The 61,940-nt window shown below is 40.3% G+C and overlaps 2 protein-coding genes across 8 annotated transcripts; both read left to right on the forward strand.

The window, feature by feature from the left end:
• The first annotated feature begins 13,608 nt into the window (after positions 1-13,608).
• Positions 13,609-23,335, forward strand: LOC127531928 (protein NLRC5-like). Its single transcript, XM_051942369.1, has 8 exons — positions 13,609-13,751; positions 18,468-18,580; positions 18,697-18,833; positions 18,938-19,005; positions 19,970-20,407; positions 20,585-22,199; positions 22,319-22,582; positions 23,311-23,335. Exons 4-8 carry the CDS (start codon positions 19,002-19,004, stop codon positions 23,333-23,335), a joined length of 2,346 nt encoding a protein of 781 aa, XP_051798329.1. The 5' UTR covers positions 13,609-13,751; positions 18,468-18,580; positions 18,697-18,833; positions 18,938-19,001.
• LOC127531852 (uncharacterized) lies at positions 22,826-56,694 on the forward strand. Of its 7 annotated transcripts, XM_051942060.1 has the most exons (12): positions 22,826-23,253; positions 23,459-23,863; positions 24,024-24,434; positions 28,080-28,487; positions 28,886-29,067; positions 41,608-42,036; positions 44,276-44,704; positions 47,597-48,022; positions 55,109-55,551; positions 55,830-56,093; positions 56,208-56,462; positions 56,552-56,694. In XM_051942060.1, exons 6-10 carry the CDS (start codon positions 41,645-41,647, stop codon positions 55,940-55,942), a joined length of 1,803 nt encoding a protein of 600 aa, XP_051798020.1. In that variant the 5' UTR covers positions 22,826-23,253; positions 23,459-23,863; positions 24,024-24,434; positions 28,080-28,487; positions 28,886-29,067; positions 41,608-41,644; the 3' UTR covers positions 55,943-56,093; positions 56,208-56,462; positions 56,552-56,694. The 7 variants fall into 7 exon arrangements, with proteins under 7 accessions (XP_051798020.1, XP_051798022.1, XP_051798019.1 ...); XM_051942062.1 differs by lacking the exon at positions 41,608-42,036; XM_051942057.1 differs by lacking the exons at positions 22,826-23,253; positions 23,459-23,863; positions 24,024-24,434; positions 28,080-28,487; positions 28,886-29,067 and adding exons at positions 35,336-35,517; positions 36,325-36,732; positions 37,057-37,230; positions 38,481-38,888.
• Positions 56,695-61,940: the final 5,246 nt, after the last annotated feature.

Genomic DNA, 61,940 nt, shown 5'->3' on the forward strand with positions numbered 1-61,940 from the left:
GAAGTGCATTTAGGTCTGACTCCATCCCATAATGCAGGAAATCTCTTTAATTTGTGTCCAAATCGAAATGAAATGAATGTGACTGATTGAATATTGTGTGTAATAAATACCAATAAATAATCAATGTTCCAGTCTGTGTTCTATCAGCTACAGTACCAGCAGAGGAAACAGACCAGACATGAAAACATATTTATGATTTTCTGATCATCACCCACCACATACACACGTGGACAAAATTGTTGGTACCCCTCAGTTAAAGAAGGAAAAACCCACAATTCTCACTGAAATCACTTGAAACTCACAAAAGTAACAATAAATAAAAATTTATTGAAAATTAAATAATCAAAAACAGCCATTACTTTTGAATTGTTGATTAACATAATTATTTAAAAAAACAAACTAATGAAACAGGCCTGGACAAAAATGATGGTACCTCTATAAAAGATTGAAAACTATTTGACCAGAGTGACATGATTAACTCAGGTGTGTCATTTAATTGACATCACAGGTGTTTCCAAACTCATAATCAGTCAGTCTGCCTATTTAAAGGGAGACAAGTAGTCACCCTGCTGTTTGGTGAAAAGGTGTGTACCACACTGAACATGGACAACAGAAAGCGAAGGCGAGAATTGTCCCAGGACATCCGAAAAAAAATTATAGACAAACATCTTAAAGGTAAAGGCTATAAGACCATCTCTAAACAGCTTGAAGTTCCTGTGACAACAGTGGCTCATATTATTCAGAAGTTCAAGACCCACGGGACAGTAGCCAACCTCCCTGGACGTGGCCGCAAGAGGAAAATTGATGACAAATTGAAGAGATGGATCGTTCGAATTGTATCCAAAGAGCCCAGAGCAACCTCCAAAGAAATTAAAGGTGAACTCCAAGGCCAAGGTACATCAGTGTCAGATCGCACCATTCGTCGTTGTTTGAGCCAAAGTGGACTTCATTGGAGACGACCAAGGAGGACACCACTGCTGAAAAAAACTCATAAAAAAGCGAGACTGGAATTTGCAAAAATGCATGTTGACAAGCCACAAAGCTTCTGGGAGAATGTCCTTTGGACAGATGAGACCAAACTGGAGCTTTTTGGTAAGGCACATCAACTCTATGTTCATAGACTCAAAAACCAAGCATACGAAGAAAAGAACACTGTCCCTACGGTGAAACATGGAGGAGGCTCAGTAATGTTTTGGGGCTGCTTTGCTGCATCTGGCACAGGGTGTCTTGAAAGTGTGCAAGGTACGATGAAATCTGAAGACTATCAAGGCATTCTGGAGAGAAATGTGCTGCCTCGTGTCAGAAAGCTTGGTCTCAGTCGCAGGTCATGGGTCTTCCAACAGGACAACGATCCAAAACACACAGCCAAAAACACCCAATAATGGCTGAGAGAAAAGCGTTGGACTATTCTAAAGTGGCCTTCTTTGAGCCCAGATCTGAATCCCATTGAACATATGTGGAAGGAGCTGAAACACGCCATTTGGAGAAGACACCCATCAAACCTGAGACAACTGGAGCTGTTTGCTCATGAGGAGTGGGCCAAAATACCTGTTGACAGCTGCAGAACGCTCATTGACAAATACAGAAATCGTTTAATTGCAGTGATTGCCTCAAAAGGTTGTGCAACAAAATATTAAGTTATGGGTACCATCATTTTTGTCCAGCCCTATTTCATTAGTTTGTTTTTTTAGATAATTATGTTAATCAACAATTCAAAAGTGATGGCTGATTTTGATTATTTAATTTTCAATAAATTTTTATTTATTGTTACTTTTGTGAGTTTCAAGTGATTTCACATGAGAATTGTGGGTTTTTCCTTCTTTAACTGAGGGATACCAACAATTTTGTCCACGTGTGTACATGTAGGTTCCCATGGCAACGCCACGCATACAATGTGTGATCCTGGAACTACACGACTTCATCCAGTGGTTTTAGTCACATAAGCTCAACATGTTTACAGAAACAACTTTTCCTCAGAAATATTGGCTAGGAAAGGATTTGGTTAAAGGGAGACGCTTCTTCCTGCCCATTTCCATCTAAACTCTGAACACAACCTGGACCAGGTTAGCTCCACGGTTACCATGGAGATCTAGTCAGGTCCAAAGACACACACCCTCATGATCCTGAAAACTCTGAGTTTGGACTCAACATACCCGCTGAGCCACTAATCTAGCTTCGTAGCCCAGAACTCTGGACTGATTGTGAACAGGAGACCCACCCCTACATATATGCTAACTCCAGCTAAAGCTAAATAGCTGTTTCACCCCGAGGCTTCATGCAATTAGTGGGGGGTACATATGCACTCAGAACCAGAGGGAACTAGCTGCTAAGCTAACAGGAGACAGCTACTCCAATCCAAAGAGACGTCACCAAACCCCAGACAACAAGTCAAACACCTGAACTACTGAAAACACAAACCAGGACTAAACACACACAGAGAGAGCTCATGTGGACATGCTTCTATCGTCCTCTTCAGTTTAATTCATGTCCTCACTAGAATTAATTCCCACCAACACAGCGCTGTCTATGGCTTCCTGACAGAGATGAGCTAACAAGCTAACAGTTGGTTTAGCAGCAGGCTCTGTTAGCTAAATGTGGCAGTTTGTGGTCTTTAACAACGACTTAAAACAACTTTTTAGTCCCATGAAGGAGTGAACATGGAGCTGTGGAGCCACATTTCTGCTGCTGGAACTAAACTAACAGCAGAAACACAGGCGGATCGACTTTTTGAGATATTTCAGGTGAATTTCTAGTTGTTTTATTCACCACTTTATCTATTTTTTGATTCATTTTAAGTCAATTTGAACAGCTTGAGTCATTTTTGCACAAGTTTTAAGTACTTTAGGACAAACATTAAGAATTGTTTGGCATACTTTAACTAATTTTAGAATAGAATAGAATAGAATAGAATAGAATAGAATGCCATTTATTGTCACTATACACAAGTACAATGAGCTTTAGAGCATCTCCATCAGTGCAAGATACATGTAATAAAAATCACAAAAAAGGATAAGTTAAAACAGTTAAAAAGAATAAAAGTGCATGGTCAGTGTAATATTGCACATTAGAATAGTCCGTATTGCACAGTAGACGGTTTTGAGGTAGTCTGGGGGGGGGGGGGGGGGGTTTGGAATGTCAGTGCATGTTTGAATTCAGAGTGGTGATGGCTTTTGGAAAGAAACTGTTTTTGAGTCTGTTTGTTTTGGTTCTGATGCACCTGTAGCGCCTTCCTGAGGGCAACGGGACAAACAGGTCGGAACCAGGGTGGAAGTTGTCCTTGATGATGTTTCCTGCCCTTTTAAGGCAGCGGGAGGTGTAAATGTCCATCAGGGAGGGGAGGGGGCAGCCGATGATTTTCTGTGCTGTCTTAACAACCCTCTGAAGCCCCTTCCTGTCTGCCATGGTGCAGCTGCCGTACCACACTGTGATGCAATAAGTCAGCAAACTGGTAGGTATCGAAGTCTGGGGGGAGATGGTCCTTGATGTGCTGGAGGACCAGTCTCTCAAAGCACTTCATGATTATCGGAGTGAGGGCCACAGGACGATAATCGTTTGGGCTCATGGTGGGAGACTTCTTAGGTACTGGGATGATTGTGGCGGTTTTCAAACAGGGCGGAATGATTGCCTGTGACAGGGAGAGGTTGAAGATTCTGGTGAAGATGTGGGTGAGCTGGAGGGCACACGCCTTTAGCACTTTACCAGGAACACCATCAGGGCCAGCAGCCTTCTTGGGGTTCACTGCCAGAAGCACCCGTCTGACTTCATGCTCGCTGACAGTGAGTATAGTGGTGCAGGAACTGGGTGGGGGTGGGGTAGTGCAGGGGCTGCTGAGTGTTGCTGTTGTGATGGTTCAAAGCGAGCAAAAAAGCTGTTTAGCTCCTCAGCCAGTGATGCACTCAGGTCTTCTGTTGTTGTAGTGCCGCCCCTGGAGTTTATGATGTCGTAAATGCCCTGCCACACCGCACGTGTGTTGTTGCTGGACAGGTGAGACTCTATGCACTTCTTATGGTCCGCCTTTGCTTTTTTAATTCCTTTTTTCAGGTCTGCTCGAGCAGTCCTATAAAGGGCTCTGTCACCTGATCTGAAGGCAGCGTCGCGGGCTCTGAGGAGTGTATGGACCTGGCTGGTTAACCAGGGTTTCCGATTTGGGAAGACCCGGATGGTTTTTTCCATCACATTCCCAATACAGAACTTGATGTAGTCTAGTACTGTTTCTGTGAAAGTTCCAAGCTCCTGCTGTTCAAATAGGTCCCAGTCTGTCTCAGTGAAGCAGTCCTGCAGTTGGGAAAGCGCGTCATCCGGCCAGGTTGTGACAGTCTTTATGGTGGGCCTGGCACTACGTCTAAGGGAGGTGTCGGCTGGGGAGAGCAAAAGGGAAAGATGGTCTGACTGGCCGAGGTGGGGGAGGGGTATGGCTCTGTATGCATGCCTAATGTTGGAATAGACGTGATCCAAGGTATTTTCCCCTCTAGTGGAACATTTGACATGTTGGTAAAATGTCGGGAGTACAGTCTTCAGGTTGGCCTTATTAAAGTCTCCTGCAATTATGTGGACACCATCTGGATGGTCCCGCTGGTGTACGTTGATGGTGTTCAGCAGGATGGAGAGCGCCGTGTTTACGTTGGCGTGTGGTGGGATATACACAGCTGTGACGATCACTACTGTTAGCTCTCTCGGTAGAAAAAAGGGCCGGCATCTTACAGACATGTACTCGAGGTCGGGGGAACAGTGCTTGTCTATCACAGTCCCGTTGTTGCACCAGTTATTATGCACATACATACAGAGCCCCCCTCCTCTGCTCTTACCAGAGTCCTTAGTCCTGTCCCCGCGTAGCAGAGTGCGGCCCGCTAGCTGCATGCTAGCATCGGGTATGTCCGGGTGGAGCCAGGTTTCGGTGATAATCAGAATACAGCAATCCCGAACATAGCGATTCCCGGCAAGCTGTAGTTCCAAGTCGTCCGTTTTATGCACCAGGGATCTAGCATTGGCGAGATACAGGCTCGGCAGAGGTGGCTTGTGTGGTCGTTTTCTTAGCCTTAGCATAACACCGGACCTACGGCCCCGCTTCTGCTTCCTCTCCCTTCTCCGTCTGCGCCGTCTTCGAGACCCAACGACAATCCACGGAGAGCCCGATGGTCTTGCTAGGTCATCTGGTATGTTGTGTCTGTGGTGAAAGGCACTCGTGATGGGTGTCTGATGCTGGTTTCCAATGTCCAAAAGTTCCTGGCGGGTGTAGTGAATGTTCTCGCAGCCGATCGTGCACAAACAAACAAGAAATAATAACGAAAACAACGAAAAAGAGCACCGAAGAGGAGAGCCGTGAGCCGCTGCGACCGTGCGCGCCGCCATTTTTATTCATTATTTGAGCTATTTCAAACATCCATCCATCCATTCTCTATACACCGCTTTATCCACATTAGGGTCACAGGGGGTGCTGGAGCCTATCCCAGCTGACTCGGGCGAAGGCAGGGGACACCCTGGACAGGTCGCCAGCCTGTCACAGGGCTACATACACAGACGAACACTCACACTCGCATTCACACCTACGGACAATTTAGAGTACTCGATTAACCTCAGCATATTTTTGGACTGTGGGAGGAAGCCGGAGTACCCGGAGAAAATCCACGCATGCACAGGGAGAACATGCAAACTCCATGCAGAAAGATCCCAGGCCCACCCCGGGAGTCGAACCAGGGATCTTCTTGCTGCAAGGCGAAAGTGCTAACCACTACTCCACTGAGCAGCCCCTATTTCAAACAAATTTTGTATAATTTTGAGAAATTTTAGATGAATTTCAAACTAATTTCAGATCACATTCAGACAATTTTTAGCAAATATCCATAATCATGGACAAATTTAAGTCATTTTGGATAAATTTTGAGATATTTTAGATTAATTTCTCGTCATTTTATTCAGATTTGTAGTCATTTTTTTTTAACAATTCAAATGCTTTTTGGATAAATTTTAGGTCCACTTGAACCCTTTGAGTCATTTACAAAAAAATTTTAAGTACTTTTGGACAAATTTTAAGAACCATTTGAAATATTTTAACGAGTTTCAACTCATTTTGAGCTATTTTAATCAAATCCTTGAATACTTCTGAGTAATTTAGGCAATATCTGACTCATTCCAGATCACATTCAGACAATTCAAACTATTTTTTGACAAATATTCAAAAACATAAACAAATTTAATTGAATTTGAACAAATGTATGTCATTTTGGACAAACTCTTAGAAATTTTATATGAATTTTGAGTCATTTTCAACATCTTTTTGGATGAATTTAAAGTAAATTTTAACTATTTGAGGCATTTTTACACAAGTTGTAAGTCTTTTGAAATATTTTAAGAATCGTTTGACATATTTTATTTAATTTTAACTAATTTTGAGCTATTTTAAACAAATGTTGAAGTCACTTTGGACAAATTTCAAACTCATTCCAGATCACATTCAGTTTAAAGTCATTTTGGACAAATTTTGAGTCATTTTGGAACTGTTTAACTCAGTTTGGAGTAGTTTTGAGTTATTTTGGACCAACTCTGGACTCATCTGACCACAGAATCTTCTTCAACTTCCTGTCTGTCCAGTTCTTGGGGCTAACCTCTGTCTTTCATTGGTCAGGTTCTTCTTGAAGCCTTGGAGGACGTTCTTGGTTTGTCTTCCAGCTGTTGGTTGGTCTGTATTTCTGCAGAGTGAGGCTGAATCCCAAACCGCCCCCTACACACTATCCCTACACACTATCCCTACACACTACCCCTCCCGTAGAGGGTCCTCCATATTAAGGGCCGTCCCAAACCGCGTAGTGCAGAGGGAGAGTGGACTGTTCAGCCCTTAAATAGCGAGTCTGCATCGATGCTCACTCTGGACAATTTTTTCAGGAAGTGCAACGTTGAAATGGAGGAGGAAACAACAGATCGATGTAAGTTCCACACGTCCATTATTTCTCCCACGCCTTTTTCACACTGACAGAACATCACAAAAAGAGTGGTGTAAAAAGATAAATCAAAAGAAACAAATCTTCTCTGCTGACGTTTGATTTAATTGTGCACCCCCTGACACCTTAAAATTTGAACACAACTGACAGAATTCATTTATTCATTCATTTGTTGGATTTGAAATGCCAGATAATAGGATTGGAAACGTGAGTGAAAAAAAAGTAGGATGCTTTCATCTTCTGGAAGCAGCAGCGATCCTTGTTAGTTGCAACCTGTGCCACAGCGCTACAGCCATGCACAGTAGGCGTCTTTGTGTTACCATGGCAATGACGTCTTCCATTTTCCGGTGAGGCGACAGGGCATCCCATTCCTGACGATCGTATTTATACCCTCCCCCTTCAATAATAGATGCCCTCCACAGCTGCGAGTGTGACTTCTTTTGGAGTGACACTCGGTAGTGGAGGGGGAGTGTGTAGGGGGTGGTTTGGGATTCAGCCTGAATCTAACTGCTGAAGGAATGCATCTGCACTTCCTGTTTGTGTGGTTACAGCTGCAGCCTTCCTGTCTGAGTTTCCTGTGTTCGGTTCTTTGTTTTAGTCGTTTTTATCTCTGAAGAACTTTCTAATGTGCTGCTTTATAAAGACACGAAGCACGGAAACTAAAACTGTGTCTTTAAATAAAAAGCAGGACCTTCATTAGTGGCTCACTGGAACCAAAATGAGCCAAAACTCAACATTTCTTCTGTATTTTTGTGTAACCAATCAGTTTTCAGGTTTTAATGTCTTTTTTAGGATGTGTTTAGTTTTCTGGCTGTGACTGACCTAAAAGAAATTACACTTGAAGACCTCAGAGGGATTCTTAATGCAGGATTCCATAAATGCATGGGGAGTCCCAAAACTTTGTTCCACCACTGTTTGGTCCACACAGTGTTCTAGTTCTATGTGTGTTGATGAAAAATCAAACGTTCAAATCATTTCCATCCTACAACTGTTGAACTGAAGTTCTGCTGTTAAGAACAACTCATGTTTAGAACTGCCTGACAAACACAACTGATATTTACTGATAAAACATTGATTTCAGCATCAGTTTGAGAACTCCTGCTGGTTGGGAACACCCCAACATGTCTGAAGATTTTTAATTGTGTCACAGCAACGTTGCTTTTGAGTTAAAATATGACGAATGATTCAATCAGTTCTATGTTATATAGATATACAAAAGTTAAAAACCAGTTTAAAGTGTCTTTTACTCACATTCAGACGGCGAAAAGAAGCTGCAACACGAAGACGGTAAAAGCAGAACTAATTTGAATAACAGGAAGTGGTGTGACATCACTGTTGTCAGGGCAACGAAGCAGGAAACCTGATGGCTCAGTTTGTGGTGAGTTAAAACAGAACTCTGTGAAAATGTGTGTTTGGGAACATTTTCCATTTCTTTCTAATTCTACAAATATGAAGCTTTTAGGAAGAATAAAGAAGAATCAATCCCAGAAGTGATGACTCCATTTCAACACTAAATGTCCTGAGAAGCTGTTTTACAGGAACTACAGTCAGAGAGGGAATCTACACTCTACATGTCACCTGAGGAATCCAAACCTTCTCTGGCTTCATCTTCTTCTTTGTCTGCTGCTGTGGACTTTAATCCACTCCTCACTTCAATAGTTTAGTGTTCTGCTCTCCTTTAGTCTCTTCTTGGATTTGATCACTTTATGAGTTTTTCTGGCTCTTTGCTTTAAACCACTTCCTGTCGTTTTTCCACATTCATGAAAATGTCCTTTAGATGAGATGAATCCAATGAAACTTTGAAGAATTTCACTCATTCTTTCCCATTTCATTGCTTCATTGGTATATTTGACTCTCATAATTCCACACAGTTTGGTAAATGTCACACTTTGAGCCTCTAGACCCACAACATCACTTCGTAAATTCTGTTTTTAAGGATCATTTAATGTCCTTACAACTGAGAACCTGCCCCACTAATTCACTTTCATGCTGTTTTAATGTGAAATATTGAACATTTTACTCAATTTATCTGATATCTTCTAGATGAAATCAGCCAACAGTGTCTAAAATCACTGATTGTAGCTGCTCCACTGTTTACTTGTGTGTTTTCTCTCCATATCTTCAGAATAATTCCTCCTCTGGTTCTTCAGGCTGTTTGCAGTCCAGCAGCAGCAGCGCCCTCTGCAGGTTGGACAGATAAAAGCTTCCAGCTTCTATCTGCTATTCCCAGCTTCTCCCATCCAGGAACTAGCCAGGCCCCACCCTGCTGACTTCTAGCAGACATTGAAGGAACAAAATGGGATGTGAGCAGTTTTCTGAGAGTCCATGTTGAGCAGCAGTGGAGGCTGGATGTGAGGAAGTGGAGGTGGATCAGCTGATGCTGCTTTGTTGGCTTTAGATTCAGATCCAGGATCAGGTGAGCTCAATCAGTCCATGAAGCAACTGGCAGATAGTTTGAAAGCATCAAATGTGAGCAGAATCCCTGAAGAGCTGAGTCATTTGTGGTGCTTTAGAAGAGAAATCCAAAGTGATGCAGGTTTGTTCTGTGTGGTCTCTGCACTCCTTCATGTTGGAGCTGAGATCAAATCAGAAGGAAAAAGCTCAAAGTTTTCATGTGAGGCTGAAACAGACGCTGCTGATGCTGCTTTTAAAGTGAGCTTGGCTCCATGAACCAGTTGAAGATTCTCTCTGAGGGACTTTTAGTTGAGATGTTTGCTGCTGCTGATGATCCATGTAGAGCACATCTTTAGTCCCAGCATCATGAGGAGCATTAAAGAAGGAAACATGGATTCATGTGGAACATTTACAACAAGCACACCAACACTGTCAAACATTTGAGGGAGAAAAGAAGCCAGTGAGTCTTTCTGCACTCAACTTTATCTGACAAGAAAACAAGCAGAAAAGATGGAAGTAGAAACGGCAGAGGAAATCTTTGAGAGAGATTTGTGTAAAAGGCTGTAAAAAGCAGCTTTGGATCCTAAAGAATCCTCAGATCGGCTCATTTCCAGTCTGATGAGGTCAACACCCAGACTGTGGAGCTTTAATTTGAAGGGACTGAACAGGAAACAGTGAGACTTTTGACTTCTTTCAAAGCTGTTTCCCTGGAATCATGTTTTAATAGGAGTCATTTTAAATACAGACACATGAAATGAAAGCAAAGACTCATTAAATCAATACTGAGCGTGTAATGTTGAATGAACTGATCCATCATCTGGTGTTTGATCTCATTTAGAATTCACAATAATATAAAATACAGCTGTAGTCATTAAATCCACACATTTAAAATGGAAACAAACACATTTTAATCAGTTAAACCTTTAATTCATTGAACTCAGAAAACCATCCTTTAATGTCTTCCCTTAAAATGAGCAACATTTTTAAAATATAGCTGCAAAGTAAAAGTTTCACACTAAAGATGAATCAAATTTATAACTACATTATGCTAGAACCCAGTGAATGTGATGAAGCTAACTTGAAGACTTATTTTTATAATCTTCATTTAAAAGTCAGTAACTCACTGAAGGGTGATGGATTTGATTAATATGAGAAACTGAGAATGAAATGCTTTCAAGGGTTTAGATTACTATCAAACTGAGATGTTTTAATGGCTTTAACTTTCATGAGAAACTTGGGTTAAAGAAGTGAAGACGTAAAGTGAAATGTTCACTGTAAAGACTGTTAAACTCTAAATGGACTTTGGGGATTTTTATAAGTGTGTGCAGATTGTCCAAAAAGATTACACAATGGGGTGTCACTGACAGACGCTGACATCAGCTTCTCCATTTCCCCATCAGAGGCCTTCTCTGAGCTGCAGACAACAGAAGTTGGGTGGAGTGGTCAAGACGGTCCAAAACAGAGAGTTTCAGTTCCTCAAAAGCACAGAGAGGTCTTATGATCGATGAGGTGGAGGAGTGTGAGAGTTGGAGGAGGCAAATCATTGAAATGTGTAACATCCACCACTGTCTCATTCACTCTGATATTTATACTGTATATTTTAAATAGACTGTTTGCACTGAAAAAGAGAAGCTCTCCAATCTGGTTATACACTGTATAATGACAATGAAGCACATTCTATTCTATTCTATTCTATTCTATTCTATTCTATTCTATATGCAAATGAAGTCTGAGATCACTGCGTCTGTAAAACCTGAAGAGAGTCCAGTGTAGCATAAAATACACCTGATAGAGAAGCAAGTTTGAGTTGTTGTTGGTAGAAACATGGAACAAATCAGTCAACAGGTCTGATCAGAGGATTTTACCACACAATTATGGAGGGTGAACCACAAAATGATTCAAACAAACCACAGACCAATATGATCCACCAAATGATAAAAACCAGCCACCAGATGACAGAAATGGTACAACAGACAACATAAAGAGATGCAACATGACCCGAATGAGACACAAAATGAGCAAAACTGAAGAAAGACGACCTTAAAGAAATGCATGACTAGAATTAGCAACAAAAATGAGACACAAAATGAACATCTCATTTGGATCATTTTGTACATTTCAGTCTGTTTTTAGGGAAGAAAGTGGCTTAAATCAGACTGTAAATAATCTCTGAACAAACCTCTGTGTAAAAAGCCTCAGAATATTGAATAGAATAAATCTGGACCGTGATGAATGTAAGTAAACATTTCTGGATCAATCTGGTCATTTTGAGGCTAATTTTGGTCGTGTTTTTATCTAATTCAGGTCATTTTTTTGTCTCTTTTTGTTGCTTTTGTACCATCTTGGTCATTGTGTGGTTTATTTTGGTGATTCTGATTGTCTTTAAAGTTGTTTATGTTTCAAATTGTTCAGTTTGTGGCTCATTTTGATGGTTGTGTCTCTAATTTTGGTCAGTTTTTGTCTTTAGGGTTGTTCTTATTAGAAATTTTGGTCATTTTGTGCATTTCAGTACGTTTTTAAGATAAAAATGGTGTAAATCAGACTGTAAATGATCTATGAACAAACCTCTCTGCAGAAGCCTGAGTATTGAACAGAATAAATGTGGACAGCTTGGTGAATGTAAGAGAAGATTTCTGGATCAGTTTGGTCATTTTGAGGCTAATTTTGCTCATTTTGTGTCAGAATGTGTTTAATTTTGATCAGTTTACATCTTTTGGTCCATTTTTAAACATGTTGCATCTTTTCATGTTTTTTTGTGGTAATTTTGTTTATTTTGCATCAAGTTTTGGTCATTTATGTGTCTAATTCAGGTAATGTTACATCTCTTTATGTTGTTTTTGTACCATTTTGGTCATTTTATGATTCATTTCATGTGTCTGTAAGGTTGTTTTTGTTTAAAAGTGTTCTTGTTGCTCATATTAGTCATTTCATGTCAGTTTGTCCATTCTGTGACTCACTGGCCATTTCTGTTTCATTTTTCATCTTTTTTGCTCTGTTTTGCTCATTTTATCTCTCATTTTAGTCATTTTGCACCAGTTTAAGATTGCTTTTTTCATTTTGTACATTTTGTGTCTCATTTTCGTCATTTTGTTGCTAATTTGTGTGCCTGGTTTTGGTTAATTTTGTCTTTCATTTTTGTCATTTTTGCAATTTTAGTCCCATTTTGGCCACTTTTGGTCTCAAAATGACCAAAATGATCCAGAAATCTTCACTTACATTCACAAAGCTGTCCAAATTTATTCTATTCAATATTCAGGCTTATAGAGAGCGTTGTTCATAGATCATTTACAGTCTGATTTATACAACATTTTTCCCCTAAAAACATGCTGAAATGCACAAAATGATCCAAATGAGATCGAAAATGACCAAAATTAAACAAAAACAATTTTAAGTGATGCAAAATTGCTAAAATGAGAGATAAAATGAGCAAAACTGAAGAAAAAAAGAGACAAAAACTGATGAAATAGACGTGAAATGACCAAAAGAACTAACAAGATGAACAATTTTAACCAAAAATAAACTTAATACAAATATCAGCTCTGAATATAGGTTGATTTTATTCACATATTCATTCAGATTTATGTATATTTCAGTTTCATATATCTGAATTTAATTAGTACAGCTGTGAACTATTTCCACAGTAGTCAGCTGCATTTTCTATAATTATGAATTCTTGTGAAGATAAAACACCAGATGATGGATCAGATCATTCCAACATTACAGGGTCAACATTTATTTAATCAGTATTTTAGAGCCCATTTTATTTACTTCACTTGTCTGTATTTAAAATGACACTAAGAGAATTTCAGCTCTGAGATCAGAAAATAAAATCTATGAGGGAAGTGACGCTATTTGTCGATATAAAGAACCCTAAGAACTGTGTGGCTGATAATTAATCTTTGTTTACATTTTGATCAAGTAAAATATTTATTTATTGTCAGTTTGGACAAAAGAGACAAATATGAACATTTAACAGGTGAGAGGGAACTGAACAAGTGAAGGAGTGGTTTGAGATTTTCAGTGAACCAAACAAATACAACACAGTCTAATTTTAGACTAAATAAAGTGAAGATTTGGAGCAAACACTTGAATTTTTTGGAAGCTTCCTGATAGAAACATGTTCAGGTCGTTAAAGGAAAACGTAAGAAGCTGTTAAATGTGATGAGTTTGGACAGAAGTGAAAATTTGTATTAGATCATTAGTATTTGATGCAGCACAGACATGTTCCAACAAGAGGGGTTCAGTCTCAGAATGATGTTTGCAGAGGTGATCTAGAGAAGTGAAACGAACACAGACACAGACCAGGAAATAATTTCAGTCACTACGTGGAAAGACACACGGACAAAGCGCAGTCTGTCTGTGGGAGAAACCCACTGAAAAACCTCTGTGACATCTGGAGGCAGTGGACGCAGCGACACGCAGGTAAGATCCAGAAGAAGAGCTGAAAACTTTCTGAAAGGTGGAAAATGTTGACTTATCTTTTGTGGGGCTGAGAAAGAAACCATACCCTTTAGTTCTTCATACAGAAGTGAAGTCTGGAGTTTTAAACAGAAAAACAGTTGAGGAATCATTTCTGAATCGGCCTGTAGTTCACAAATAAGCGTCAGTTTAATCAGTGCTAACGTCCTGATGGAGTTCGGTAAAGTTAGAAAGAGATTCACAGATTCGGACTTCCGGCATCAATAACTAATGAGATATATATTGTGAAAACATAAAAGATGCCTCTTTCAAATCATTGTAAGCCAGATAATGTGCTACAAGGCCAGTTTTATCAAAAGTCGCTGTCTTTAAAGCTGCAGAAATAATATTGGTGTCTATCAGCAGCCGGCGGTGTGACGAGTGAACAGGGACCGTCTGCAAATTACAAACCGCTGCAACAGCGAAGAGAGACACAAATATTCAAAAACTTCACTCTTATACACTGTAGAGCCACCACATTTACTGAAGACATTAATTGGGTCCTTCTGGTCATAATACAGCTCTTGGTTTGATACTCAGTAAAAAATCTGAATTTTAAGGAATTTATATTAGTAGTAAAATTCAATAACTTCACTCTTCTGTACTGAAGAGTCACCAAAATCACTGGAGTCATCAGTTAGCTCCTGCTGGTCATATTTGCTGGTCATACTACAGCCTTTGGTTTGATATTAACTGTTTTTCATAAATTTATGGAATTTTTCTTATTTTATTATCATTTTATTAGTAATAAAATTCAGTAACTTCACTCTTATGTACTGTAGAAAAATTACACTCTGTCCAACCATCAGTTGGCTCCTGCTGATCAAACTACAACTCTTGATTTGATATTTAACAATTTTTCATGATTTCAAGGATTTTTGAAATTGTTACATATCTCAAATATTTTTTGTTGTAACATATAAAAGTGATCATCCATTTTCTGGGTCGATTGTGGAACACTGATTACCAAAAGTGACAGAATTTTATTTTATTTTGGTTGTTTATCGCCATGTGAAGTTGTGCATAAGATCCAGTGTGTGCAGTTGTGTGTGAATTTGAAGGATTAATGAGTAAATTAGCTTTGATGGCTCTTTTCTTCATGTATGTAGTGCTATACAGTGTTTTCTCTGGGATTTTTTTCAGCAGCAGCAGCAGGCTGTCCAGGAGTCATGGTGACGTAAACAAATGACACTTGACTGCAGATTTTACTTGGACAATTTATTTACTGAATGGCCAGTTGACAACAGTAACAGAACTTCGAATCCTCACCCAAGAGAATATCAGATAACACCAATATACCAAACTAAACTGTTTAGACTCCTCAAGTACTGACGATTGGGAAGAAAGACCTTCTGACAAGGCTGCAGCGTTAATTGATTCATTTAAACCAGAATGTTCAACTGCTAATGATATTTTCCAAGTTAAGGACTGTACAGACAATACTTGGAAGTAAAAATCTGAAGGTAGGATCAGCAGGACCTCTTTGATGTTTGGATGGAGTTTATTTTTTCTACAGTGTATAAGAGTGAAGTTATTGACTTTTACTACTAATAAAAATTCCTTTAAATTATGCAAAAATATCTAGTCTCAAACCAAGAGTTGTAGTCTGACCAGCAGGAGCCAGTTGAAGGCTCCAGTGAATTTGGTGACACTACAGTGTATAAGAGTGAAGTTATTGCTTTTTTTATTCTAAAAATACCTTAAAATTGTGATTTTTTTTCTCCTACAATATCTTTATTATCAGATTTTGTAAATTAACAAAAGAACACATATGTGCAAACACCCACACACTGCACCATTGTAACTCTTTGTATCATTCAATGATTTCTTAGCAAAACAAAAGAAAATAATAATAAAACAAAGCTGTTACAACCCCACTGTCTAGTGTAACCGAATTTTAACAAATGCAAATGAAAGCAATGAATTTCCAGAATCGAGTCTGTTTTATTCTTGATAAGGGTAGGTTTCAACAGACAAAGTGAGGGATCTGAAAGTAAATGGGTGCTGCTGAAATTAAAGAAACAAATCGAACCAAAGTGGCCTTCTCTAGGAAGTAAACTCCACTAGACTGTGGCAAAAATAAAAATACATCAGACACAAATAAAAGCTCCAAATAGAAATACAAAGGCAAAAGCACCCCTAACTAAAGCTATCAAAGGTTTCAGATATGGTTTAACTTCACACTTCTGACTAGCTTCCAGCCTCACAGACGAGTTCACAGAGTCAACACGGACAGATCCCTTCCTGAGGAACTGCCACCGAATGCTGGCATCAACCATAGACTGTATATATAGTGGACATAGCATCTGGCTCCAGAATTGAAGCCAACCCAGAAGAGTCAAAAACTTGCAATATCACGCCGTCCGCTAGGGTTGGCTCCAAAAATCTTTTTCTCCATAGACCCCAATTCATTTTTGGAAAAAATAAAATTTGATAGAATGATTTTCTACGGCTCAGGATTTTTTCCCCGTTAGTTTTCATGGTCAAAATGAGAGATCAGGTGGCCGATCTTAAAATAAATCAATACTGAATTTTAAATAAATCATTAAAGTTGGCGGAGCCAGGGAGCGTGGCTATACTTGATAGACAGCAACAGAAGCCTCTGCGGTAAAATGTGGGCGGGATAAGAGAGTCCTCAGCCAATCCTGCCCCCAGTTGCTCTCCGGTCCAGCCTGTTTGATGACGCTTTTTACGTCACTGGCTCCAAAAAATCCAAAACGGCAACCAGGAAGTAGCAAAATCCGGGCTTCATTTTCTCGGCGTTGAAACCAACGGGTGATGTCACGGTTAGTTCACGCCTGGCATCAACAGGCCTTTTAACAGCTGCTGGACCCTCGATTGAAGCGGTCGTCCCTCCCCTGCTCCAATCCAACCTCAGCTCCAGATGTTGCAGGTGTGGTGGGACGGACAAGGAGGCGGGGTGACAGCAGCCCAGCACACAAAAATACAAATTACCAGACAGGGGGAGGCGGACAGAGGCACAGCCGTAACAAAAGCAAATTCAATAAATTTTTTTAAAAATCTGTAAATAAATAATGGTTAAGCAAATAATGAATCAATGTAGAAATGAAGAATTATAAATTAGGTAAGACAATAATTATAATCATAATATCAAAATGGAACATGTAAAATACAAGTCACTAGAAGTAAATGTAACTAAATACAGTGCCAGATAGACAAATACAATATTTTAAGCAGGTCTCATGTCCTGTGTCTGGGATTTATGCTGACATATGGTGGAGCATGGCAGGAGTGATGTACACTCTCATTAGCCATTTATACTGCAATAGTTTAAATCTTGTATTTATTGTTTGTTTCTGTGCCTTTGAACAAGCTTCATTCCAATTTTCCTCGTCTGTTTCCTCTATCCATTATATATATAAAACTAAGTGTTGTAGCATGATAAACAAGAGCCAACGGCAGGCAGTAATGTTAATGACACTGTAGTGTAGAAGAGTAAAGTTACTGAAAGGCCGGCTGAGCATAGACACCAATGTTGCGACTTTTGATAAAACTGGCCTTGTAGCACAACCTCTACCTTACAACAATGGGAAAGAGGCTTCGTTTATGTTTTGACAACGTATATCTAATGAGTTATTGATGCCAGAAGTCTGGATCTGTGAATGTCTCTCCAACTTTACCGAACTGTTTGTTTTTGCCCATCGAAGACAAAACCAGCAGTGTGTGAGTAACTTCGGCGTCTTGACTTTTTTCAAGCTGTTTTTATTTGCATTAAGTTAGCTAACTTTGTAACGGTGCTAGCAAGAGTATCTGTTTGGAGCATAGACAGTATCATAAAGATTTTTATGATACAGTTCTTTTTGACATATTTTCCTTTCTAGCCAACTGCTTTAAACAGGTTTTAACTAACAAATGAATATAATTTATAAGCCAATAATCCATTGGGAATTGACTTTAATTTTCCTCTTTTACATGTTTTTTTTTATGAGACCGGTGTACGCAACTTTGTTACCTACAGCTAAAGCTAACAAGTGAAGCTAATGATCCAGTAGTAGTTATCTTGTTTTTTTCTGTTTAACATGTTTTGCTTTCTTTCCCTCAAGAGAAATAAACTGATGCATACAAACAAAACTAGATTATTTTTTTCTGTCCTTACTTATGATTGCATAAAAAGTCTGTAAAAAGAGTTCATACATGCTCTAATTCTGCTTAAAATCATCTTTAGTTTGGTTGGTCCCAGAGACTGTATTTGCTTGTAGCTTAAAGGAACTCTCTTGTATGTTGGTTGATTTTCAGTTGTCGTGTCTTTTAGGGACAATAAGAACTTAATCACAATATAAATCATGTGTGTGTTTTAAAATTTTCAGAGAAGGTGAAAACGCTTTTCAGCCTTGACTAGATCTCAATCTCACACTTCCCCTGAAACTCGACGGGGACGAAATAGAAGCCTACAGATTTGTCACTACTGCTCAGAAAGCCTAAAAGTCACCTCCCAAAATGCTTAAAGTCACATAAAAATGTTAGGATTCTGTCATCATTTGGATTTGATGTTTTTCCACAAAAGCGTTAAGCTGCCTTGTTAGAAGTTCTTGAAGATCCATCGCCTCCTCTTGTGGAAATGAAACATTACATTTGTTAAATATGTAAATATTTTTCATTTCAAAAGTTTCACTGCTGGACAGAGGATCTATTCTACTTTACTGTGAAATCTATTCTCAGTGTGTGCAGACTGGAGGTTTCAAATTTCCACATCAGTTGTGAAAGTTTCATACTGAACCATGGCTGGATCCAAAATGCTGTTTTAGAGTCATAAACCCTGCAGGTACCTTCAGGTGAGCTCAGACAAACTTTCTGTCAACAGCTTTATTTGTCTGTGTTCCAGCAAATAACTAGATTAGCATGAAATTTAATGTTTTTTTGGAATCGTGACCCTTTATATATTTTACAGGTGGCCTCAGTCTCATGTCACTTGCTATCCAACAATTCTTTGTGAGGCGGTTTATTTTCATCCCACAGAAAATGAAGAGAATCTCACTCGGCTCATGTGGCCTCCTGGTCCCAGTGCAGAGAGGAGCAGGTGTGATGGTGTGTGACATTAACCAATCATAGATCAAAGCTATTCCGACATTATTATTATTATTGTCTTACAGTTTTTTACTGTGATATTTTTCTTGTCTTTGTCTTATAAGGAAAATCTCATTCTAAAGATGCTGAGCAGCTGATAGTTTGTCATCACAGGAGACTTTGAGGCTGATGTGTAAGTGTTTCTCTCTGATTTACTGAGCAGTCTGCACGGAGCTGTGTGTGATGGTGTTCTTACAAATGTGGTAAATTTGTTTTGATGTCTTCAAACATTTTAGTTTGACAATAAAACCATGAATCTATGTTTAGAACACATTCCACACAATAACATGCCAATTTTCTGTTTCACAATATTCACAAATGAATTAAACACTGCAGATGAATAATAAGAAAAGTAAACATGATTTGAACATGATTCATTGATGTGAACAAAATGTACACATTATCAAATGCATATTAACACGTCCACAGCAAACTACAGTTTATTGGTCAGACCTGTAGAGCATTACTATGTGAGACTTAACAGTTCAGAGATGTTCAGTATTAACTTTACTTGGAGCTGTTAGAGTCTTTGGTGTGGTGAATAGTGTGTTTCAGCACTCAGCCTCAAAGTGACAATCCTGGTGGGTTTACAACTTTTAAACTTCCTCAGAAGCCACAGATTTAACCAGGTGTTTTACCTGTGTTTACAGACAGGATTAGTGTTTGGATCCCTACCTTCCCATTTTGGTAGCATATTCTTCAGTAGGACATGGATATCTATCATTGAATTAGTTATGGACTGGTTATTGGCCTGGCCCATTAATCAGACGTATGTAGAACATAATTAGACAAAGACGTTTCAGTGAAGGTTTGCCTTGAAATTTGTGTTATTCCAAATTTGAAAAAGGTTTTCATTTTTACTGCCAATGTGTATTGTTTCCTAATATAGATTATCAGTTTGATTGATTACTCAAAATCTTGATCAAAACTGGCTTAAAAAATAACACATCAGTACTCGCCTACTTTTAACTGAGATACACCATTAGAGTTGATGTTGAACTGCAAATATTGCTTCATCTAAGTTCCTGAGTAACATCTGATACATCACAGGCAGAGTAGTTATTGAACATTTGTTAATCTGGTGTCTTGTTCTGCAGGTCATTGGCGTTTGGTCTGTGTGCAGAACTCACAGGAGTCTGGAAACATGGCTTGTACATCACAGTCTGCCTTAAATTATGTCAGTAGAGCCAGAGGGCGCCTTGTGGGAGAATTACAGAATCTCTCTGTGATTCTGGAGAACTTGTATCAGAAAGGAGTTCTCAGTGATGAGGAGGTCAGCAAAATACAGACAGAGCGTGATGACTTCGATAGAACCAGAAAAATCCTGGACAAGGTCATAAAAAAGGGGGAAGCAGCCTGCTACGAGTTACTCAGAATTATTGACGTGACGAGGAAGAGGACTTTAGAGAGGCCGCCTCCTCTCCCTGAGAAAAACACTGGAACTTCCACTGGAACCCAGAAGTTTGACCTGCACCACTGGATCAGCTGCTTTTCTTTCAAGGAAGAAACGCAAATGGATGTGGACTACCTGCAAGGTATTGTGAAGAAAATTCTGCTTCAAATGTGTCACATTTCTTATTACTAAATTTAGCAATTCTACATAATGCATTTTATTGTGTCTGTGTACAAATATTTGAAATTTAACAAGAGTTCAGGAGAAAACTGTGGTTTTGTCATATTACGTTTATTTTCTTACTGTTATTTTATTTTAGGACCAAGACCGTGCCACAGATATCAGAAAAAGTTGAAGTTGAAAGCACAGAAATTATCTAAAGAGTTTTGGAATCCAAGTAAAAAACTGTTTGAAGACAAAAGGAGGCCTGATCTGTCATACACCTCACTTGTATTGGATACACAGAAAAGCCCATCTCCATCTAAAATCAAGAAATGGAAGAGAAAGAAAAGTAAGATGAGTCGACCTAAGAAACTGAGGACATACATCCCTGAGGACAAACCAGAAATTTCCCCCACTGACCTTCTGAAAACACAGGAAGACATCCTCTTGGTCGGGAAGCCTGGAATTGGAAAGACGGCAGTCGTTCGTGAAATGTTGAGACTGTGGGCAGAAAAGGACAAGAAGGAGTTAGATTACATGTTCTACTTTGACATGAGGAAAATGTCCCAAACCACACCCGCTATGACCCTGAAGGAATTTCTTTTTAATAAGTTCAGTGAACCAGATGTAGGCATGGATGAGGTTTTACAGGATATAAAGAGTAACTCTGACAATGTTACCATCATTTTTGATGGCATCACAGATCTGTCTCCATCAGTGGTGGAGGACCTTGTAGAGAAAGAACTACTACCTGATGCAAAGATCATCATAACATGCAGACCAGATGACGAGAAAGACTTCTTCTCTGGGGACTGTCTCAGAGTGGAGGTGAAAGGATTTAGTGAGCAGACCATAAAGTCCTACTTATCTGCAACACTCTGCGATGCACAGAAGGTTTTGAGCAGATTGGAGTTGCTGACTCTTTGCCATGTACCAATGTATGCTCTGATGGTGGCTGCCTGCTCTTCATCAGAACACTCTCCACAGCCATGCACTATAACAGAAATCTACATTGACATTGTTCGTTACTGCCTTCAGGTAAACAGCAACAAAACAGAAGATCTAAACACCTTCATCAAAACCAAGAGAGAGGAAATATTGTTTTTGGCTGAAATAGCTTTCAATGCAACTCAGGGAAAAACTGTGAACCTGAATGAAGTGCCCTGTAAAGACAGCTGTGTCCTTTCCTTCCTGAAACCACTTTTTATCAAAGTCAGCCGAACTGAAACAGAAACTAGACACGTATTCCTCCATTACACACTGCAGGAGTTTTTTGCAGCCATGTGGCTCTTAAAGAATCCTGATAAAATCAGGAATGTTTTTCAGCAGAGCCTCACTGAGGACAAGAAACACATGAAACATTTGATCCCTTTCATGTGTCGACTGTTGAACAAGAAGAGCCCAAGTTGGATGAAGTGTCTGGTTCCAGTTGAGGAGCTCAACAGTACATCTGACTGGTTCTTCAAGGAGCTCATAACCACATTTGTCCCAGATGTGGTTGACACTGAAGACGGTGGGCTTGATGTCGACACGTTGTTCTTATGTCAGTGCTTGTATGAGTCCCAGAGTCCAGAGGCATGCATCTACCTTCTAGACAAACTGGACTACCGTCTTGACCTCTGTGGAGAGAGTCTTGATCCTTACCTCTGCTGTGCTGTGGCCTATGTGGTCAATCAGTCGAAGGGACGGAAAATATGGTTGAACCTTGATGATGTCACGATATCAGAGCGAGGAATGAGACAACTGTTTGGATGCCTTCAAAATATCCAATGGTATGAGTGAGAGTGTGTTTTTAGTGTCATATTACTGCTCAGGCTGCAAAATACAGTATAATGAGAATGATATTCTACTGCGGATTTGTTTGATCATGAGGTTATTCCTTAAACTACAGGTGTGACCCTTTGCCACAGCAGCTGTGGAAGATTTTCCTTCTCAGTGAAGAACAGATGGACTTTGTCAGCTTACTTAGCCTCATTGAAAATCAGCTGCACCTTCCAGTGGAGGGTAAAAAACAGCTGTTTGAAAGAGCTGTGGAAGTCATGAAGAGGATGACAACAAAGGTCAATATCTGCCTCTACTGGGACAGAGAAACTCTTGTCTGCCAGAGTCTGTGTGAGTCCTTAATAGAGGCTTTGCCATACGTCAGCTCACTCAGGTATGTAGTTTTAGTCAAACTTTGATTCCACATAATTTAACCAATCTGTCAATGTTAAAATGTAAGTCCTTCTGTCTAGAGTTATGCTCACACAAATCCCATCACAACAATGGTGCTATTAATAGGATGACTGAATCCTGTGGGTTAAAGGTGTGAGCTTAGAAAAAATTGTTGTTCTGTGATGAGTGTTCAATTGTGTTGCTAATGAACTTAATAAACTTTGTATTTTTATGCAGATTTAGGATGACCACCAGAAGTCCAGGTTTGTGGAACCATGAGCAATTCCATGGGACACTGGAGAGGCAACAAAGGAGACTGTTACTGGATTTATGCCTGAAGGCAGCACTTCACAATGAGCAAAGCTTCCCAAATGCAGTGAATATGCTCCTCTCATTGTTCCCTCATCAAAGTGACTTAAGTAACCTCTATCTCGATCTGTACCAACATGTTAGGAATGAAGGATTTTTGAGTATCCTTCCAAAACTGAGGCTGCTTTTCCAGTCATCTCCTTCAGTGTGGTCCATAGACCTCTCAGAGAGAAAGACCTCCATCCTCCTGGAAGTGCTGAAACTCCAATCAGAGAAGAAACCAGTGGAGCTGACAGGCTGGTCACATGAAGAGAGTGAAGTGAGGAGTTTCCTGCAGTGTCTGCCTTATATCTCACAGCTCAGGTAAATGATCTTTTTCATGATTTCTATTTTCACAAGAAACTGCCTTTCTCTTTTCAGTTTGTCTTGGGGTTTGTCCTTTTGATTGATTCTTTGATGCACAACATGGGTCAAAAATGACCTAAATCCAATGAAAAATGGGTATCTCCTGACCCATTCTGTGCATCAAAGGGTTACAAAATATTCTTTTTTTTCTTTATGCTTTTAGTGTTGTGCCACTGTTATCAGAAACTTCAGAAGAAATCAGGTTCTTGGGGAATCTGTTCTGTGCAGCAGCAGAGAGAGAAGAGCAAACAGGAGAGAAGATACTGGAGCTGTTATCAGTGTGCACATACAAAACATTTTCTCTAAAACAAAAATGGTGTGATTTCCTCCTGGACCTGTACTCTTATGAGGCTAAAACAAGTTCAAGAGTCCTTCCATCATTACAGTCAGTTTTCCAGTCAACTCCTGCAGTCTGGTCCATAGACCTCTCAGAGAGAAAGACCTCCATCCTCCTGGAAGTGCTGAAACTCCAATCAGAGAAGAAACCAGTGGAGCTGACAGGCTGGTCACATGAAGAGAGTGAAGTGAGGAGTTTCCTGCAGTGTCTGCCTTATATCTCACAGCTCAGGTGAATGAGTCATAATGTTTTTCATGATTTATGTTTTTTCTGCCCTGTTTGAGAGGTTCTTAGTAGAGATTAAAATATAACAAATTTCATACCAGAAATTATAGAAAAGATTCAATTCTTTTTAATGGAAAATAACAGTATTTTAATTACATGATTTCAGTTTCGTGCCTCAGTTACCAGAACCTCAAGAAGAACCCAGATTCTTGGAGATGCTGTTCTGTGCAGCAGCTGCAGAGAGGAAGCAGCAGAAACGAGAGAAGATACTGGAGCTGTTATCATCAGTCTGCACATACAAAACATTCCCTCTCAAACAGAAATGGTGTGATTTCCTCCTGGACCTGTACTCGTATGTGACTGAAACAGGTTTCAGAGTCCTTCCATCATTACAGTCAGTTTTCCAGTCTGGTCCTGCAGTCTGGTCCATGGACCTCTCAGAGAGAAAGACCTCCATCCTCCTGGAAGTGCTGAAACTCCAATCAGAGAAGAAACCAGTGGAGCTGACAGGCTGGTCACATGAAGAGAGTGAAATGAGGAGTTTCCTGCAGTGTCTGCCTTATATCTCACAGCTCAGGTGAATGGATTATCTCTTTAACGATTTCTGATTTCTGCTATCTCATTTGAGTGTTTCCACATACAGATTGAAATGTAGCAAATTTCATACTGACATGTATAAATAAGGTTTAATGCACTAGCAAGGACCATGCCACAACAAAGCGAGTTGGTAGCTTTAGTGAGGAACGGTAGTGTTGGATGATGTGGAAGACTATAGGATGTAAGGATGAGGATGGATGTGAATGTTTTCTGGTTGGCTGGTTGGCTGATCTGGGATACCATGATGTTCAAAGCTTGAGTGAAAGGCAGCTGAATGTGGAGGTTCCGTCTCGGGTGACACTCTTCACTAAAGACTGCAATGGACCTTCCCAAGTTTGTGATCATGACATTCAGTTGAAGGTGGACTTGACCAAGGTCATTGGCATTGTTGCAGGTGTATGAACAACATGTCAGAGATGGCCAGTGGCCAAGAGCTTGAATTTTTTGGTTGAGTTGCCTGTCCTGGATGTTGTGGATATTGCTCCCAGAATAGCAGATAAGTATGAACTTCTTGTTGAGATCCCCAGAGAGTTGTCGCTATTTTGATTGCTTATAGTTCATCAAGATGGAAGTGGACTGAAGGTCAAAAGGCCTAGAACATTCTTCTGATGGAGGGATGATGAAGGGATGATAATAAAGGAGGACTTGAGGAGGGATGAAGGAGAGATGATGGGAGATGGAGGAGAGATGGTGAGAAGACAATGGAGGGATGGAGGAAGGAACAAGAAGGGATGAAGAGATGGTAAAAAAATAGAATAGAATAGAATGCCTTTTATTGTCACTATACACAAGTACAATGAGATTTCGAGCATCTCCATCAGTGCAAGATACATGTAATAAAAATCACAAAAAAGGATAAGTTAAAACAGTTAAAAAGAATAAAAAGTGCATGGTCAGTGTGATATTGCACATTAGAATAGTCCGTATTGCACAGTAGACGGTTTTGAGGTAGTCTTGGGGGGGGGGGGGGGGGGGGGGGGGTTGGATTGTCAGTGCATGTTTGAATTCAGAGTGGTGATGGCTTTTGGAAAGAAACTGTTTTTGAGTCTGTTTGTTTTGGTTCTTATGCACCTGTAGCGGCTTCCTGAGGGCAACAGGACAAACAGATCGGAACCAGGGTGGAAGTTGTCCTTGATGATGTTTCCTGCCCTTTTAAGGCAGCGGGAGGTGTAAATGTCCATCAGGGAGGGGAGGGGGCAGCCGATGATTTTCTGTGCTGTCTTAACAATCCTCTGAAGCCCCTTCCTGTCTGCCATGGTGCAGCTGCCGTACCACACTGTGATGCAGTAAGTCAGCAGGCTCTCAATGGACGAGCGATAGAAGGTCGTCAGCAGGGTGGGGTCCAAGTTGTTTCTTGAGAACCCTCAGGAGGTGTAGCCGCTGCTGCGCCTTCTTAATGATGGCCGTGGTGTTGTCCGTCCAGGAGATGTCGGAGGAGATGAGGACGCCCAGGAACCGGAAGGTGTGGACCCTCTCCACACGCTCACCGTTGATGTAGAGGGGAGCTAGGTCGGTGCCGAGCTTCCTAAAGTTGACAATGATCTCCTTTGTTTTCTTGGTGTTCAGAGCAAGGTTGTTTTCTGAACACCAAGCTGCCAACTTCAGGACCTCCCCTCTGTAGGCTGTCTCGTCTTCTCCTGAGATGAGTCCGACAACTATTGTGTCATCAGCAAACTTCACGATGAGGTTGCTGTTGTGGGCCGGACGACAGTCATGGGTGTAGAGGCAGTACAGGAGGGGGCTCAGCACACAGCCTTGTGGGGAGCCGGTGCTCAGTGTCTGCGTGGAGGACAGGTGGGGGCCGAGTCTCACAGCCTGGGGCCGGTTGGTGAGGAAGTCCTTTATCCAGGCACATGTGAGAGGGGGGAGGCCGAGAGTGTCCATTTTGGTGATGAGAATGTCCGGAATGATTGTATTGAAGGCAGAGCTGAAATCCACGAAGAGCATTCGGACATAGCTCTGCTGCTGCTCCAGATGTGACAGCGCGGAGTGTAGAGCTACAGCGATGGCATCCTCAGTGGATCTGTTTGCACGATATGCAAACTGGTAGGTGTCGAAGTCTGGGGGAGATGGTCCTTGATGTGCTGGAGGACCAGTCTCTCGAAGCACTTCATGATTATCGGAGTGAGGGCCACAGGATGATAATCGTTTGGGCTCGTGGTGGGAGACTTCTTAGGTACTGGGATGATTGTGGCGGTTTTCAAACAGGGCGGAATGACTGCCTGGGCCAGGGAGAGGTTGAAGATTCTGGTGAAGATGTGGGTGAGCTGGAGGGCACACACCTTGAGCACTTTACCAGGAACACCATCAGGGCCAGCAGCCTTCTTAGGGTTCACTGCCAGGAGCACCCGTCTGACTTCATGCTCGCTGACAGTGAGTATAGTGGTGCAGGAACTGGGTGGGGGTGGAGGTAGGTCAGGGGCTGCTGAGTGTTGCTGTTGTGATGATTCAAAGCAAGCAAAAAAGCTGTTTAGCTCCTCAGCCAGTGATGCACTCAGGTCTTCTGTTGTCGTAGTGCCGCCCCTGGAGTTTATGATGTCATAAATGCCCTGCCACACCGCACGTGTGTTGTTGCTGGACAGGTGAGACTCTATGCACTTCTTATGGTCCGCCTTTGCTTTTATTTTTGCTTTACAGAGACATTCCAGCCATTGAGATGAGGGAGGGATGATGGGCATGAAATAAGAATGATAGGATGTAAAGAGGAGGGATGATGAAGCTGAGGGAAGGATGTTACAGAAAAGGAAGAGATGATGGAGATAAGGTGGGGTGATGAAGATGAGGGAGGGATGATGAGTGATGGTGGGGCTTTAAAGAAGATGATCAAAAAATAGAGGAGCAACGATGAAAAGATGTTGGAGGGTTGAAGGAGATAATGAGGACTGAAGAAGGAATGAAAAGGATTGAGGAGGATTGATGGAGAGGGGATGATAGTGATGGAGGAGGAATAAGAAGATGGTGGAAGAAGACTCAAGAGATGACAAAGATACGGTCTCAGGATAGAGGAGGGATGACGAAGAGATGAGAAGGATAAGGAGATGGAGGAAGGATGACAAAGAAAGGCAGAGAGATGAAGAGATGACAAGGGTTGGAGAAATGACGACGAGATGCCAGAGGAATGGCATGGGATGATGGACGGATGGTGGGGAAGGGATGGCAGAGATTAAGGAGTGATGAATGATGGCCATGAGGGAGGAATGATGAAGAAATAGTGGAGGGTTGAAGAAAATGATGAAGGGATGGAGGAGGAAAGGGAAGATGGGGAAGAGGGATAATGGAACAATGCTGGAGGGATGACAAATGATAAAGGGTTAGAGCAAGGATGACAATGAGCCACTGGTTGGATGAATGAGATGAAGGAGGGATATTGGGGGAGCAAGTATGAACTCGCATTTGGTTGATTCTGGAGAGTGGTAAATTGGGCATGGATCTTGTACTGAGGTGCTTTACTACTCAGTCTGCTGTTGTGGTTGGATTGTGGAGGCAGAGGTGTCTTGCCTGTCAGGTAATTAGGCATGTGGTTGAGGTGCATGGCCGTGCTCCTGAAACTAAGTTGGCAAGTTAGCGTTAATTTCTTTTTGATCAAAAATATGCATAACTACTGTGCCACTTGTTATGATTTCAGTTACCAGCCTCAGCTATCAAGACCTTCAGAAGAAACCAGATTCTTGGGGAATCTGTTCTGTGCAGCAGCGGAAACAGACCAGCAGACAGGAGGAAAGATACTGGACCTGCTTCCATCTCTGTGCACTTTTGAAACATTCCCTCTCAACCAGAAATGGTGTGATTTCCTGCTGGACCTGTACTCTTATAAGACTAAAATGGGCTTAGGTCCTCCTCCATCATTACAGTCAGTTTTCCAGTCAACTCCTGCAGTCTGGTCCATAAACCTCTCAGAGAGAAAGACCTCCATCCTCCTGGAAGTGCTGAAACTCCAATCAGAGAAGAAACAAGTGAAGCTGACAGGCTGGTCACATGAAGAGAGTGAAGTGAGGAGTTTCCTGCAGTGTCTGCCTTATATCTCACAGCTCAGGTAAATTATTATTGTTTCCATGATTTCCGTGTTCACTGGAAGCTGTCTTATCTAATTCAAGTGTTTCTCCTTTGACATTTATGTATTAAAGGAAATTTGATGTTACAGTTTAAAGAAAATTTCATTTTGATTAAATGTGTAGATTCAACAATTTTAATCCTTATAATTTCAGTTTCATGCCACAGTTATCAGAACCTTCTGAGGAAATCAGGTTCTTGGGGAATCTGTTCTGTGCAGCAGCAGAGAGAGAACAGCAGACAGGAGAGAAGATATCGGAGCTGTTATCATCAGTGTGCAGATACAAAACTTCCCCATTTAAGGAGCTGTGGTGTGATTTCGTACTGGACCTGTGCACTTACGGAATTAAAACACGAACAATTATATTTCCATCATTCCAGTCAGTTTTCCAGTCAACTCCTGCAGTCTGGTTCATAGACCTCTCAGAGAGAAAGACCTCCATCATTCTGGAAGCGCTGAAACTCCAATCAGAGAAGAAAGAAGTCATTCTGACAGGCTGCTCACATGAAGAGAGTGAAGTGAGGAGTTTCCTGCAGTGTCTGCCTTATATCTCACAGCTCAGGTAAATGAATTCTACTTTACACAATCTACTTCATGCAATAAGAAATTAATAAATTTCTCTTATAAAACTGTTTTGAATATTCCTGTGATATTTTCATGAGAATTTATGCTGGCTGATTCTGCGTGGAGGATGAAATAGCGGCAACAATTTCATATGAGAGTTGAGAAGTTTTTCTTGTATTTGATCAAATTAACATGTCATGTGTTTTGTAATTATTATAATTTCAGTGTCATGCCGCAGTTATCAGAACCTTCAGAAGAAACCATGTTCTTCAGGAATCTGTTGTGTGCAGCAGTAGAGAGAGAACAGGAGACAGGAGAGAAGATGCTGGAGCTGTTATCATCAGTGTGCACATACAAAGCATTCCCTCTTCCTGAGATATGGTGTGATTTCCTCCTGGACCTGTACTCTTATGAGACTAAAACAGGTTCGCGAGTCCTTCCATCATTACAGTCGGTTTTCCAGTCAACTCCTGCAGTCTGGTTCATAGATCTCTCAGAGAGAAAGACATCCATCCTCCTGGAAGTGCTGAAACTCCAATCAGAGAAAAAACAAGTGGAGCTGACAGGCTGGTCACATGAAGAGAGTGAAGTGAGGAGTTTCCTGCAGTGTCTGCCTTATATCTCACAGCTCAGGTAAATGATCTTTTTCATGATTTCTATTTTCACAAGAAACTGCCTTTCTCTTTTCAGTTTGTCTTGGGGTTTGTCCTTTTGATTGATTCTTTGATGCACAACATGGGTCAAAAATGACCTAAATCCAATGAAAAATGGGTATCTCCTGACCCATTCTGTGCATCAAAGGGTTACAAAATATTCTTTTTTTTCTTTATGCTTTTAGTGTTGTGCCACTGTTATCAGAAACTTCAGAAGAAATCAGGTTCTTGGGGAATCTGTTCTGTGCAGCAGCAGAGAGAGAAGAGCAAACAGGAGAGAAGATACTGGAGCTGTTATCAGTGTGCACATACAAAACATTTTCTCTAAAACAAAAATGGTGTGATTTCCTCCTGGACCTGTACTCTTATGAGGCTAAAACAAGTTCAAGAGTCCTTCCATCATTACAGTCAGTTTTCCAGTCAACTCCTGCAGTCTGGTCCATAGACCTCTCAGAGAGAAAGACCTCCATCCTCCTGGAAGTGCTGAAACTCCAATCAGAGAAGAAACCAGTGGAGCTGACAGGCTGGTCACATGAAGAGAGTGAAGTGAGGAGTTTCCTGCAGTGTCTGCCTTATATCTCACAGCTCAGGTGAATGAGTCATAATGTTTTTCATGATTTATGTTTTTTCTGCCCTGTTTGAGAGGTTCTTAGTAGAGATTAAAATATAACAAATTTCATACCAGAAATTATAGAAAAGATTCAATTCTTTTTAATGGAAAATAACAGTATTTTAATTACATGATTTCAGTTTCGTGCCTCAGTTACCAGAACCTCAAGAAGAACCCAGATTCTTGGAGATGCTGTTCTGTGCAGCAGCTGCAGAGAGGAAGCAGCAGAAACGAGAGAAGATACTGGAGCTGTTATCATCAGTCTGCACATACAAAACATTCCCTCTCAAACAGAAATGGTGTGATTTCCTCCTGGACCTGTACTCGTATGTGACTGAAACAGGTTTCAGAGTCCTTCCATCATTACAGTCAGTTTTCCAGTCTGGTCCTGCAGTCTGGTCCATGGACCTCTCAGAGAGAAAGACCTCCATCCTCCTGGAAGTGCTGAAACTCCAATCAGAGAAGAAACCAGTGGAGCTGACAGGCTGGTCACATGAAGAGAGTGAAATGAGGAGTTTCCTGCAGTGTCTGCCTTATATCTCACAGCTCAGGTGAATGGATTATCTCTTTAACGATTTCTGATTTCTGCTATCTCATTTGAGTGTTTCCACATACAGATTGAAATGTAGCAAATTTCATACTGACATGTATAAATAAGGTTTAATGCACTAGCAAGGACCATGCCACAACAAAGCGAGTTGGTAGCTTTAGTGAGGAACGGTAGTGTTGGATGATGTGGAAGACTATAGGATGTAAGGATGAGGATGGATGTGAATGTTTTCTGGTTGGCTGGTTGGCTGATCTGGGATACCATGATGTTCAAAGCTTGAGTGAAAGGCAGCTGAATGTGGAGGTTCCGTCTCGGGTGACACTCTTCACTAAAGACTGCAATGGACCTTCCCAAGTTTGTGATCATGACATTCAGTTGAAGGTGGACTTGACCAAGGTCATTGGCATTGTTGCAGGTGTATGAACAACATGTCAGAGATGGCCAGTGGCCAAGAGCTTGAATTTTTTGGTTGAGTTGCCTGTCCTGGATGTTGTGGATATTGCTCCCAGAATAGCAGATAAGTATGAACTTCTTGTTGAGATCCCCAGAGAGTTGTCGCTATTTTGATTGCTTATAGTTCATCAAGATGGAAGTGGACTGAAGGTCAAAAGGCCTAGAACATTCTTCTGATGGAGGGATGATGAAGGGATGATAATAAAGGAGGACTTGAGGAGGGATGAAGGAGAGATGATGGGAGATGGAGGAGAGATGGTGAGAAGACAATGGAGGGATGGAGGAAGGAACAAGAAGGGATGAAGAGATGGTAAAAAAATAGAATAGAATAGAATGCCTTTTATTGTCACTATACACAAGTACAATGAGATTTCGAGCATCTCCATCAGTGCAAGATACATGTAATAAAAATCACAAAAAAGGATAAGTTAAAACAGTTAAAAAGAATAAAAAGTGCATGGTCAGTGTGATATTGCACATTAGAATAGTCCGTATTGCACAGTAGACGGTTTTGAGGTAGTCTTGGGGGGGGGGGGGGGGGGGGGGGGGTTGGATTGTCAGTGCATGTTTGAATTCAGAGTGGTGATGGCTTTTGGAAAGAAACTGTTTTTGAGTCTGTTTGTTTTGGTTCTTATGCACCTGTAGCGGCTTCCTGAGGGCAACAGGACAAACAGATCGGAACCAGGGTGGAAGTTGTCCTTGATGATGTTTCCTGCCCTTTTAAGGCAGCGGGAGGTGTAAATGTCCATCAGGGAGGGGAGGGGGCAGCCGATGATTTTCTGTGCTGTCTTAACAATCCTCTGAAGCCCCTTCCTGTCTGCCATGGTGCAGCTGCCGTACCACACTGTGATGCAGTAAGTCAGCAGGCTCTCAATGGACGAGCGATAGAAGGTCGTCAGCAGGGTGGGGTCCAAGTTGTTTCTTGAGAACCCTCAGGAGATGTAGCCGCTGCTGCGCCTTCTTAATGATGGCCGTGGTGTTGTCCGTCCAGGAGATGTCGGAGGAGATGAGGACGCCCAGGAACCGGAAGGTGTGGACCCTCTCCACACGCTCACCGTTGATGTAGAGGGGAGCTAGGTCGGTGCCGAGCTTCCTAAAGTTGACAATGATCTCCTTTGTTTTCTTGGTGTTCAGAGCAAGGTTGTTTTCTGAACACCAAGCTGCCAACTTCAGGACCTCCCCTCTGTAGGCTGTCTCGTCTTCTCCTGAGATGAGTCCGACAACTATTGTGTCATCAGCAAACTTCACGATGAGGTTGCTGTTGTGGGCCGGACGACAGTCATGGGTGTAGAGGCAGTACAGGAGGGGGCTCAGCACACAGCCTTGTGGGGAGCCGGTGCTCAGTGTCTGCGTGGAGGACAGGTGGGGGCCGAGTCTCACAGCCTGGGGCCGGTTGGTGAGGAAGTCCTTTATCCAGGCACATGTGAGAGGGGGGAGGCCGAGAGTGTCCATTTTGGTGATGAGAATGTCCGGAATGATTGTATTGAAGGCAGAGCTGAAATCCACGAAGAGCATTCGGACATAGCTCTGCTGCTGCTCCAGATGTGACAGCGCGGAGTGTAGAGCTACAGCGATGGCATCCTCAGTGGATCTGTTTGCACGATATGCAAACTGGTAGGTGTCGAAGTCTGGGGGGAGATGGTCCTTGATGTGCTGGAGGACCAGTCTCTCGAAGCACTTCATGATTATCAGAGTGAGGGCCACAGGATGATAATCGTTTGGGCTCGTGGTGGGAGACTTCTTAGGTACTGGGATGATTGTGGCGGTTTTCAAACAGGGCGGAATGACTGCCTGGGCCAGGGAGAGGTTGAAGATTCTGGTGAAGATGTGGGTGAGCTGGAGGGCACACACCTTGAGCACTTTACCAGGAACACCATCAGGGCCAGCAGCCTTCTTAGGGTTCACTGCCAGGAGCACCCGTCTGACTTCATGCTCGCTGACAGTGAGTATAGTGGTGCAGGAACTGGGTGGGGGTGGAGGTAGGTCAGGGGCTGCTGAGTGTTGCTGTTGTGATGATTCAAAGCAAGCAAAAAAGCTGTTTAGCTCCTCAGCCAGTGATGCACTCAGGTCTTCTGTTGTCGTAGTGCCGCCCCTGGAGTTTATGATGTCATAAATGCCCTGCCACACCGCACGTGTGTTGTTGCTGGACAGGTGAGACTCTATGCACTTCTTATGGTCCGCCTTTGCTTTTATTTTTGCTTTACAGAGACATTCCAGCCATTGAGATGAGGGAGGGATGATGGGCATGAAATAAGAATGATAGGATGTAAAGAGGAGGGATGATGAAGCTGAGGGAAGGATGTTACAGAAAAGGAAGAGATGATGGAGATAAGGTGGGGTGATGAAGATGAGGGAGGGATGATGAGTGATGGTGGGGCTTTAAAGAAGATGATCAAAAAATAGAGGAGCAACGATGAAAAGATGTTGGAGGGTTGAAGGAGATAATGAGGACTGAAGAAGGAATGAAAAGGATTGAGGAGGATTGATGGAGAGGGGATGATAGTGATGGAGGAGGAATAAGAAGATGGTGGAAGAAGACTCAAGAGATGACAAAGATACGGTCTCAGGATAGAGGAGGGATGACGAAGAGATGAGAAGGATAAGGAGATGGAGGAAGGATGACAAAGAAAGGCAGAGAGATGAAGAGATGACAAGGGTTGGAGAAATGACGACGAGATGCCAGAGGAATGGCATGGGATGATGGACGGATGGTGGGGAAGGGATGGCAGAGATTAAGGAGTGATGAATGATGGCCATGAGGGAGGAATGATGAAGAAATAGTGGAGGGTTGAAGAAAATGATGAAGGGATGGAGGAGGAAAGGGAAGATGGGGAAGAGGGATAATGGAACAATGCTGGAGGGATGACAAATGATAAAGGGTTAGAGCAAGGATGACAATGAGCCACTGGTTGGATGAATGAGATGAAGGAGGGATATTGGGGGAGCAAGTATGAACTCGCATTTGGTTGATTCTGGAGAGTGGTAAATTGGGCATGGATCTTGTACTGAGGTGCTTTACTACTCAGTCTGCTGTTGTGGTTGGATTGTGGAGGCAGAGGTGTCTTGCCTGTCAGGTAATTAGGCATGTGGTTGAGGTGCATGGCCGTGCTCCTGAAACTAAGTTGGCAAGTTAGCGTTAATTTCTTTTTGATCAAAAATATGCATAACTACTGTGCCACTTGTTATGATTTCAGTTACCAGCCTCAGCTATCAAGACCTTCAGAAGAAACCAGATTCTTGGGGAATCTGTTCTGTGCAGCAGCGGAAACAGACCAGCAGACAGGAGGAAAGATACTGGACCTGCTTCCATCTCTGTGCACTTTTGAAACATTCCCTCTCAACCAGAAATGGTGTGATTTCCTGCTGGACCTGTACTCTTATAAGACTAAAATGGGCTTAGGTCCTCCTCCATCATTACAGTCAGTTTTCCAGTCAACTCCTGCAGTCTGGTCCATAAACCTCTCAGAGAGAAAGACCTCCATCCTCCTGGAAGTGCTGAAACTCCAATCAGAGAAGAAACAAGTGAAGCTGACAGGCTGGTCACATGAAGAGAGTGAAGTGAGGAGTTTCCTGCAGTGTCTGCCTTATATCTCACAGCTCAGGTAAATTATTATTGTTTCCATGATTTCCGTGTTCACTGGAAGCTGTCTTATCTAATTCAAGTGTTTCTCCTTTGACATTTATGTATTAAAGGAAATTTGATGTTACAGTTTAAAGAAAATTTCATTTTGATTAAATGTGTAGATTCAACAATTTTAATCCTTATAATTTCAGTTTCATGCCACAGTTATCAGAACCTTCTGAGGAAATCAGGTTCTTGGGGAATCTGTTCTGTGCAGCAGCAGAGAGAGAACAGCAGACAGGAGAGAAGATATCGGAGCTGTTATCATCAGTGTGCAGATACAAAACTTCCCCATTTAAGGAGCTGTGGTGTGATTTCGTACTGGACCTGTGCACTTACGGAATTAAAACACGAACAATTATATTTCCATCATTCCAGTCAGTTTTCCAGTCAACTCCTGCAGTCTGGTTCATAGACCTCTCAGAGAGAAAGACCTCCATCATTCTGGAAGCGCTGAAACTCCAATCAGAGAAGAAAGAAGTCATTCTGACAGGCTGCTCACATGAAGAGAGTGAAGTGAGGAGTTTCCTGCAGTGTCTGCCTTATATCTCACAGCTCAGGTAAATGAATTCTACTTTACACAATCTACTTCATGCAATAAGAAATTAATAAATTTCTCTTATAAAACTGTTTTGAATATTCCTGTGATATTTTCATGAGAATTTATGCTGGCTGATTCTGCGTGGAGGATGAAATAGCGGCAACAATTTCATATGAGAGTTGAGAAGTTTTTCTTGTATTTGATCAAATTAACATGTCATGTGTTTTGTAATTATTATAATTTCAGTGTCATGCCGCAGTTATCAGAACCTTCAGAAGAAACCATGTTCTTCAGGAATCTGTTGTGTGCAGCAGTAGAGAGAGAACAGGAGACAGGAGAGAAGATGCTGGAGCTGTTATCATCAGTGTGCACATACAAAGCATTCCCTCTTCCTGAGATATGGTGTGATTTCCTCCTGGACCTGTACTCTTATGAGACTAAAACAGGTTCGCGAGTCCTTCCATCATTACAGTCGGTTTTCCAGTCAACTCCTGCAGTCTGGTTCATAGATCTCTCAGAGAGAAAGACATCCATCCTCCTGGAAGTGCTGAAACTCCAATCAGAGAAAAAACAAGTGGAGCTGACAGGCTGGTCACATGAAGAGAGTGAAGTGAGGAGTTTCCTGCAGTGTCTGCCTTATATCTCACAGCTCAGGTAAATTATTGTTGTTTTCATGAGTTCCGTGTTCACTAGAAGCTGTCTTATCTAATTCAAGTGTTTCTCCTTTGACATTTAAGTATCAAAGGAAATTTGATGCGAGAATTTAAAGAAAATTTCATTTTGATTAAATGTGTAGATTCAACATTTTTAATCCTTATAATTTCAGTTTCGTGCCACAGTTATCAGAACCTTCCGAGGAAATCAGGTTCTTCGGGAATCTGTTCTGTGCAGCAGCAGAGAGAGAACAGCAGACAGGAGAGAAGATACTGGAGCTGTTATCATCAGTGTGCAGATACAAAACTTCCCCATTTAAGGAGCTGTGGTGTGATTTCGTACTGGACCTGTACACTTACGGAATTAAAACACGAACAATTGTATTTCCATCATTCCAGTCAGTTTTCCAGTCAACTCCTGCAGTCTGGTTCATAGACCTCTCAGAGAGAAAGACCTCCATCATTCTGGAAGTGCTGAAACTCCAATCAGAGAAGAAACAAGTCATTCTGACAGGCTGCTCACATGAAGAGAGTGAAGTGAGGAGTTTCCTGCAGTGTCTGCCTTATATCTCACAGCTCAGGTAAATTATTATTGTTTTTTTATTTATACACTGCTCAAAAAAATTAAAGGAACACTTTGAAAACACATCATTATTTCAATGTGGGGAAAAACAAACTGGATATTTTCATTGATATGGACTGGATAATGTGTTAGGAATGAAAAGATGCCACATTGTTTGATGGGAGTGAAAATTATCAACCCCCCAGGAGGGCTAAATTCAAGACACCCCAAAATCAAAGTGAAAAAACTGATGTGGCAGGCTAGTCCATCTTTCTGAAATTCCTTGGCAGCAACTCAAAATGATATTGAGTAGTTTGTATGGCCTCCATGTGCTTGTATGCAGCCTGACGATGGCGGGACAAGCTCTGAATGAGACGATGGATGGTGTCCTGGGATATCTCCTCCCAGAACTGGACCAGGGCATCACTGAGCTCCTGGACAGTCTGAGGAGCAACCTGGTGGTGTCTGATGGAACAAAACATAATGTTCCAAAGGTGTTCTATTGGATTCAGGTCAGGTGAGCATGGGGGCCAGCTAATGGTATCAGTTCCTTCATCCTCCAGGAACTGCATGAGTTCTCTTACCACATAAGACTGGGCATTGTAATGCACCAGAAGGAATCCAGGACCACTGCACCAATGTAGGGTCTGACAATGGGTCAAAGGATTTCATCCTGATAGCTAATGGCAGTCAGAATGCTATTGTTCAGTCTGTAGAGGTCTGTGCATCCTTCCATGGATATGCCTCCCCACACCATCACTGACCCGCCACCAAACTGGTCATGCTGAACAATGTTACAGGCAGCATAACATTCTCCACGGCTTCTCCAGACCCTTTCATGTCTGTCACATGTGCTCAGGGTGAACCTGCTCTCATCTGTGAAAAGCACAGGGCACCAGCGGTGGACCTGCCAATTCCTGCGTTCTATGGCAAATGCCAGCCGAGCTCCACGGTGCCGATCAATGAGCACAGGGCCCACTGGAGGATGCTTGGCCCTCCGACCACTCTCATTGCATCTCTTTCTGATTGTTTGGTCAGAGACATTCACACCAGTGGTCTGCTGGATGTCATTTAGAGCTATTGCAGTGCTCATCCTGTTCCTCCTTGCACAAAGGAGCAGATACCTGTCCTGCTGATGGGTTGAGGACCTTCTACAGTCCTGTCCAGCTCTCTTAGACTAACTGCCTGTCTCCTGGAATCTCCTCCATGCTGTTGAGAATGTGCTGGGAGACACAGCAAACCTTCTGGCAATGGCACACACTGATGTGCCATCGTGGAGGAGTTGGACTGCCTGTGCAACCTCTGTAGGGTCCAGGTATCGCCTCATGCTACCAGAAGTGACACTTACCCTAGCCAAATGCAAAACTAGTGAAAAACAGTCAGACAATATTGGGAAGGAAAAATACGTCAGTGGCCTTCACCTGTAAACTCATTTCTGTTTTGGGGGTTGTCTCATTGTTACCCCTCTAGTGCACCTGTTGTTAATTTTATGAACACCAAAGCAGCTGAAACTGACTAAAAACCTCCTGTTACTTACTTGACCAAATCAGTATCCCACATGTTTCACTGACTTGATGCAATACTTAGATTAATAAGTGTTCCTTTAATTTTTTTTGAGCAGTGTATATAACTTCTGCATTCATGTAAAGTCCTTGTCTAAATCAAGTGTTTCTCCTTTTTAAGTATAAAAGTTAACTTCATGCTACAGTATACAGAAAATTTCACTTTGATTAAATGGGTATATTTTTTTAATCTTTGTAATTTCAGTTTCGTGCCACAGTTATCAGAACCTTCTGAGGAAATCAGGTTCTTCGGGAATCTGTTCTGTGCAGCAGCAGAGAGAGAACAGCAGACAGGAGAGAAGATACTGGAGCTGTTATCATCAGTGTGCAGATACAAAACATTCCCTCTAAAACAACAATGGTGTGATTTCCTGCTGGACCTGTACTCTTATGTGGCTGAAACAGGTCTGAGAGTCCTTCCATCATTACAGTCAGTTTTCCAGTCTGGTCCTGCAGTCTGGTCCATAAACCTCTCAGAGAGAAAAACCTCCATCCTCCTGGAAGTGCTGAAACTCCAATCAGAGAAGAAACCAGTGTGTCTGACAGGCTGGTCACATGAAGAGAGTGAAGTGAGGAGTTTCCTGCAGTGTCTGCCTTATATCTCACAGCTCAGGTAAATGAATTCTACTTTACACCATTCAGTCTATACAAGGAGAAATCCATGAATTCTAATGTCATTGTACTGATTGAAACATTTCAGTCATATTTCTTTGTCATCACTTTTATATTTCTACATTCTGACTTTATCCACATGGGGTCATATTTCAGTTCTATTTCATCTCTGCTCATTTCAGAGGGAAACATTGTTCTCTTTCCACCACTGTATTTATTTAGTGTTTCAGTTACTTTTTGTCTTTGAGTCTGAGATTTCTCTACATGTATGATCAGTTTATGAAACTGGCTGTATTATAGATGAAACAAGCCAACAGGATATAAAGTGAAGTCATTTATATCAGTTTCTAGAGGGTTCTTCCATCTCAAATCATCAGAGGTCTTCTGATTAAATATCTCCATTTAGATAAAACAAATTATTATTGAATTTAAATTTGTAAAATGGAATGTGTGAAATTTTAGGTTTATGTATCAAATATCTTCTGCGATCAAAGTTGTTTAAAAATGTCCTGTTGACCATCTTTCAGCAGAATTTTTTCACTCAGTGAAATTTGAGGCTTCCAGAAATGTTCAGTTTTATTTCTTGTCATGTCATTGATTCAGAATCTGGAATATTGGAAAAGTAATGAAATAGTTTCTCATTTTGAGTGAGTTGAAATATGAATAAAGTTAAAGTCATCATGAAATGTTTCATCTTTGAGCTTAAATTCTGATAATGCAGAAGTCAACTCATATTTTCTGAACCACATGTAGCTGAATGTCACAATAATACAAAACTAAACACAGAATACTTTTAATTTGACATACTTGATCACAAAAATGAACACCAAGTTTTTTTCTTTTATCTTTCATCACTGATAGAGCAGATGTGACAATTTTTACCACAAAAACAAAAATGATCCAAGTAGAACAGAGTTGTGGAGTTTCAAAATGCTTCTTTATAAATAAATAAGATCAATTCTTTTTGAATAAAAGCATCTGACATCATTTTCAGTCTCCACAAACTCAACTCAGTGTATTGTCCTCCTACTTATTGCAGAGATGCTTGAAGGTAAACTCTTCATCAGTCACTCTAAATATTCATGTTGTCACACTTGAACTTTGTCAGAGTCCAGCTGTGACTTTGGTCTTGAAGTTTATTCTCAGTGGAACACAAAGCAGAGGATCCATTTTATTCCTATCAAACACTTTCCTTCATGATGATAAATTTAGCAGTGAAGTGTTGGTCACATTAGTGGATGAGATTAGCATTAAATATATGTCCAGGTATGAAAATGTCCCACTAGAAACATCCCACTATCCAACAGATGAGTGGATTTGGTTCTATTCTGCTGCTGTCATCCTCATAATCTGATGCAGTGACAATTCCCAAAGAAATGACACCAAACTACATGACAAGTCTCCTCCAAAGCTACATTTATGTCTGCAAAGTGGGTCTGAAGATGACAAATATGCAATTATTAAATATATACATATATTTTCTGTGTTATATTTGGAGAAGAGTTTATAAACTGCAGAACTCTGTTTGACTTGGATCAGATTATTTACTAATGTTTCAGTTTTTGTGTTTCAAGTTGTCAAAGCTGCTCAGTTCTGAAAGTTCAATGGAAATACATTTCTTTCCATTTTTGTGACCAAGTATTTTATATTCAAAGTATTCTTGGTGTTCTGTGTGTATTATTGTGACATCCAGCTACATGTGGTTCAGAAAATATCACTGGTTGAGTTTTGCATCAATATTTTATTTGTTAATGTGAGTTCAGAGATGGAACTTTTCATGATGGCTTCAATTTTTCCTTTTTCATATGTCTGCTCACCCACCATCAGAGACAGTTTTTTAAAAATACTTTTTCAATATGAACAATCCTGACTTAATGACATGAAGAAAACAGTAAAAATTTCAGGTTTTTAACTTTAATAATTCCTGAGATATTGTTGTCCAAACAGCCTGAATTTTCAGTGTGCAGAAGAACCTGCAGAAACTGGATCGACGGTCCATCATTAAACTAAAGCTTTTTTCTCAGGAAAGATGGATCACCGACAATCTTTCAAACTTCCATATTTTATGCTTTAAAAAAACTTGTGTCAAATTAGAGATATTGGAGCAAAAATGTAAAAAAAAAATGGATGATTTGGTATGGAATGATCCCACATTTTTTATTTGATTTCGACATTTTATGTCATGATTCATGATAAATTGCTGATTTAAATTAACTGTAGATTGAGTTATTAAGACGGTGTGTTATTTTTCATGTCCATTATTTCTCATGTTATTAGTCAACTGATCATGAATATGAAAGAGTTGATAGAACTTAATGAAGGTCAGTGACTGACTGAAGCAATGAAGCAGAGAGAAGAATGTGAGTTTATCTGTTGATGTAGAAATATTTCCTGCAACACTTTGGAAACATGTGACAGTCTGGTACCTGTATGAGAAGAATGAAAAGATGTGGATAAAAAGAGCTGCAGCTCAGTGACAACTATTCAGTCATGTTAATACCTCTTTATGGAAAAACAGAAACACAAGACAGGAAATGAAAAAACTGTGACATTTAAGGTGGTATTGGGTTTGTGAATATTTCAAGAGTTTGAAGATGAAATCTGTAACCTGTAAAGCATCTGTTACTGCACTGATGAAACAGGAATCATTCCTCATGTGGAGTTGTATTTCTATGACTGAGATGAAATCATTAAAACATGTTTTTCTCTTCATTTTACAGAGTTCAGAAGAAGTTACCTCTTGATGAAACAACCAGGATGTTTGTGAATCTGTTCTGTGCAGCAGCAGAGAGAGAACAGCAGACAGGAGAGAAGATACTGAAGCAGTTATCATCAGTGTGCAGATATGAAGGATTTCCTTCATTTTACATGGATGGAAAATCTCAGAGTGATTTCCTGCTGGATCTGTTCTCCCTTGTGAAGGACTATGAGACTAAAACAGGTCTGAGAGTCCTTCCATCATTACAGTCAGTTTTGCAGTCAGCTCGTGCAGACTGGTTCATAAACCTCTCAGAGAGAAAGACCTCCATCCTCCTGGAAGTGCTGAAACTCCAATCAGAGAAGAAACCAGTGTATCTGACAGGCTGGTCACATGAAGAGAGTGAAGTGAGGAGTTTCCTGCAGTGTCTGCCTTATATCTCACAGCTCAGGTAAATGAATTCTACTTTACACCATTCAGTCTATACAAGGAGAAATCCATGAATTCTGATGTCATTGTACTGATTGAAACATTTCAGTCATATTTCTTTGTCATCACTTTTATATTTCTACATTCTGACTTTATCCACATGGGGTCATATTTCAGTTCTATTTCATCTCTGCTCATTTCAGAGGGAAACATTGTTCTCTTTCCACCACTGTATTTATTTAGTGTTTTAGTTACTTTTTGTCTTTGAGTCTGAGATTTCTCTACATGTATGATCGTTCATTAAACTGGCTGTATTATAGATGAAACAAGCCAACAGGATATAAAGTGAAGTCATTTATATCAGTTTCCAGAGGGTTCTTCCATCTCAAATTATCAGAGGTCTTCTGATTAAATATCTCCGTTTAGATAAAACAAATTATTATTGAATATAAATTTGTAAAATGGATTGTGTGAAATTTTAGGTTTATATATCAAATATCTTCTGTGATCAAAGTTGTTTAAAAATGTCCTGTTGACCATCTTTCAGCAGAATTTTTTCACTCAGTGAAATTTGAGGCTTCCAGAAATGTTCAGTTTTATTTCTCTTCATGTCATTGATTCAGAATCTGGAATATTGGAAAAGTAATGAAATAGTTTCTCATTTTGAGTGAGTTGAAATATGAAAAAACTTAGTCATCATGAAACGTTTCATCTTTGAGCTTAAATTCTGATAATGCAGAAGTCAACTCATATTTTCTGAACCACATGTAGCTGAATGTCACAATAATACAAAACTAAACACAGAATACTTTTAATTTGAAATACTTGATCACAAAAATGAACACCAAGTTATTTTCTTTTATCTTTCATCACTGATGGAGCAGATGTGACAATTTTTACCTCAAAAACAAAAATGATCCAAGTAGAACAGAGTTGTGGAGTTTCAAAATGCTTCTTTATAAATAAATAAGATCAATTCTTTTTGAATAAAAGCATCTGACATCATTTTCAGTCTCCACAAACTCAACTCAGTGTATTGTCCTCCTACTTATTGCAGAGATGCTTGAAGGTAAACTCTTCATCAGTCACTCTAAATATTCATGTTGTCACACTTGAACTTTGTCAGAGTCCAGCTGTGACTTTGGTCTTGAAGTTTATTCTCAGTGGAACACAAAGCAGAGGATCCATTTTGTTCCTATCAAACACTTTCCTTCATGATGATAAATTTAGCAGTGAAGTGTTGGTCACATTAGTGGATGAGATTAGCATTAAATATATGTCCAGGTATGAAAATGTCCCACTACAAACATCCCACTATCCAACAGATGAGTGGATTTGGTTCTATTCTGCTGCTGTCATCCTCATAATCTGATGCAGTGATAATTCCTAAAGAAATGACAGCAAACTACATGACAAGTCTCCTCCAAAGCTACATTTATGTCTGCAAAGTGGGTCTGAAGATGACAAATATGCCCTTATTAAATATATACATATATTTTCTGTGTTATATTTGGAGAAGAGTTTATAAACTGCAGAACTCTGTTTGACTTGGATCAGATTATTTACTATTGTTTCAGTTTTTGTGTTTCAAGTTGTCAAAGCTGCTCAGTTCTGAAAGTTCAATGGAAATACATTTCTTTCCATTTCTGTGACCAAGTATTTTATATTCAAAGTATTCTTGGTGTTCTGTGTGTATTATTGTGACATTCAGCTACATGTGGTTCAGAAAATATCACTGGTTGAGTTTTGCATCAATATTTTATTTGTTAATGTGAGTTCAGAGATGGAACTTTTCATGATGGCTTCAATTTTTTAAATGTTTTGTGTCACTTGTAATCAGAGACTATTAGATCTACTTGTCCAATCTTATCAATTCTGAATTATTGACATGATGAGAAAAGGAGAGAAATGTTCAGGTTTTTATCTTGAATAGTTTCTGGGATATTGTTGTTTAAACAACCTGAAATTTCATTATGCAGAAAAAAACCTGCTGAAAATGGATCGATGGTCCATTATTAAATTAAAGCATTTATCTCAGAAAAGATTTGATTTATCAGAACAGAAACACAACACAGACAATGAAAAACTCTGACATGTGAAGTTATTGGGTTTGTGAATATATCAGGAGTTTGAAGATGAAATCTGTAACCTGTAAAGCATCTGTTACTGCACTGATGAAACAGGAATCATTCCTCATGTGGAGTTGTATTTCTATGACAGAGATGAAATCATTAAAACATGTTTTTCTCTTCATTTTACAGAGTTCAGAAGAAGTTATCTCTTGATGAAACAACCAGGATGTTTGTGAATCTGTTCTGTGCAGCAGCAGAGAGAGAACAGCAGACAGGAGAGAAGATACTGAAGCAGTTATCATCAGTGTGCAGATATAAAGGATTTCCTTCATATTACATGGATGGAAAATCTCAGAGTGATTTCCTGCTGGATCTGTTCTCCCATGTGAAGGACTATGAGACTAAAACAGGTCTGAGAGTCCTTCCATCATTACAGTCAGTTTTCCAGTCAGCTTCTGTAGTCTGGTTCATAAACCTCTCAGAGAGAAAGACCTCCATCCTCCTGGAAGTGCTGAAACTCCAATCAGAGAAGAAACCAGTGTATCTGACAGGCTGGTCACATGAAGAGAGTGAAGTGAGGAGTTTCCTGCAGTGTCTGCCTTATATCTCACAGCTCAGGTAAATGAATTCTACTTTACACCATTCAGTCTATACAAGGAGAAATCCATGAATTCTGATGTCATTGTACTGATTGAAACATTTCAGTCATATTTCTTTGTCATCACTTTTATATTTCTACATTCTGACTTTATCCACATGGGGTCATATTTCAGTTCTATTTCATCTCTGCTCATTTCAGAGGGAAACATTGTTCTCTTTCCACCACTGTATTTATTTAGTGTTTTAGTTACTTTTTGTCTTTGAGTCTCAGATTTCTCTACATGTATGATCAGTTTATGAAACTGTCTGTATTATAGATGAAACAAGCCAACAGGATATAAAGTGAAGTCATTTATATCAGTTTCTAGAGGGTTCTTCCATCTCTGATCATCAGAGGTCTTCTGATTAAATATCTCCGTTTACATAAAACAAATTATTATGAATATAAATTTGTAAAACGGATTGTGTGAAATTTTCGGTTTCTGTATCAAATATCTTCTGCGATCAAAGTTGTTTAAAAATGTCCTGTTGACCATCTTTCAGCAGAATTTTTTCACTCAGTGAAATCTGAGGCTTCCAGAAATGTTCAGTTTTATTTCTCTTCATGTCATTGATTCAGAATCTGGAATATTGGAAAAGAAATGAAATAGTTTCTCATTTTGAGTGAGTTGAAATATGAATAAAGTTAAAGTCATCGTGAAACGTTTCATCTTTGAGCTTAAATAATCCTGATAATCCAGAAGTCAACTCATATTTTCTGAACCACATGTAGCTGAATGTCACAATAATACAAAACTAAACACAGAATACTTTTAATTTGAAATACTTGATCACAAAAATGAACACCAAGTTATTTTCTTTTATCTTTCATCACTGATAGAGCAGATGTGACAATTTTTACCACAAAAACAAAAATGATCCAAGTAGAACAGAGTTGTGGAGTTTCAAAATGCTTCTTTATGAATAAATAAGATCAATTCTTTTTGAATAAAAGCATCTGACATCATTTTCAGTCTCCACAAACTCAACTCAGTGTATTGTCCTCCTACTTATTGCAGAGATGCTTGAAGGTAAACTCTTCATCAGTCACTCTAAATATTCATGTTGTCACACTTGAACTTTGTCAGAGTCCAGCTGTGACTTTGGTCTTGAAGTTTATTCTCAGTGGAACACAAAGCAGAGGATCCATTTTGTTCCTATCAAACACTTTCCTTCATGATGATAAATTTAGCAGTGAAGTGTTGGTCACATTAGTGGATGAGATTAGCATTAAATATATGTCCAGGTATGAAAATGTCGCACTACAAACATCCCACTATCCAACAGATGAGTGGATTTGGTTCTATTCTGCTGCTGTCATCCTCATAATCTGATGCAGTGATAATTCCCAAAGAAATGACACCAAACTACATGACAAGTCTCCTCCAAAGCTACATTTATGTCTGCAAAGTGGGTCTGAAGATGACAAATATGTCCTTATTAAAAATATACATATATTTTCTGTGTTATATTTGGAGAAGAGTTTATAAACTGCAGAACTCTGTTTGAACTCGGATCAGATTATCTACTAATGTTTCAGTTTTTGTGTTTCAAGTTGTCAAAGCTGCTCAGTTCTGAAAGCTCAATGGAAATACATTTCTTTCCATTTTTGTGACCACGTATTTCATATTCAAAGTGTTCTTGGTGTTCTGTGTGTATTATTGTGACATTCAGCTACATGTGGTTCAGAAAATATCACTGGTTGAGTTTTGCATCAATATTTTATTTGTTAATGTGAGTTCAGAGATGGAACTTTTCATGATGGCTTCAATTTTTCCTTTTTCATATGTCTGCTCACCCACCATCAGAGACAGTTTTTTAAAAATACTTTTTCAATATGAACAATCCTGACTTAATGACATGAGGAAAACAGTAAAAATTTCAGGTTTTTAACTTCAATAATTCTTGATATTGTTGTCTAAACAGTGTATAGAGAACGGATGGATGGATATTGGTTTTTGTCGGACAAATGTGTTTTTCTCACCCGCTGTGGTAATCACATCTGAAAGTGGTTTATACCGGCGGATTCATGAGAATCTAAGCTTTCCATCGGCGTATAGTGTTTGTTAAATCGCGTTTGCAGCCGTCGGACATTCTTGAAATTCCTATGCAAATTAGTAGGTGTACCGCCGGCGGTACACTGAAGTTTAAGGGGTTAAACTAAAGCATTTTTCTCAGGAAAGATGGATCACCGACAATCTTTCAAACTTCCATATTTTATGCTTTAAAAAACTTGTGTCAAATTAGAGATATTGGAGCAAAAATGTAACAAAAAAATGGATGATTTGGTATGGAATGAACCCACATTTTTTTATTTGATTTCGATATTTTATGTCATGATTCATGATAAATTGCTGATTTAAATTAACTGTATATTGAGTTATTAAGACGGTGTGTTATTTTCATGTCCATTATTTCTCATGTTATTAGTCAACTGATCATGAATATGAAAGAGTTGATAGAACTTAATGAAGGTCAGTGACTGACTGAAGCAATGAAGCAGAGAGAAGAATGTGAGTTTATCTGTTGATGTAGAAATATTTCCTGCAACATTTGGAAACATGTGACAGTCTGGTACCTGTATGAGAAGAATGAAAAGATGTGGATAAAAAGAGCTGCAGCTCAGTGACAACTATTCAGTCATGTTAATACCTCTTTATGGAAAAACAGAAACACAAGACAGGAAATGATAAAACTGTGACATTTAAGGTGGTATTGGGTTTGTGAGTATTTTGAGAGTTTGAAGATGAAATCTGTAACCTGTAAAGCATCTGTTACTGCACTGATGAAACAGGAATCATTCCTCATGTGGAGTTGTATTTCTATGACTGAGATGAAATCATTAAAACATGTTTTCTCTTCATTTTACAGAGTTCAGTGGTTATCTCTTGATGAAACAACCAGGATGTTTGTGAATCTGTTCTGTGCAGCAGCAGAGAGAGAACAGCAGACAGGAGAGAAGATACTGGAGCAGTTATCATCAGTGTTCACAAATGAAACATGTCCTCACATATACAGCTATGATAAATATGAGATTGATTTCCTGCTGGATCTGTTCTCCCATGTGAAGGACTATGAGACTAAAACAGGTCTGAGAGTCCTTCCATCATTACAGTCAGTTTTCCAGTCAGCTCCTTTTTTCTGGTTCATAAACCTCTCAGAGAGAAAGACCTCCATCCTCCTGGAAGTGCTGAAACTCCAATCAGAGAAGAAAGAAGTGGAGCTGACAGGCTGGTCACATGAAGAGAGTGAAGTGAGGAATTTCCTGCAGTGTCTGCCTTATATCTCACTGCTCAGGTAAATGAATTCTACTTTACACCATTCAGTCTATACAAGGAGAAATCCATGAATTCTGATGTCATTGTACTGATTGAAACATTTCAGTCATATTTCTTTGTCATCGCTTTTATATTTCTACATTCTGACTTTATCCACATGGGGTCATATTTCAGTTCTATTTCATCTCTGCTCATTTCAGAGGGAAACATTGTTCTCTTTCCACCACTGTATTTATTTAGTGTTTTAGTTACTTTTTGTCTTTGAGTCTGAGATTTCTATACATGTATGATCAGTTCATTAAACTGGCTGTATTATAGATGAAACAAGCCAACAGGATATAAAGTGAAGTAATTTATATCAGTTTCTAGAGGGTTCTTCCATCTCAAATCATCAGAGGTCTTCTGATTGAGCATCTCTGATTTACTTCTTTAAAAATTATCATGAAATATAGTATTGAAAATCAAATCTGTGAAATTTTAGGTTTATATATCAAATATCTTCTGCAATCAAAGTTGTTTAAAAATGTCCTGTTGACCATCTTTCAGCAGAATTTTTTCACTCAGTGAAATCTGAGGCTTCCAGAAATGTTCAGTTTTATTTCTCTTCATGTCATTGATTCAGAATCTGGAATATTGGAAAAGTAATGACATACTTTCTCATTTTGAGTGAGTTGAAATATGAATAAAGTTAAAGTCATCATGAAACGTCTCATCTTTGAGCTCAAATCAAATAAATTCTGATAATGCAGAAGTCAACTCATATTTTCTGAACCACATGTAGCTGAATGTCACAATAATACAAAACTAAACACAGAATACTTTTAATTTGAAATACTTGATCACAAAAATGAACACCAAGTTATTTTCTTTTATCTTTCATCACTGATAGAGCAGATGTGACAATTTTTACCACAAAAACAAAAATGATCCAAGTAGAACAGAGTTGTGGAGTTTCAAAATGCTTCTTTATAAATAAATAAGATAAATTCTTTTTGAATAAAAGCATCTGACATCATTTTCAGTCTTGTTGATCCTCAGGGCCAGTGACCCCCTAATTAACTTATTCAGCTGTCAGGGAATCACCGGACCAGCTCTCCATCCTTCGGGTCCGGTCCTACTGCCCCCTGAGATCTTACTCAGAGGGATGCTGCAGAACTGTTAAGCTGGTTGACGAGGAAAATTCGCCTAGCTGTCTCACTGCCTTCATCCAGACGCCTATCCCTGCTTCCTCTGATAATTAATTTAACCGAGTAGCCACTTCGGTATAGTTAAATTTAACCACCAGACACACCTGTTAACGGCAGCTTTTCCTCTCATAGATCTTGCACTTGTTAAGTTGCTAGGTTAATTCAGAGGTTATGGACATATAGACAACCTCTAGGATATGTTTATATAGGGCCAACCTGGCCCCCATGACTAGGTAACCTTTCAGAACCTCTACTATTGTTATGCACGCTGTAATCTGACTTTTTACATCCAGAGCTAGATGTATAAGTATTCATTCAGGGATAAAAATAGCACTTGCAATTTGTTGTCTTTAATTGCAGAATAATGCTTTATTAATATAGTTTTAGCAGGGCAAAAGCATAGCCAATAAATCATCAGACAGTTAATCAAACATCACTATTCTTTCAATTGTTTAACACGACTCATTAGTGGAACTATGCTTTCATAAAAGAGAAGTAATATTCACCCAGATTACATAATTTGGAGGGAGAGCAGTCACGGTGTGGCCATACCCGGCTGCTCACCTGAGACCCGCCGGGGCCCAGGGGGAAGTGGACGGGGGTCCGACCAGATTTAGATCTGCATATATCCATTTTTGTTGTTTGGTCCAGTATTCCTCACATGGAAAATAGAGTTCAGTAATGTTCCTTCAGACAGCATTATTTCCAGATCACAGTTCAGTAATCCTCCAACACTGCAGGAAACGCAGTACTTTGGTCCATAATTCCATCAGAACAGTTATTCCTTTGCAGATCATGTTGAATTCCCAGTCCGAGTTACGTGGTAATCATCCCCTGTGCTCAGACTGATGTCTGGATTGCACCCAGGCAGATACCCGCAACGATCTCCCAACTTGCGTCTCGATCAGATGTAATTTATAGTTTACTGTATCTTTACCCCCTCCCAACTCACACACTTGCCCCATACACTGACCGCATGATCACCTCCACTTTTAAGGAACTGAAACTATCTGTTTTGGACTGTCCAGACAGCCCATCTTGCCCCCCCCTGATCTCTCCTGTCTGCAACTCAGCACAGGCTCCTGATCAGGAAATGGAAACGCAGATGTCAGCCTCTAACTGTCGCTGGCATCCCATTGTGCAATCTTTTGGACAATGTGTACAGACTTATTAAAAAAACCCAATCTATTTTGAGTCTAGAGACCCTTACTGTGAACACTTGACCCTAGTTCACTTAACTCGTGACTTCTCACCTCAATACAAAGTTAAAACCCTCTTATCTTAACAGTAGTCAAATCAAAACTCTTAAAAGCATTCCCATTTCATAAAGCATAAGTTCCTCTTTTTACTCAAATCTATCAAACACATCAGCTTTCACAGTGAGCTGCTGTTCTGACTTCTAAAGTTTCAACATTAAAGAATGTAAGAATAGACACTTGGTTAGTTCAAACTCATTCATTAGGTTATGGCATAATCTGATCCTAAATCACAGTTATATCACAATGTTCCCTTATTTAGCTGTTGTTCTGTCAGAGTCTCCCCTTTGTGGCTGATTCTGGGATCTCATATCTCCATGCTTCACAACACCCCCTTCTATGAGATCCCAGTCAGCCCCTATAAATGGCTGGTTTTGGGATCCCATATCTCCATGCTTCACAACACCCCCTTCTTGGGATCCAGAAACAGACATTTCTTTCCTTTCCTTCTTTCATGCAAAGAAATCCTCATCTTCATCAGTCGGAGTTCCCACAACCCGACCACCTGCCAGGCACCAGCGTCCCCGCTCGGCACTTGTGATGACATCTTCCAGCTCTGCTGCAACTTGTGAGAGAGGTCTCCTACCTCTCTCCCCGCTCTGCTCAGCTGTTGGTCTGCGTCCCTTACTCCTTCCTCCGCTCCTCATCTTCTTCATCAGATGAGATGTTCTCTGGTGTTCTGCTAACAGGTGGTTTCACATCCTCTGCACCGTAGTACATCCTCTCAGGCGGTTCGTCGGGCTGGCTTGGTGGACATGTGTCAGCTCCTTCAGAAAACACGTGTAATCCCAACGCCACGAACCTCCAGCTGAAGTCTGCCTCCCCAGGATGCAGCTTTCCGGCCTATACGTTCCATCTTTCAGATAAAAATAACCCAAAACTTTGGGATAACACAGTGGTTGATTATTAGTTTATTAAATTTTCAGCAGTGAGCAAGCATACAGGTCAGCCTGTTATTTTAGGCCTTTGTATTTCTTCTGGGGCACCTCCCTCACACCATATTCAGCTACGGGGAGTTCAGCACCCACAGGCGTTGTACCGATATCCGAAATCCTTCTTGGTCAGTCCAAATAAATCCTTCAGTTAGGAACCTTCAAAAAGGTCTCCCAGTTGATCGTGGTTACCTAGGTACAGCTCGCTGATACTCAGACAGCTCCCCAGCTCTACCTGGTTTCAACTTCTGCAGTCACTTTTTAATCCACTTCTTGAATGCAGGTTTCTGCCTCCTCTTGGATACATCCAGCATGGAAAAAACTTGTACATCCTCATTCTCGTTGGACCAAAGTCCTTTTTCAGAACATTCCAACTTTCTAAGAGCTCTGCCTGCCCAGAGCTCTGGTTGTGCATCTTCTCCTGGTAACCCCCCCATTAAACAGTGGTCACTCTAACGAAGGGGGGCAGGCTCTGTGTGCTCGTGACCATATTCCTGGTTTCCTTAGTCAACAACTGGACTCAGCTACTCCACTCTCTGGAATTAAATTTCAAGCACGAAAGGTATCTCTCACCTTTCTTCTTTCCCCACTCACTTGGGACGGTGTTTCATAATGAGCCCTCCTACCCGCTGTCCTCTGCGACCAGTGTTGTAATCCACACACCTCACAGCTCTGCAGGACACAGCGTAGTCCGCTCCTAGAAATCCAAAGTCAGCTTATCCAGCCGTCCACGCGACAGAATGACGCCACCATGGCCAAACACCACTTAACCTTTTTTAGATGTAATGCACACAATAACCTGACTTTCTACCACCAGGAAAAATATTCATTCTTAGTGACTGTGATAGGGATAAAGTGAATTTCCAATCTGTTAACTTTAATTGCAGGAAAAATGTTTTCATAAAAGAGAAGTAATATTCACCCAGATTACATAATTTGGAGGGAGAGCAGTCACGGTGTGGCCACACCCGGCTGCTCACCTGAGACCCGCCGGGGCCCAGGGGGAAGTGGACGGGGGTCCGGACCAGATTTAGATCTGCATGTATCCATTTTTGTTGTTTGGTCCAGTATTCCTCACATGGAAAATAGAGTTCAGTAATGTTCCTTCAGACAGCATTATTTCCAGATCACAGTTCAGTAATCCTCCAACACTGCAGGAAACGCAGTACTTTGGTCCATAATTCCAATAGAACAGTTATTCCTTTGCAGATCATGTTGAATTCCCAGTCCGAGTTACGTGGTAATCATCCCCTGTGCTCGGACTAATGTCTGGATTGCACCCAGGCAGATACCCGCAACAATCTCCCAACTTGCGTCTCGATCAGATGTAATTTATAGTTTACTGTATCTTTACCCCCTCCCAACTCACACACTTGCCCCATACACTGACCGCATGATCACCTCCACTTTTAAGGAACTGAAACTATCTGTTTTGGACTGTCCAGACAGCCCATCTTGCCCCCCCCTGATCTCTCCTGTCTGCAACTCAGCACAGGCTCCTGATCAGGAAATGGAAACGCAGATGTCAGCCTCTAACTGTCGCTGGCATCCCATTGTGCAATCTTTTGGACAATGTGTACAGACTTATTAAAAAAACCCAATCTATTTTGAGTCTAGAGACCCTTACTGTGAACACTTGACCCTAGTTCACTTAACTCGTGACTTCTCACCTCAATACAAAGTTAAAACCCTCTTATCTTAACAGTAGTCAAATCAAAACTCTTAAAAGCATTCCCATTTCATAAAGCATAAGTTCCTCTTTTTACTCAAATCTATCAAACACATCAGCTTTCACAGTGAGCTGCTGTTCTGACTTCTAAAGTTTCAACATTAAAGAATGTAAGAATAGACACTTGGTTAGTTCAAACTCATTCATTAGGTTATGGCATAATCTGATCCTAAATCACAGTTATATCACAATGTTCCCTTATTTAGCTGTTGTTCTGTCAGAGTCTCCCCTTTGTGGCTGATTCTGGGATCTCATATCTCCATGCTTCACAACAGTCTCCACAAATTCAACTCAGTGTATTGTCCTCCGACTTATTGCAGAGATGCTTGAAGGTAAACTCTTCATCAGTCACTCTAAATATTCATGTTGTCACACTTGAACTTTGTCAGAGTCCAGCTGTGACTTTGGTCTTGAAGTTTATTCTCAGTGGAACACAAAGCAGAGGATCCATTTTGTTCCTATCAAACACTTTCCTTCATGATGATAAATTTAGCAGTGAAGTGTTGGTCACATTAGTGGATGAGATTAGCATTAAATATATGTCCAGGTATGAAAATGTCCCACTACAAACATCCCACTATCCCAACAGATGAGTGGATTTGGTTCTATTCTGCTGCTGTCATCCTCATAATCTGATGCAGTGATAATTCCTAAAGAAATGACACCAAACTACATGACAAGTCTCCTCCAAAGCTACATTTATGTCTGCAAAGTGGGTCTGAAGATGACAAATATGCCCTTATTAAAAATATACATATATTTTCTGTGTTATATTTGGAGAAGAGTTTATAAACTGCAGAACTCTGTTTGAAACAGATCGGAGTATTTACTATTATTTCAGTTTTTGTGTTTCAAGTTGTCAAAGCTGCTCAGTTCTGAAAGTTCAATGGAAATACATTTCTTTCCATTTTTGTGACCAAGTATTTTATATTCAAAGTATTCTTGGTGTTCTGTGTGTATTATTGTGACATTCAGCTACATGTGGTTCAGAAAATATCACTGGTTGAGTTTTGCATCAATATTTTATTTGTTAATGTGAGTTCAGAGATGGAACTTTTCATGATGGCTTCAATTTTTCCTTTTCATATGTCTGCTCACCCACCATCAGAGACAGTTTTAAAAAAAATACTTTTTCAATATGAACAATCCTGACTTAATGACATGAGGAAAACAGTAAAAATTTCAGGTTTTTAACTTCAATAATTCCTGAGATATTGTTGTCCAAACAGCCTGAATTTTCAGTGTGCAGAAGAACCTGCAGAAACTGGATCGACGGTCCATCATCAAAACTAAAGCATTTTTCTCAGGAAAGATGGATCACCTACAATCTTTCAAACTTCCATATTTTATGCTTTAAAAAAACTTGTGTCAAATTAGAGATATTGGAGCAAAAATGTAACAAAACAATGGATGAGTTGGTATGGAATGAACCCACATTTTTTTATTTGATTTCGACATTTTATGTCATGATTCATGATAAATTGCTGATTTAAATTAACTGTATATTGAGTTATTAAGATGGTGTGTTATTTTCATGTCCATTATTTCTCATGTTATTAGTCAACTGATCATGAATATGAAAGAGTTGATAGATCTTAATGAAGGTCAGTGACTGACTGAAGCAATGAAGCAGAGAGAAGAATGTGAGTTTATCTGTTGATGTAGAAATATTTCCTGCAACACTTTGGAAACACGTGACAGTCTGGTACCTGTATGAGAAGAATGACAAGATGTGGATAAAAAGAGCTGCAGCTCAGTGACAACTATTCAGTCATGTTAATACCTCTTTATGGAAAAACAGAAACACAAGACAGGAAATGAAAAAACTGTGACATTTAAGGTGGTATTGGGTTTGTGAATATTTAAGAGTTTGAAGATGAAATCTGTAACCTGTAAAGCATCTGTTACTGCACTGATGAAACAGGAATCATTCCTCATGTGGAGTTGTATTTCTATGACTGAGATGAAATCATTAAAACATGTTTTCTCTTCATTTTACAGTGTTGAGAAGAAGTTATCTCTTGATGAAACAACCAGGATGTTTGTGAATCTGTTCTGTGCAGCAGCAGAGAGAGAACAGCAGACAGGAGAGAAGATACTGGAGCAGTTATCATCAGTGTGCAGATATGAAGGATTTCCTTTATATTACATGTATTATGATGATAAAGATTTTCAATATCAGACTGGTTTCCTGCTGGATCTGTTCTCCCTTGTGAAGGACTATGAGACTAAAACAGGTCTGAGAGTCCTTCCATCATTACAGTCAGTTTTCCAGTCAGCTCCTGCATTCTGGTTCATAAACCTCTCAGAGAGAAAGACCTCCATCCTCCTGGAAGTGCTGAAACTCCAATCAGAGAAGAAACCAGTGGAGCTGACAGGCTGGTCACATGAAGAGAGTGAAGTGAGGAGTTCCTGCAGTGTCTGCCTTATATCTCACAGCTCAGGTAAGTCAAATACTGAATATGTTAAATTATACTGTATAGATTTTCAAGAATTTTGTCTCTAAATGCAGCTCATATTAATAATGTTCTTGAAAAGAGTGAATTATTCATTTACAGACTGATATAATGTAGATCCAGATGTTCCTCTGTGTTTGATTTAGCGTGACGTCATAACAGCTGAAATCACAATCAGACTGTTGTCATCACTCTGTCTGTGTGTTCATCCCTGATCCATAAGATGATGTGTCATAATGTAGAGTTATTTCTTTGCTGTGTTCCAGCTGTGTTCCAGGCTTCTTCCAGAGTGTGTGTTCATCCATCTCTGTCAGATCCAGACAGGAGGTCCAGCAGCTGGTGTCTCTGCTGCAGCTCCTGGACTTCAAGCTGCTGTTAACAGGAAAGTTATCCAGGACGACCTGCTGCTCTGTGGGGAGAGTTCTTCAACTTTGTGGCTCTAGGGTGGATCTCAGCCTCACAGCTAAGAATATGTCTGTCAGAAGAACCTCCCTGTTCTTCAGAAAACCAACACAACTACACAGTCTGAGGTGATCATTTCAACACTTCCTGTCTCTTCTTGTCTTTCACTGACTTTTACCTTCTTCCAGTTTAAATCTTTAGTCACTGATGGCTGCTCTTTGGTTTTTCTCTTTGGTTTTCAGGCTTTCCAATGCCATGGTCTTGCTCCTGTTTCGGTGGGTCAGAAGAAGTAAACTGATGTGTCCTTTGACTGTTGAAGAGCTTTGTCTTAAGGCTCAGAAAGATCAAGCATCAGAGAGAAAGTTGTTGAAGGTTGTCAGTAGTTTATGTTCCCTGCTGAGATCCTGTTCAGTCAGACAGTTGGTCCTCACTGAGTCCTGCATCCCTGCTCAGTGTCTCATTCCACTGCTGCTTCTCCATGGTCCTCCAACCATCAAGTAAAGTATCCTTCCTCAACCTTCTGAACCAAACAAAGCATAGAATACTTATAGATAGACTCATTATTTTGTCTTTCTGAAACCTGCAGACTGAGTGAAGATCATGTCCAGCAGCTGCTGGTCCTGGTCCATGAAGTCCAGGACCAGGTCTTGACATTGTCTTTGTTGAATGTGGTTTCTGGAGACCTGACCTCCTGCAGCCTGAACTGGGAGGCTTCTTCACTATCTGCTGCAGCAGTGTCCAGCTCAGACCATCACTGTGAACATGAGGAAGAACCGCTCTTTACAGGAGAGCGCCGCTTCGTCTGCTTCCCTTTCTGGGCAGGATTGTGATTAAAGGTGATCAGTTTTGGATTTCTGACTTCTTACCAGGATCACAGTTGGTCTTCTTTAATGAATTCTCTGTTTACTGATGTGACTCATCTTTCATCAGCATTTTCTGAGCTCTTTAAACAAAGTGTCCTTGTAAATGCTGTGGATGCTTTCAGGCCCACTCCCAGCTTGGTGATGACTTCCATCAGAGAGCTGTACAGAGCTCACGCCAGTCACATGGTCCCCAGTTTATTTTCTGGAGATTATTAGCTTTCCTCGGGTCTGGAGAGTCAGCAGCTGCTGCTTTCAACTCAAGTCTTATAAAAGGACTGGATAATGGAGAATTTTCTTGTACAGTCTTTCCTCATTATATGCATTTGTTTTTATGCACCATGTGCAGTCGACGCACTTTCTTGACCAAGGGCTACATGGCCAAACATCACCTTGTGGGTGAAATGATGAAATCTTAAACATCATGTATTCCTGGTTGGGAAAGGCACGAATGGGCCCTTAACACGTTTTTAGTAGTTTTGTTATTTTTAGACACCAAATAGTAAACTCTGTGTTCTGCCTTGCTTCAGCTGCTGTTACTCCAAATGTATCCTCAGGCAATAACGCATTAAACATAGATATTTTCTGAAACACTTAATATTTTATGCCATTATTCATCTGTAGGTTTGTCTAGTAAGTTATATTAAACTTAATTTCAAACAGCAGCCTGGATCACTGTTTATGTCAGAATGACGCCCAAATGACTAATTATTCAATATTTGTATCTACACAGGCCTCATGTCGCCACTGCTTTTTCTAAAGGAATCCAGTGGCAGTCTGCATAATAATTCTGTTTCCAGAAAATAGACCACAGTTTTCTTTTTTTTCAAAAGTTGAACTGACAGCAGATCTCAATGTAACAGACCAACAGCGTCTTGGCTGTCAACTACCAGGCTTCATGTTTTGAGGTGATGGATGAGGCCATGCAGCTGAATTGGATCGGTTTTATTTTGAAACTACAATGGATAATTTAAACAGTTTTTTCTAGGTGTCTGAAGGCTTGTGCTGAATCCCACTGTTAACAAGCTTTCACTCTCCCAAAGAGAAAATATCTGCTTTCTTATCCTCACAGTTTTTGCGTCATTGTCATTATAAACACACATTAGAGTTTCATAGTGATGTTTTTAAGTGATGTTTACTGGTCAACTGCTGTCCAACCGTGACCTTCAGCACATATTGGTAGGGTTTGCAGCCAAGTGTGAAATAGCTGGGATGAGAGTCAGCCCCTGAAGTCGGAGGCCATGGTCCGCTCTGCTGAAAAACTGGGGAGATTTCTTCCTCTTCAGTTGGTGCCTGCCGAAAGAGTTTAAGGCATCTTGGAATTGTGTTCATGAGAGACAGGAAAATGGAGTGGGAGAATATGGACGCGGGATTGTACAGACATTGTGGTGAAAAGGGAGCTAAGCTGGACATGAAAACACTTGATTTAGTAGCTCCAACTCTCAGCCTATAGTTCCAAGTCTTGGTAAGTAATTGAAAGAATGAAAAGATCACGGAAACAAGCTGAAATATGTGATTAGAGAAAAGGTGAGGATCTCAAACTTGAAGAAGCTGCTGCTAATTCACATCAAAGGAGTCAGCTTGTGGTATATCAAGTACGCTTATAGGAATGCTTCTATGCGTCTTTCCTTTAGAGAGTTTCTGGGCACTTCAACTGGAAGTAAACCTCATGGTATGATTCAAAACTTGCTGAGAGAATCTTTATCTCATCTGGCCTGGAAACACATTGTGATCATAACAGAAGAAACTTGGAAAAACACTGTTGTTTAGGGAAAGCAGTCTAGAGACCCGTTACCTCCAAACCAAATTGATGCGAGGTTATTATAGTGAGATCGACCCAGTCAGAAAAGGTTGACTTAAGCTCACTCAGTTGGAACTGCAACCTCAGATAGACCATATCATGCGAACCACTTTCCCAGATACCGGTGAAGGTTGGAGATGTTGTTGTCTTGGTTCAGCTTTTGATTTTAACCTACTTCTTGTGAAGGCTCTTCATTGTCAGAAGCAGAACAATGATCACATTCAACCATTTGACTGTGCTCACTTTCTGTTGTTTGGGTTAAAACATGTCTGACAACTCTCGTGACATTGCTTTGTGCATTAGTTGAATACAGATGTCAAAATGAAAGTAATGACTTAAAATGTTGTCTAAATCTTCCTGATTCAATCATCTAATAGTTGCATGTGCAGATGGAATTTGGATACCATGCTGAATAATAATGTACGCTAAGTTCAGGGTCAACCAGTGCATTTTCATGTTTTTCCATGAAACTCCCGCACTTTTAACAAGAATTGCCAAGAGTTTTCTAATCATTTAATTAGCCTTTAAACGACTAGCTTAACACAATGTTCCATTAGACCACAGGAGTGTGGTTTCTGGAAAATAGGGAGCTCTGAAACCCTATGTCCGATATTCATTAAAAATTCACCGTTTCCTGTTAGAATAGTCAGGTTTAAGTACATTAACAATGTTTAGAGTGATTTTCTGATTATTTCATATTATCTTGATTTTAAAAGAAAATATTTTTTTTCTTTCAAAATAAGGACATTTCTAATACCAAAACTTATGAATGTATTAATTATTATTTGAGTGTATGTAAGAACACTGTAGGAGCAGTAAGGTCGATAGGAGACCATAATCAAAAAGTTCCAAAGATGGGTCTGTAAAAATCCGAACGGCATTTCAATTTAAAGTAGACTACTTGTGCAATTATGCTGGCCTCATACACTTCTGCAATGCTTGTATTTGCTCCTAGGAAGTTGCAATATGCTAACTTGGTAAGGCACTAATTGCCTACAAGCACTGAAATTTGAATTGTCAAGATGGTGACCTCTCGGCTTTTGAATGGCACTAATTTTGTGCTAGAGGCAAGAAGTCAAATCTAGCAAGTAGGGCAGAATTCCTGATGCACAACAACGGAGATCGTTAAGAAAATGCCCTTGTAACTACCCAAACTAGGGTCAAGCTGGTTGTAGAAAAGCAACGCATTGTCCAATTAAGGTAAAGCAATTTTAATTGCTCAGTGAAAAATTTAACATAAAAGTCATCAACAACAGAAACAAATGGTGTGTTGCTAAATCAACACAAAGATAAATGAAACCAAAACAGACAAACAACCTACAGAGTTTTTAAACTCGCTAAAACAAAACCAAAACCCACTCCTTTATCCAAGACTTAAGCAAGTAGCAACATCACACCAATTACAAATGTGTCATACTTAAGTAAAATAAAACTGGTGCCTCAACAACATACATTCATTAACAGACAGAACATGCAAGACTCCAAGTCCACAGTAGCTTCTCACCAATATTAGCAGGCTTGCTAACAGGAGCCATCGGCCTTCACCAAGAACTAGGTTCTGGGTAGCTACTACGGAACCTACAGATCACCACAAGACACAATGACTCAAGAAGCACGCAGGGCGAACTGGGTCACACTAATTCCAGAAATTTCAAACGGAGTTTCATTGCAAGATTTGTCTTCTCCAGTGTAATGATGGTTGCCAACTGGTTGCTGAGGTGGAGGGAATGGGTGGTGACCCAGTCAGACAGTTGGGAGGTTGGGGAAAAGGGAAAAAAAAAAAGGCCCTGGGAAAAGTGGGGCAAGGTCTTCAACTCCAAGACTCATTAGCTGAGATGACTGGGCAGCTGGGGTTCTGGAGAGGCTCTCAAACCCACCACAGCTGTCTAGCACATGCATCTCTCCATACAAAAGGCCAAAGAAATCCACCCCAGAACAAGATTGGCATACATTCACTTGTGGCTGTGACACCTGCCTACCAATACACCATCATCTGGTTTGGAAATTGCAGATCCTGCAAAAAATTGCTGTTTCATCTCTTGATTGGTGCGCAGACTCACCTCCACTACATAAACATGCATAACACAAGTGCTGCTGTTTATCTGTGGTATCCATAACAACCCGACTTTAAAATTATTTGGTCTCGATCTCGTTGGCATCTTGGCATCAGCATCAACATAAATCAACCTGATGAGCAGTTTTACAAATATGCTTTGGTCTGACGGTGCACATTATGAACCAAACACGCAGCTCAAAGCTTCCATTAAAACCAATTTTATCAAAGGGTTTTTTAAATGAAATTCGAGACTCTGAGAGCGAAACATTTGTGCATGCCATGTTAGTGTCTGTTCATAATTAGCCTGGCTGATCTTTAACAGAAACTAATGACTGCTTTTTGACTACGCAACCTTAACAACATGTTTCATCATTAACTTGTAGCTTCACTGTATAGCTCATTTTCAGTGTAATCAGTTTAACTCTGACAATCAATAGCCTGTTGATGCAAGCTCCAAACAGTGAAATAGTCATTTTATCATTTTGTGTCTGGCCTGTCAGAGCCCATTAAACGATGGATGATATTAGCCTGAGGCTGGTTCAATACCTAATTTAACCTCCTTTCTACTGTCTTAAATGATAAATCATCAAACGTGGCCACTGACTTGATTTCTTTGAAAAGCATCAGACACAGTCACACTGCATATGCTAGGTGAATCTAGAAAAATGTCTGTTATATCCCCATATGATAAGAAGTATTTTAATAACTGAAATGTATTTTTTTCTTGTCTTGGGTTAATTGGATATATTTTTGTCCATTTTAATGATATGACGATCTAAAAAGAGGATTTTTTTACCTTTTTTTCTGACACTTCAATAACTTGTCTATGAAACAATCTAATATAATTCAATGTGTTTATTGCAACCTGAAATGATTTAAAACTGTTGGACACGAAGCTAAACAGGGCTGATTGGTGCTTTAAAATTGTTGGGTGGCTTGGCGATGTAAGCTGTCAAGAGGAGGAAGATTAAAGGCGGCTGCGTGATTAACAGAAATGAAGTTTATTCTCTGGGGACCGTTAATGTGTGCAGAAAGCTGCTTCTCAGCATCACAGGATGCTTTGGTGTTCCAAAGGATGCACAGTGCAGCAAAATCACCTATTTGGTCCAAAAGATGTCAAGGAATTTCCCACAACAAAAGCCTCAAGAACAACGTGGTTTGCTTTTTTTCTGCAAATCAACTATTGCTTCAAATCAAATCAAATAAAAAAACACTCAAACAAATGATACAATCTCTGAAACCATCCATCCATCCATTA

This window comes from Acanthochromis polyacanthus, chromosome 22 (assembly GCF_021347895.1).
Source record: "Acanthochromis polyacanthus isolate Apoly-LR-REF ecotype Palm Island chromosome 22, KAUST_Apoly_ChrSc, whole genome shotgun sequence".
NCBI lineage: Eukaryota > Metazoa > Chordata > Actinopteri > Pomacentridae > Acanthochromis > Acanthochromis polyacanthus.

Coding starts and splice junctions, on each gene's coding strand:
- LOC127531852 (XM_051942057.1), top strand. CDS start 37,064: ATGGCGGGACAAGCTCTGAATGAGACGATGGATGGTGTCCTGGGATAT. Junction 42,037..44,275: donor CCTTATATCTCACAGCTCAG/GTAAATGAATTC, acceptor TTCATTTTACAG/AGTTCAGAAGAAGTTATCTC. Junction 55,552..55,829: donor CCTTATATCTCACAGCTCAG/GTAAGTCAAATA, acceptor GCTGTGTTCCAG/CTGTGTTCCAGGCTTCTTCC.
- LOC127531928 (XM_051942369.1), top strand. Junction 20,408..20,584: donor GGATGTGGACTACCTGCAAG/GTATTGTGAAGA, acceptor ATTTTATTTTAG/GACCAAGACCGTGCCACAGA. Junction 22,583..23,310: donor CCATACGTCAGCTCACTCAG/GTATGTAGTTTT, acceptor TTCTCTTTTCAG/TTTGTCTTGGGGTTTGTCCT.